The 71552-nt window shown below is 45.1% G+C and overlaps 3 protein-coding genes across 3 annotated transcripts; 1 reads left to right on the top strand and 2 right to left on the bottom strand.

Moving 5' to 3' along the window:
- Positions 1 to 20440: 20440 nt before the first annotated feature.
- Positions 20441 to 24618, top strand: USP29 (ubiquitin specific peptidase 29). The gene is given in 9 exon segments (XM_059877341.1): positions 20441 to 20929; positions 20932 to 21067; positions 21070 to 21157; positions 21159 to 21511; positions 21514 to 21555; positions 21558 to 21877; positions 21969 to 21990; positions 21993 to 22211; positions 22214 to 24618. Coding segments are annotated over 9 exon segments (1890 nt in total). The 5' UTR covers positions 20441 to 20488; the 3' UTR covers positions 22483 to 24618.
- Positions 24619 to 30662: 6044 nt separating this feature from the next.
- Positions 30663 to 38215, bottom strand: ZIM3 (zinc finger imprinted 3). Its single transcript, XM_059877342.1, is given in 5 exon segments — positions 30663 to 31909; positions 34169 to 34216; positions 34896 to 35040; positions 37117 to 37173; positions 38162 to 38215. Coding segments are annotated over 5 exon segments (1551 nt in total).
- A 16576-nt stretch (positions 38216 to 54791) lies between these two features.
- DUXA (double homeobox A) lies at positions 54792 to 60345 on the bottom strand. The gene is made up of 5 exons (XM_059877343.1): positions 60112 to 60345; positions 57479 to 57581; positions 56772 to 56917; positions 55537 to 55651; positions 54792 to 55049 (listed from the first exon to the last, which is right to left on the bottom strand). Exons 1-4 carry the CDS (start codon positions 60343 to 60345, stop codon positions 55553 to 55555), a joined length of 582 nt encoding a protein of 193 aa, XP_059733326.1. The 3' UTR covers positions 54792 to 55049; positions 55537 to 55552.
- Between the last annotated feature and the right edge of the window lie 11207 nt (positions 60346 to 71552).

A 71552-nucleotide genomic window follows, 5' to 3' on the forward strand; every position in this document is an offset into this window, starting at 1 on the left:
AGTCGGCAAACACTTTCTGTAAAATGCCAGGTTGTTGGTTTTGTTTCGGGGCCTCGTGGCGCAGCTCGTGGGATCTTTGTTTCTGCACCTGAGCCCTTGGCAGAGAAAGCGCCAAGGCCTAACCTTTGGACGGCCAGGGAGTGCCCCAGCTTGTAAATCTTTTAGGCTTTGTAGCACAGAGTTCTCTGCCTGTTGTAATAGGAAAGCAGCCACAGGCAATATGGAAATTAATTAGTGTGGCCTTGTTCCAGTAGAACTTTATTTATGGACACTGGAAAAAGATAAGAATACATTCAAGGTTAGTTAAGCTGTAAGACCCACTCTAGGTGGGAGGCTTGTGGGGCGGGGCGCCCTCGGGAACCAGACAGGCTGCGTGCCGCTGCACGGAGTTCACACCGGAAGACAGACCCTTGGCAGGTGAACCGCTTTTCAAAACCCATTTTGGATATGGACCTGTGCTGAGAAGAAAAGGAAGCAGGGTGATAGTGTATATATTTGGTCACTTATTTTTAAGTTGTGTTTATTTATCACGGCCGCGCTGGGTCTTCCTCGCTGTGCACGGGCTTTCTCTACTTGCGGCGAGGGGAGGGCTACTCTCTCGTTGCGAAGCTCGGGCTCAGTAGTTGCGATGCACAGACTTGGTTGCCCAGTGGCATGGGGGATCTTCCCAGACCGGGGATCAAACCCCTGTCCCCTGCTTTGGCAGGAGGATTCTTAACCACTGGAGCACCAAGGAAATCCCCCATTTATTTATTTTCCCAGGGGCCGCAAAGGGAGCTCAATTTTTAATGCCAGAGAGAAAGACAGTACTGGAGAAAATCTGACTAGACGTGGAGAGACGTGGGTTTCAGTGCCGTTTTTTGCCAGTTCCTAGCCACGTGACCACAAGACACGGCCTACCTTCCCAGCTTCGACTGGCCCTCCCATCGGGTCAACGTGAACAGTCTCTAGTGTGTGCATGTCTCAGCAATTCTGTTGCCTCCTCCCAAGTTTTCCACCCACTGAACTTCTACTTTTTCCTCACAGCCCCCCTCATCTATTTGTTTCACTTTCTGCCGCACCACACAGCAAGGAGGATCTTAGTTCCCGACCAGGGATCGAACCCGAGCCCCCCTGCATTGGAAGCGCTGAGTCCTAACCACTGGACCGCCAAGGAAGTCCAGCAGGGTGATATTTAAGAGCGAGACTATGACAAGGAGAGCTTTTGCCTCCTTTTTTAGTTTTAGGGACCCCAGGATTCTCCATTTTCAACAGCGGCCCCCCTCTGCCCAAGTGCCCCAAGGCACATGGTCTCTGGCTCCACTTTGAGAAACTTGGGCTAAAGGTGAAAAGGAAAAGTTAATATTTTCACATAACCTCCTGCTCTTTCCGCCTCTGTAACTCAGCTTGCTTCTTGCAAAATGTAGGTCATAGTCTCAGAGAGTGGGGACTCACAATACTGGGAACCGGAGTGTATCTCACTCACCCTTGTCCTGCTCTTTGCAACCACCCAGCCCCTGCAGACCCGCAAATCATGCCTGTCCGTGTATAAAACTCAGTAACCCCTCTGTTCAGAGCTCAGAGCTTGCAGGGTTAACCCCGCCGGCGTGTTAACCCTGAGTTCTCCAGCTCTGTGAGTGCCGTGTGTGGTGTCTCGAGTACTGGTTTCTGCAATAAATGGCATCAGATCTGCTTTTGAGAACTTTGTCAGATGCATTTGCTTTATGCTCAGGGCAACCTCGTGATCATGGAATACTTGTGTGTTCTAGAAGAGGAAACTGGGGTTTCGAGAGGCAAAGCGGCTTGCTGAGTTTCCTCCTTTCTTTTGGGCTCTGCTGGGTCTCCATTGCTTCTAATTGCGCGGAGTCGGGGGTTGCTCTCTGTTGCGGAGCAGCAGCCCTAGGGCACGTGGGTTCACGAGTTGTGGCTCCCGGGCTTAGTTGCTCCGCAGCACATGGGATCTTCCCAGATCAGGGATCGAACCCGTGTCCCCTTCACTGTCGGGCAGATTCTCAACCACTGGATCAGCAAGGAAGCCCCACTTCCTGAGGGCCTCCACTGCGCCTTCACACCTTGGGTGCGTCCCCTGTGTGGATAGGCGGGACTTGAGTCCCACGTGGTCTGCAAAGCCCGTGAAGTCTCAGTCTCTGAGGCTCCTGCTGTCCTTTCCCCAGCCTCTCCTTCTGGGCCCCCATTCCACCTTGGTTTCCATGGCAATAGCCAACAGCCTCTATCTTCACACCAGGTGGGAGGGAATTTCTATGACCCGAAGAGGGTAGAGGGGCTGTCTTCGTCCCTTGGGGCTGTTATAACAGAATCCCCACAGATCCGGTGGGTTATGAACGACAGACGTTTCTCTCTTACATGTCTGGGCTGGAAGTCCAAGACGCAGGCTCCAGCAGATGAGGCGCCTGCTGAGGACCCCACTTGTGAAAAGTGCAAGTGTCAGTAGCTCAGTCGTGTCGGCCTCTTTGCGGTCCCGTGGACTGTAGCCCGCCAGGCTTCTCTGTTCGTAGGATTCTCCAGGCAAGAATACTGGAGCAGGCAGCCTTTCCCTTCTCCAGGGGGATCTTCCCAACCAGGGAACGAACCCAGGTCTCCTGCACTGGCAGGCGGATTTTTTTTTTTTTTACTATCTGACCACCAGGGAAGCCCTTACTGGTTCGCAAATGGCTACCTTTGCTGCTGCTGCTTTTTTTTCCCCCCCTTGGTCACTACGAGGCACGTGGACTCTTATCTACCTCCGCCAGCACGGAACCTGTAACCCCTGCACTGGAAAGCGAAATCTTAACCATCGGGCCACCCGGGAAGCCCTATGAAGGGCCACTTCTAGCTATGTCCACCAGAGGGAGCTCTTGGGGACTCTTTTATGGGGATATTAATCCCCAGCCTCGAGACCTAATCAAACACCGAAGGGCCCACCTTCAGATACCAACACACCGGTGGTGAGGATCCGACACGAATTTGTGCGACGCAAACATTCCGTCCATAGCCGAGGGGACGCCAGGCCCGCGTGGCTGGAAAAGGAAGAGCTGAGAAAGGCTCAGACCTCCTGCTGCCCAGGACATGTGTCATGTCTGCTTTTGTCCCTATTAAAATGAAAACTTACATTCTTTACAAAAGGATGAAAAATAAAATGAAAATTTCCCGGTGGTCCAATGGTTAGGGTTCTGTGCTTTCACTGCCCAGGGCCCGGGTCCAATCCATGTTCAGGGAATTAGGATCCTGCAAGCCATACAGCCATACAGTTAAAAATTAAATCAAATGGTTTTGTAGTCTTTTGCGGACGCTAAAGAAATCCCAGATTCTAGGCAGCAGTGGCTACAAGTGCCAGTAGCTCAAAGCATAGTTATTTAAATAATTAAAAATAAAGCTGGGATTTGTGACAAGATGGATTAAATCTCAGGGCATTATGCTAAGTGAAATTAGCCAGGCAGAAAAGACAAATACAGTGATCTCGCTTATACATACGTGGAAACTTAAAAAAAAAAAATCAGATTTATAGAGTAGAACAGTGGCTTCCAGGGGCTGGGGTGAGGGTGGGGGAATGGGAGATGCTGGTCGAAGTGTACAAGCTTTCAGTTTTAAGACAAATTCTGAGCTCCAATGTACAGCGTGGCAACTGTAGATAATCAGACTGCGTCATATGCTTGACATTTGCTAAGAGAGTTGATCTTAAGCCTTTATTCTCAGCAGAGACACATAAAATTACTCAGATAAAAGCAACTGGACATCGATTTTTAAGATAAATATTTATGAAATAAACTGGTAAGTACATGCAAACGAGCAAAGGCACTGCGTTCTTGAGGGGTGGGCTGGCCTGTGGAAAGGCCCTTTTGTTTTTCCAGTGGAATTGCTGGTGGTGGTCCCACATATGCACAAGTAAAATCCATACACTGTGGTATACACTTGTTCATCTTTTACGGGAGACAGAACTGGGGTGAGATGCCTCAATGCATGTGCAGGTGTGAGTGTGTGTGTGACAGTGTGTGTGTGTGACAGTGTGTATGAGTGTGTGAGAGAGTGTGAGTGTGTGTGTGTGTGTGTGAGACAGTGTGTGTATGCGTGTATGTGTGTGAGAGTGTGTGACAGAGTGTGAGTGTGTATGTGTGTGTGAGTGTGTCTATGACAGTGTGTGAGTGTATGCATGTGTGTGTGACAGAGTGTGTGAGAGTGTATGTGTGTGTGAGTGTGAGTGTGTGTGTGTGTGACAGTATGAGTGTATTGTATGAGAGAGTGTGTATGTGTGTGACTGTGTGTGTGACAGTGTGAGAGTGTGTATGCGTGTGTGAGTGTATGTGTGTGAGATAGTGTGTTTGTGACAGTGTGTGTGACAGTGTATGTGTGTGAGATTGTGTGTGTTTGTGTGAGACAGTGTGTGTGAGTGCATGTGTGTATGCGTGTGTGAGTGTGTATGCATGTGTGAGTGTGTGTGACAGTGTGTGTGTGTGAGATTGTGTGTGTTTGTGTGAGACAGTGTGTGTGAGTGCGTGTGTGTATGCGTGTGTGTGTGTGTGTCAGTGTGTGTGTGTGACAGTGTGTATGCGTGTGTGAGAGAGTGTGAGTGTGTGAGTGTGAGTGTGTGTGTGTGTGACAGTATGAGTGTATTGTATGAGAGAGAGTGTGTGTATGTGTGTTACTGTGTGTGTGACAGTGTGAGAGTGTGTATGCGTGTGTGAGTGTATGTGTGTGAGATAGTGTGTTTGTGACAGTGTGTGTGACAGTGTATGTGTGTGAGATTGTGTGTGTTTGTGTGAGACAGTGTGTGTGAGTGCGTGTGTGTATGCATGTGTGAGTGTGTGTGTGACAGTGTGTGTGTGTGACAGTGTGTATGCGTGTGTGAGAGTGTGAGTGTGTTTGTGTGAGTGCGTGTGTATATGCGTGTGTGAGTGTGTATGCGTGTGTGAGTGTGTGTGTGACAGTGTGTATGCGTGTGTGAGAGAGTGTGAGAGTGTGTGTGTGTGTGTGTGTGTGTGTGTGGTGGGGCGGGCGCTCAGAATATTTCACAGCACTTCATTGTCACCTGCCCTGCTCTGCCCTTTCCTTTCCTTCAAATTACCCCCCTTCCCTCTAATTTGTTTGCTTCTCCCCACACTCCCCTAGTTTATCCCCCCCTTCCCTCTAATTTGTCTGCTTCTCCCCACACTCCCCTAGTTTTAAGGGGAAAACAGGACCAAACCAAAAAAAAGAGCAGGGCTGCTTTCTCTTCGCCGTTACGTTGTCTCTCCCCGCCTGGCTCTGTCTCGCCTCTCCGTCTCCGCCTTGCCGGACCTGAGGCAGCAGAGGTCAGAGGAAAGCGTGGTCCTTTCCGGGAACCTCAGACCCCGGGCTGGAGGCACGGTGGCAGCTGCGCTTCGGGAACCCTCCCAAGCTACAGGAACACCCGAAGGTGAAAGGAGCCATCTCAGGAGTAAGGATCACTCTCAAAACGTCTCAGCAGACACAGTCTCCCGTCCCGTCGGCCAGATCTGGGTTGCGGTAAACCCCCTAATCCAACCATTAGCGAGGAGATCAGGGCCTCCCAGAAAGAGCTAGACCCATCACAATTTACTCCCTTAAGGACGGCTGGGGTCGCTCTTTCATGACGCAGATTCTTACCGCAGGTTCTCACAAACCTGATCCCCCCTTTTTCTTCTTTTTCTTTTTGTTATTGGCCATGCCACCTGGCATGTGAGATCTTAGTTTCAAGACCAGGGATCAAACCCGTGCCGCCTGCTGTGGAAGCTCTAGTCTTAACCACTGAACTGCCAGGGGATTCACCTTGCTCCCTTTCATCATTCAAGCTGCAGCACAAATGTCACCTCCTCCGAGAAGCCCTCCTTGAACGCCCCATGCAGAGTAACCTTGCTAGGCGTGCACTCTCCCTCACCAAACTGTCTGTCCCAGGAGTCTCCAACCTCCGGGCCTCAGAGCGGTACCTCCTGTCAGATCAGTGGCAGCATTTGGATTGGAAATAAAGCGCACAATAGATGCAGTGGGCTTGAATCATCCCGAAGCAATCTCCCCGCCTCCCCATCCATGGAAAAATCGTCTTCCACAAAACCGGTCCCTGGTGCCAAAAGCTTGGGGACCACGAGTCTATCCTTCAGGATATTTATCACAGTTGTAAATTATCTTGCCCACTTTTGATTTCTAGCAGGTAGATACCACCATTATTGGCATTCGACAGGTAAGAGAAACAGAAGCATCTTCTCCAGTCTCTGCTGGGGGAGGGGGAGTACCCTAACTCCCTTTCATCACTCAAGCCACAGCTCAAATGTCACCTCCTCCAAGATGCCCTCCATGAACACCCAATGCAGAGTCAATGTAAGGGTCGATGCTGAGTGTGCACGGGTGTACATGTTACCATTGTCAGTGGAAAACATCAATAAACAATCTATATAAAAACAAACAAACAAAAAAAAAAACTTTCTTGCTGATTCAGTGGTTAAGACTCTAAGCTTCCACTGTAGAGGCACACGGGTTCAATCCCTGATCAGGGAACTAAGATCCCACATGCCCGCATGCTGTGGACCAAAGGAAAAAAAAAAAAAATATATATATATATATATAGTAGGAATAGAAAGGAGTTTTATTCCCACTGGATTACAAAATGGAAGAGCGTCATAAAGGCAAAAACCACAGGTAACAAATTGTTTGTCAAGAATTATCACTGAATCTGGCCAGAGCGTGTGCTTGTAGGGCGAGGATTGGTTGGGGTCTGAAATGGTTGCTTAGTTACGAGGGGAGACCTTGAGCCCGTGAGGTTGCAGCTGGCAGCGGTTCGTAGCTAACGTTTTGAGAACCGGCTGGTGGTAAATGGAATCTCGGATAAGCCAGAATGGCTCCCCCACCCCTCAATATGTGGACATTGCTCCTGTCTTCGTCTTGGCTTCCTCCCCGTCATTTACCTGTGTTCCCTCAACTGCGGTTGCGGTGTGACCCCGGTTCTCTTAAATTATAAATCTGAGACATGCCTACCATTAAGCGAAGGTTGGAAAGGAAAATGCCCGCAGGCAGGACTCCTGAGCGGCTGCAAAGCACAGGGCAGCTGGGGCTCGAGCAGCTAGCCAGGGCCCACGAGGGCGGGTTAATGCTCGACCAGGCGCCAGGCGTTCGGAATGGCTTCCTTGCCCATCAGGGTCAGCACGAGGGCTCTCGGGCGGATGTGTGATGTTGGCAGAGAGGAGGCTGAGGCGGCGGGGGGGGGGCGTGGAGGAAACTCTGCACCTGGGGTGCTTCTTCTCACCCTGGCGCTGCTGGCCTTTGGAGTCTAATGCTAATCTGGTACTGATTCTTAGTCCCGGGAGAACTGGGGCCTGGCCTCCCCGCCACACACCCCCCACCCCCATCTCCTGCCCCTTGTGAACCCCGAAATGTCTCCAGACATCCCCCAAGTGTCCGCCAGGAGGCAGAACCGCCCCTGCTCGAGGACCAGTGTTCCCAGCAGAGCCCGCTGTAAACACAGGGCTGAGCCCCCGAATCAGACCTTGCTTTGGAGGTCTAGGAGCGTGACCTTGAGAAGTTCCTGCTCTAAACCATCTAAATTTCTTCTTCTTCTTTAAGGAAAAAAAAAAAAAAAAAAATCCCTTTCATTGATTGTCTAGCGCTTGTGCTTAGTCACTCAGTCCTGTCCGACTCTTTCTGACCCCACGCCTCCTCTGTCCGTGAAAATTTCCGGACAAGAATACTGGGATGGATTGCCATGCTTTCCTCCAAAGGATCTTCCCAAAGCCAGGGATCGAACCCAGGTCTCCCACATTGCAGGCGGATTTTTTTTTTTTTTTTTTAACCATCCGAGCCACCAGGGAAGCCGAAGAATACTGGGGTGGGTAGCCTAGCCCTTCTCCAGGGGAACTTCCTGACCCAGGAATTGAACCAGGGGTCTCTTGCATCGCAGGCGGATTATTTGCCAGCCGAGCCACCAGGGAAGCTTCATTGTCCACGCAAGTATTTAAATCATGAAAACATGAAGCTAGTCAAGAGTGGGAAGATTGGGGGGAAAAACGAATGGGACGTTTGCATATGGCCAAGCCTTGAATGTACATGCAGTTTGGGAGAGACCAATGACTGTATTTCTGAGCACACAAATGCCTCCTTGGAGTATTTGTTTTATTTTAATTTGTTATTTAATTTTGTCTTTCTACGTGTGATTATGTCCGCGAATTTCTGTGGCAGTTGCTATATATTACCACTAGATGGTGCTCGAAGACAAGAAAGAAAGCCTGTTGCGGCGTCTCCAGCAAGACCGCTACTCTCAATTTTACCACGAGGTGGTGCTAGAAAATAAGAAATAAAGCCTTTAGGTCTGTCTGCAATAAGTTCTTTCCTCTCTCCTTACAGGTGTCTGTTGTTAGCCGGTTAAATTGAGAAGCCCCGCAAGTGAGATACTTCAGCGTCACTATCACAGTTTTCCGTATTATCCGACTCTAACAGTTTTTCTTGAAACAGGCACACTTTATTCATTTTCTTGTTTTATTTTAATTATAGTTGATTTATTACAACGTTGTGTTAGTTTCTTGAGATATACAGATATATACATTCTTTTTAAAATATTCTTTTCCATTATGGTTTATCACAGGATTTTGAACAAAATCTGTGCTTTACAGCAGGATCTTGTTAATCCATTCTAGATGTAAAAGCTTACACCTGCTAACCGCAAATTCCCTCTCGTTTCTCCCCCAGCCCCCTCCCGCTTGGCAACCACAAGTCCGTTCTCTGTGTCCGTGACCCCGCTTGGTAGATAGGCTCGTTTGTGTCATATTTTAGATTCCATCTTACGTGGTGTTTGTCCCCTTTCTGACTTACTTGGTATGACCATCTCTAGTTGCCTTAAAAACACATTTTAAAAAGTACATCAATTTCAACAGAAAACTGCAGCAGCTGCGATAAATACAAGATGATAGCAAGAGAGAGAAAAACAGAGAGAGGAAAAAGTGGAGGGGAGGAGTCTCTAATTAGAACACTAATCCTATCAGAGCCCCTCCCTTGTCATCTCCTTTATGCTTAATTCCCTGCATCAAGGCCTCAGTTCCAAATACAGTCACGCTGGCAACTGGAGTTTCAACGTTTAGGAGGAGTGGGAAATGACACAGTCGAGTCCACAGCATTTATTTTTAGCTGGAGGATATTGCTTTACAGTGTTGTATTAGTCTCTGCGGCACCACGAGGTGAAGCGGTTACATGTGTACGGACGTCCCCTCGCTCTTATCCCGCCCTCTAGGTCATCAGGGAGCACCAGGCTGAGCTCCCCGTGCTGCGTAACGACTTCCCAGTAGTGTCTGTCCACACATGATAACGTGTATGTTTCATGCTAACCCTAACCCTAACCCTGGTGCCTCAGACGGTGGAGAATCTGCCTGCAATGCGGGAGACCAAGGTTTGATCCCTGGGTCAGGATAGATCCCTGAAGAAGGGAAGGACAACCCACTCCAGTATTCTTGCCTGGAGAATCCCATGCACAGAGGACTGGCGGGCAACAGTCTCTGGGGTCACAAAGAATCAAAGACAACCGAGTAACTATCTTTCCCTCAATTCATGTGACTATTGATTTTTGTCATTACTTCTTACAGACTTCTCTCTCTCTTTTTTTTTCCAGAAAAGAACCCTAAATACTCCAATGGAAGACTTGACAATGAATATAGAGAGTTCTCAAAAGAACTACGAAAGGGAGAGGCGGGAATTCTCCAGCGGTTCAGTGGTCAAGACTCTGCTGTCCCAGCACAAGGATGAGTGCAGTCCCTGGTCAGGGAACTAAGATCCCACAAACTGCAAAGCGTGACCCAAAAAAGGAAACGAGAAAAAAAAAAAGCTGTGGAGAGAGCGAGAGTGATGGGATGAAGATGTGGGTGAAGAGAAGATGAGGGAAGAAGACATCAACTTTGGAAGTTCTGTTCGACATTCATGTAGGTAAACTTGACCGGTGAAAACCTTATTGATAGTTAACCGAGCCTGAACATTAGTTTTACATATAAACACGAGGCACTGTTCCTTGTTGCCTGTTTTAATTTATGCTGAAACTCCTAAGCAACATGATGACCAGAATGTAAGGGAATATTGTTTTACTTGAGATTTTGCCAAGTGAGGAACATCATTTCAAAAATCACAGTGCCCCCAAGCAATGCCATTCAGGCCATCTGAGTTGTCAGTAAATACCGAGTCGGTTGTTGTGTTAAGGGGAATCCACAGGTGTGCAGATAATTTGGCTACATGTGTTTTATTGTTCTGTCGCTAAGTCCTGTCCGGCCCTTTGCGACCCCATGGGCTGCAGCACAACAGGTTTCTGTTCTCCGCTATCTCCCTAGTTTGTTCAGATTCACGTCCATCGAGTCGGTGATGCCGTCCAACCATCTCACCCTCTGTCGTCCCCTTCTCCTCCTGCCCTCGATCTTTCCCAGCATCAGGGGCTTTTCCGGTGAACTGGCTCTTTGTATCAGGCGGCCAGAGTACTGGACCTTATGTTTGACTTCAAGCAAAATCATGCCAGAACACGTACACAGTGAAATACATGTTATGATTTTTTATTATAAGGGACTTTCCTTTTGTTTTTCCACCATATTATTGTTAAAACATTATGTTGATGTTTTAATATTATGCATCTAGAAAGGCAGGGTTGGGAGGGGTTGGTGTTGGGGGCTTTTTTGGCCATGACGCTAGTTTCCTGACTGGGGATAGAGCTTGGGCCCCGGTAGTGAAAATGCCAAGTCCTAACCTCCAGACCTGAGGGGAATTCCCTAGAAAGGCAGCATTAGCTAGGAGTCTCGTCTCCGTATGGTTCATGGAGACACAGAACATAAAATACCTGTTATAAAAAGTGAGCCCTGGGTTTGATAAAGTCAAGAAGAACTTAGCCAGGAGAAAGAAAACCGTGACTTTCAAACGGACTTTCTGGTAGATGCAGGGAGCTATGAGACTGAAGTCAGTGGTTAAGGAGGGAAAAGGAACTAATGAATTTTCAAGACATTATGATGAAGGGACCCACTCCAGTGTTCTTGCCTGGAGAATCCCAGGGATGGGGGAGCCTGGTGGGCTGCTGTCTCTGGGGTCGCACAGAGTCGGACACGACTGAAGCGACTTAGCAGCAGCAGCAGCATGATGAAGGGAAGGAGAAGAAAAGGAGGTATCTAAGGAGAACTCTTTTTCTTTTTTAAATTAATTTTATTGGTGTATAGCCGCTTTATGACGTTGTATTAGTTTCTGCTGTTGTTCAGTTGCTAAGTCATGACTCTTTGCAACCCCATGGACTATGACACTCCAGGCTTACCTGTCACTAACTCCCAGAGATTGCTCAAACTCATGTCCATCAAATCAGTGATACCATCCAACCATCTCATCCTCTGTTGTCCCCTTCTCTTCTTGCCTTCAGTCTTTCCCAGCATCAGGGGCTTTTCCAGTGAGTCAGCTCTTCACATCAGGTGGCCAAAGTATTGGAGCTTCAGTGTCAGCATCAGCCCTTCCAATGAATATCCAGAGTTGATTTTCTTTAGGATGGACTGGTTTGATCTCCTTGCTGTCCAAGCTTGTACACACTTCTTCTTACTGAATGTCAAATTGTGTGAAATGCTTAGTTTCCTGATTGCTAGGCTATGATGTGCCTCTTCCACAAAATGTGACCTCCCCAGTTCGATTCTTGGGTCGGGAAGATCCTCTGGAGAAAGGATAGTCTACCCACTCCAGTATTCTTGGGCTTCCCTGTGGCTCAGCTGATAAAGAATCCTCCTGAAATGCGGAGACCTGGGTTCAATCTCTGGGTTGGGAAGATCCCCTGGAGAAGGGAAAGGGTACCCACTCCAGTATTCTGGCCTGGAGAATTCCATGGACTGGAGTCCATGGGGTCGCAACGAGTCAGACACGACTGAGTGACTTGCGCTGAGGGAGAGGCATTCGCTGTCTCCTCGCTGAGGTATCCTGCATCTGCAACAGTGCCTGGTGGGTGGTGAGCACCAACAGCTGCTTTTCTAGTGGACAAGTGAGTTTCTTGTGAAGATGGGCTGGGTGAAAGCCGGAGTTCATAGAAAACTTACTTGGAGGACGTACAACTATACTTTAAAACTGTAAAGGTGATGGGATTATATGCAATGTGTTTATATACATGTCTATTCATCTAAATTGTACTTTTTTTTAATTTTTATAGGGTTAGGGCGTTTGGGATCTTTGTCCCTGACCAGGGATTGAACTTGCACCCCCTGCATTGGCAGCACAGAGTCTTAACCACCGGGAAGGGGCCACCAGGGAAGTCCCTTAAGTTTAATTTTTATAAATAACATTTATCATATACAACTTAGAAATCTCTAGTCAGAATAAGCATTAAAAAAATACAGAATAAGCATTTAAACCAGAGTTGCTATCCACTATCTTCTCTGACAGAATTCACATCTGTAAGACCAAAAGTATTTGACTAGTAACACTAAGATATTTTATGCCTTTTCCACACTCATTCTCTCACAATTGTACAATGGCATTTTCTAGCAGCTATGTAGTAAGTGATATCACAACAGATTGAATGCAGGTGCACGATTTCAGCTGTCTTCTATTAACTCAGACAACAAATAGATTGCAAAACTGTAAAACAATGCAACTTTTCTCACTTAAAATAATTTTGGGTTTTAGAAAAAAGTAATTAAAAGACGCTTACTCCTTGGAAGGAAAGTTATGACCAACCTAGATAGCATATTCAAAAGCAGAGACATTACTTTGCCAACAAAGGTCCATCTAGTCAAGGCCATGGTTTTTCCAGTGGTCATGTATGGATGTGAGAGTTGGACTGTGAAGAAGGCTGAGTGCTGAAGAATTGATGCTTTTGAACTGTGCTGTTGGAGAAGACTCTTGAGAGTCCCTTGGACTGCAAGGAGATCCAACCAGTCCATTCTGAAGGAGCTCAGTCCTGGGTGTTCTTTGGAAGGAATGATGCTAAAGCTGAAACTCCAGTACTTTGGCCACCTCATGCAAAGAGTTGGCTCATTGGAAAAGACCCTGATGCTGGGAGGGATTGGGGGCAGGAGGAGAAGGGGACGACAGAGGATGAGATGGCTGGATGGCATCACTGACTCGATGGACGTGAGTCTGAGTGAACTCTGGGAGTTGGTGATGGACAGGGAGGCCTGGCGTGCTGGGATTCATGGGGTTGCAAAGAGTCGGACACGACTGAGCAATTGAACTGAACTGAACTGAATTATTTTTTAAAAAATCGTGTTACTTATGATAGCATATAATGGGTTGGTGATTGTGGGGAATTGATATATAAAAACATTAAATTAAATTGGTCAAAAATAGTACACCCTGGAACACAGGAACAGTAAAACGGTTTTTTTGGGCCTATTCACATTTATTATACAGGTTACACTGAGAAACTAGGAGCCCTATCTGTGTATGCATGTGTATGTATACACACAAACTGTATTAAAACTGGAGTGTGTATCTGTGTGTGTGTGTGTAAGCATGACCACATTCAGCCGTTCATCAAATCCTTATCGACTGTCTACTGTCGTGAGCAAGACAGCCTCTTTAACAGAGCACACATCCTGGCAGAAGGAAACAGACAGGAAACACAGAAAGCACTTCAGAAAGTGTGTGTATCGTGTGTCTGTGTGTGTGATCGAGATGCTAGGAAAGAATGTGTAAATCCACTTTTTCACAGAATGACAAATATGATTATTTTAAAATAAAAACTCAAAAACTGAACCTGCCACAATCTAAAGGTGAAAATCATTGCAAAGCAGAGTTTCTACAAAGAATGCACAAGTAGTAAATACGAGTTAGAGAGCAAAGTGGAAACTATATTAAAGCCAGAAGGAAAATGTTAACCACACCACGTGGTGATTGTTGGCATTATCATTAGATTGACATCTATTCTTACACCTTGCTGCTGCTGCTAAGTCACTTCAGTCGTGTCCGACTCTGTGCGACCCCAGAGACGGCAGCCCACCAGGCTCCCCCGTCCCTGGGATTCTCCAGGCAAGAACACTGGAATGGGCTGCCATTTCCTTCTCCAATGCATGAAAGTGAAAAGTGAAAGTGAAGTCGCTCAGTCGTGTCCAACTGTTCACGACCCCATGGACTGCAGCCCACCAGGCTCCCCCATCCATGGAATTTTCCAGGCAAGAGTTCTGGAGTGGCGTGCCATTGCCTTCTCCGATTCTTACATCTTACTTTCTAAAAAAAATATATGTACGTGTGAAATTTATGCAAAGTAGACTTTGCATGTATTATTTTGTTTTTCACTCAAAAATATATCTTGTATATCAGTACCTTTCTTATAAACTGACAGAAGCAAGTTTAAAAATATCTTGTAAAACTACATCACAGTATCAATGAAAACTCAATCAACTATCTATAAATTATAATGTAAGCTTAAATTAAATATGTCAAATGGTGAAAACTGCATTGTGTCCATAAGAATAACTGATAGCCTTCATTTGTAAAGAATTTTTATAAATTAATGGGGGAAAAGTTAATTCACCTTTAACTTAAGAGATAAGCAAAAGCATTAGTAAGCAGCCAAAGAGAAAATGTAATAATCAAAAAATAGAGAAAGATGTACAAACACTTGTACTACAAATAAGATACATTTCTGCTAACCTACTGATAAAAACTAAATGATTGTAATACATCAGTGATGGAAAAGGTGAAAGTTGCTCAGTCGTGTCCGACTCTTTGCAACCCCGTGGACTGTAGTCCATGGAATTCTCCAGGCCAGAATACTGGAGTAGGTAGCCTTTCCCTTCTCCGAATCCAGAATCTTTCCAACCCAGGGATCGAACCCAAGTCTCCCACATTGTAGGCAGATTCTTTACCAGCTGAGCCACAAGGGAAGCCCAAGAATACTGGAATGGGTAAGCCGAACACTTCTCCAGGGGATATTCCCAACCCAAGAATCGAACAGGGGTCTCCTGCATCGCAGGCGGATTCTTTTCCAACTGAGCTATAAGGGAGGCCTAGATACATATTCAAATACTGTCAGTCGTGAAGTCGCTCAGTCGTGTCCAACTCTTCGTGACTCCATGGACTGTAGCCCACCAGGCTCCTCCATCCATGGAATTTTCTAGGCAAGAGTACTGGAGTGGGTTGCCGTTTCCTTCTCCAGGGGATCTTCCCAACCCAGGGATCGAATCCGGGTCTCCTGCATTGCAGGCAGACGCTTTACCATCTGAGCCACCGGGGAGTCGCTACCAAATACTGTCAAGGTGATGTAAAGAGGTCAAGAGGCAGGTAGCTGTCATCATTCCAGCTTTGGATGAGCATTCCCTTCTGAAAATGCCGATATCCCAGGTCACAGAGAATGGAAAAATCCCTCCCAAATCAACGCGTTGAATCAGGCTTTCTTCATCTCCTACTTGGCTTTCCTCCTGGCTCTGTGGTGGAGTCTGTCCGCCAGCGCAGGAGACGCAGGAGATGTGGGTTCAGTCCCTGGGTCGGGAAGATTCTCTTGGAGAAGGAAATGGCAACCCACCCCAGTATTCTTGCCTGGAGAATTCTGTGAACAGAGGACCCTGTTTCACTTTGAAAGTGAAGTTGCTCAGTCGTGTCCAACTCTTTGCGACCCCGTGGACTGTAGCCTGCCAGGGTCCTGTCTTCCTCGGTCTCCCAGAGTTTGCTCAAACTCATATCCATTGAATCGGTGATGCTATCTAACCTTCTCATTATAGCAAACAAACAAAAACCCAGACACTTAAAGTTCTAGGCTGTGAGACATCAGAACAACCCTTTAAGTTAGACTAGAGGCATGAAGCAGGGTTTCTCAAACAAGATAAGTTGTTAGGCTTGGTTTTGGCAAAGAGTTACAGGTCAACTAGTCAGTGTTAGGCTTGTGGATGTACTAACATAATCTGGGTGATTGGGGAGGGGTGTGCTTGGAATGCTTTTGAGAGTGGATTAACTTACAGGATTGTGGAGGGAGATGAGTTTAAAACATGTTATCTTTTTCTTATAACAATCCTAAGCAATCATTGGAATTAGGAATCAGGAATTATGGAATTAGGCCTGGCTAAGTGGACTCCTGCAGTCCATGGGGTCCTAAGAGTCAGACATGACTGAGCAACTTCACTTTCACTTTTCACTTTCATGCACTAGAGAAGGAAATGGCAACCCACTCCAGCGTTCTTGCCTGGAGAATCCCAGGGACGGGGGAGCCTGGTGGGCTGCTGTCTATGGGGTCGCACAGAGTCGGACACGACTGAAGTGACTTAGCAGCAAGCAATCATTGCCCAGATGTGACTGAGGACAGCTCTCCAGACTGACTCATGTCTTTTGGGGATGAACCGTGGCTGGGCAAAGGGCAATTTTTATGTTGGTTTCATTGGGGTTCTGATGCTTCTTTTCTAAAATTAAAATATCAGAGGGGAGTCACCATTCCTGACCGCCTGAAAAGAGATGAGCAAATGAGTGGGGAAAAGAAGGGAAATTAAGAGAGTTTTTTTTTTTTTTTTTAAGTTTCTGAAAACTCTCTGTTTCTGTTTTGAGATGTGTGTCTCTTCATGTCTCTTTCTTTTTTTTCTCTCTCTCTCTGAATTTTGATAAGTATCTGCTACAAAAGTTGACCATCTTACTCCATTCCTTTCCTCTGTATATACATTTTAATTTATTTATTTGGCCTGTGCTGGGTCTTAGTCGCTGCCTGGGCTTTCTCTCGTTGCAGCGAGCGGGGCTACTCTCCACTGCAGTGCAGCGGCTTCTCACCGAGGTGCCTCTCTTGGTGCGGAGCCCAGCTCTGGGCACGTGGGCTCAGCAGTTGCAACACACAGGCCTAGAGCTTGGGCTCGGTAGTTGTGACACACGGACATCGCTGCACCGCAGTACATGGAATCTTCCCCGACCAGGGATCGAACTGGGGTCCCTGTATTGCCAGGTGGATTCTTTAGCACTGAACCACCAGGGAAGCCTTCTGTGTTTCTGTTTTGACATGTATGGCTCTCTCCCTTTTGTCCCTTTGTCTCTGTCTCTGAATTTTGCTAATTATCTGGTACACCAGCTCATCACCTTCCCCATTCCCCTCCTCTGTGTATATTTGACATGGGTGGTTGCATACCCAGCATTTATTCTTCTCCCAACCAATTCTTCCTAATGTGGCATTTATCACTCAGTCATATTGACTCTTTGTGACCCCAAGGACTATACAGTCCATGGAATTCTCCAGGCCAGAATACTGGAGTGGGTAGCCTTTCCCTTCTCTGGGGCATCTTCCCAACCCAGGGATTGAACCCAAGTCTCCCACATTGCAGGCAGATTCTGTACCAGCTGAGCCACAAGAGAACCCCAAGAACACTGGAGTGGGTAGCCTATCCCTTCTCCAGGGGATCTTTCCCACCCAGGAATTGAACCGGGGTCTCCTGCATTGTAGGCGGATTCTTTACCAACTGAGCTATCAGGGAAGCCATTCTTCCTAATAAAATTGTCCCAATTTTCCTTGTAACAACCCTTCTGCAATCCAGCCCTCCTATCACAATGAAAGCTTTATCCCCAGTTGCAGGGTAATGATAATTGTTTTAGGATTGACCAGCCCTTGACACAGTGAAATATCAGGTAGTACTTCATGGGAAATAGATGGGGAAACAGTGGAAACAGTGTCAGACTTTATTTTTGGGGGCTCCAAAATCACTGCAGATGGTGATTGCAGCCATAAAATTAAAAGACACTCCTTGGAAGGAAAGTTATGACCAACCTAGATAGCATATTCAAAAGCAGAGACATTACTTTGCCAACAAAAGTCCATCTAGTCAAGGCTATGGTTTTTCCAGTAGTCATGTATGGATGTGAGAGTTGAACTGTGAAGAAGGCTGAGTGCCGAAGAATTGATGCTTTTGAACTGTGGTGTTGGAGAAGACTCTTGAGAGTCCCTTGGACTGCAAGGAGATCCAACTAGTCCATTCTAAAGGAGATCAGTCCTGGGATTTCTTTGGAAGGAATGATGCTAAAGCTGAAACTCCAGTCCTTTGGCAACCTCATGCGAAGAGTTGACTCATTGGAAAAGACTCTGATGCTGGGAGGGATTGGGGGCAGGAGGAGAAGGGGACGACAGAGGATGAGATGGCTGGATGGCATCACCGACTCAATGGATGTGAGTTTGAGTGAACTCTGGGAGTTGGTGATGGACAGGGAGGCCTGGTGTGCTGCAGTTCATGGAGTCACAAAGAGTCGGACACGACTGAGCGACTGAACTGAACTGAACTGAACTGGTTAAATATTATATCACTGTATCTGTAACTGAAAGTGGGTTCTGGCTGCTCAAAACTCAAAGGCCACTAAAGAGGCCAGGTTGATGGAAAGGAAAGTTTGCTTTATTTTAGATGCTGGCAACTGGTGGGGGGGTTGAACTCCCTCTCCCCCCCCCCCCAACTGACAATCAGGGGCCAAGAGCAGTTATAGACAGAGGAAGAAACAGTCGGACTATGCAGAAACAGCACAGTCAGCTCGGACAGTCACCTTGAAGTTGGTCATCAGTGGTCTGACCAGCGTTGTCTTCATTGCTTTAGGTACAATTCATCTTCAGTTCCAGGGTTTGTTCCCATCTCTTTGAGACCAGTTCTCAGAATTGTGGCAGCTTATGTCATGGCTACAGTTTGGTCATCATCTGGTGGGGGTTTCAGTATCTACAAGACAGCTCATAAGATATAGCTCAGAATATTATCTATCGTCCTTGAGAAGGAGCTAAAGGTCCTTTACTCTGCTTATTGACTAAACTATTACTATTTGATCTCCTTTGACTGTTTTCCTTTGCTTCTGCATTTTCTCACTTCTCTGATTAAACTTATTCTTTGGCTAAAATTTTTCCACAGCCTAAAGGCAGGCTGAGGACATGGGAGGCAAGAACCATAGGGTCCTCCTCCACTTCACATGAAGAATAGGAGAAAACCCAGACGGGAGAATGCTGGTAAACCGATTTGCCCAATAATCAGTGGTGCTTAGGACAAAGACAGCATTAAGGTAAGAAGAAAACGTTGGCATGTAAAAGAGAAAAGCCAGGGACAGGACTGTGAAGTCACTGAATGAAGAGGCTAGCTTTTTGTTCCAGTAAAAGTATAGAACTGCCTCTTACAAATTGTAAGCTGTATAGATCTGCAAATAACTGCTCTAAGGACATGTTTAGAGGCCCGATCCTAAGCCTCCTCTTCTCCCTGGCTATAAAACTCAGGTTTAATTGGTTAGTTGACTTCATTCTGCGTGATCAAATGCCACAGGAAAGAAAACTCAGAACCAAATATAGAAACCCCCCTTGGCTTACCTAAATTCAGCAGCATGACTGGGTAACATTAGTTACCCACCTTTTAAGCCATCCTTCGTCACCCGCCCCTCCTAACAGCCCCCCGAAAGAGCTTATATTTTTTTTAACGTTCTTTTTTCTTTTAAAAGTTTTTGTTTGTTTATTTTTGCCTGCGCTGGGTCTTCATTGCAGTGTACGGGCTTCTCCTTGTGGTGGCTTCTAGAGCATGGACTCAGTTGCTCCACAGCACGTGAGATCTTCCAAGATGGGGGATTGAACCTGTGTCCGATAAGTGGATTCTTATCCACTGCACCACCAGGAAAATCCAAAATTGAATTCTGAATCTATGTCTTTTGGAGAACTGCCAGGCTTCCATGCTAACTCTCTCGGTCACGTCCAACTTGTTATGGCTCCTCTGTCCTTGGGATTTCCCAGGCAAGAATACTGGAGTGGGTTGCCATGCCCTCCAGGGGATATTCCCGACCCAGGGCTCGAACCCACGTCTCCTTCAGCTCCTGCACTGCAGGCAGGTTCTTTACCACTGAGCCATCAGGGAAGCCCAAGAACTGCCATAGCTTTAGCATGTAAGTAGTCCCCCCAAAGTGTCTTTTAGCTAAGCCTAAGAAGAACACAGAATGAATTTTATTACATAGGGTTTTCCACTACTGAGAATACATTCTAGATTAAAGTGTGTGTGTGTCCTTTTTTTCTTCAGGTTACATAAGTTTTCCTTGCAAAGAAGAGGATGAATCCTCTAAAGATACACGGCTTTGTTTGCATTTGGAGCAAGAGAGAGAAGCTCTCGTGGAAACAGTGGAAGGAGAGAAGGAAATTAGCCTGGCAGTCATCTTCAACTCTGAAGGATTTATCCGGGTTTTTCAGCTCAGCAACAATATTACAAATGTGGTCCTTACACACTGTGGAAAGAGACAAAGCTGTCTGCCTTTAACTCTGCAAAACAACAGCTGCTTGCTCATTAACAAATTATCCTACAGGGACCTGAACAGTTGAAGGCCTTTCTGGACTCAGTCTGTCAAAACAAATCCCAGCCACCCATGAAACACAATCGTGATTGGGGTGTTTTTGGTGGGAGGAACACACAGAAGGAAACTCCATCTCACCAAGTCCGTGACACGCCCTGCGATGCACCCTTTAATACAGAAAAAGCAAATGAAACTCTTGTTCAAGTCACCAGCTCTTGCCAGAACAGGACTCTTAGAAAATCAAGGAACAAAGAGGGAAGAAATGCTATCACCTGGTCGAGAGATGAATGAAGGGTCTCTGAAAGAAAGTGATGCTGAACTAAACGGAAATTGAAGACCGATTCCTTTGAGTATGCAGAAAGTAACAAGGATGAACTGTTGCATTCAGAAGGTCAAGAAAAACAGAAATTCAACCTGTGGATCTACATGCAAGACCATCTCTACTGAAAATGCCAATCTAGCTCAGACTGTTGTCTCAATCCAGGCTCTCTCTTGCAAAACAGGTTTGGAGTTTCCATCAGAACAAATTTATAGCCATGATGACCTAAGATGGGATGACCTTGACACTCACCCAGAATTCTGGCAAGGGTTCCCCAACCTGGGGAACACCTGTTACATGAATGCAGTTTTGCAGTCACTGTTTGTGATTCCCTCATTTGCTGATGACTTACTCATGAAGGGCATATCGTAGGAGGAAGTTCCCTTTGTTGCTTTTATCACGTGCCTGACCCAGCTACTTGCTTTAAAAGATATTTGTGACCTGGAGGGCAAGAAAAAGCTACTTGTCAATATCAAAAAAAAAAAAAAAAAGCTATTTCAGCCGTCACAGAGACTTTCTCCAGCAAGGTGCAGTACGACACTTATGAGTTTTTAGGATACTGTTTAGAGCAGCTGAAAGAAGACATGGAAAAATTAACCACCACTTTGAAGACTGAGAGGAAACCGGGGATGGAAATTCATCTTCGCAGATGTATGTGGATAATGCTGCCTGCCAGACATTTGTTTGTCCCATTGTGGCTAACTTTTGAATGGCAGTGCTCCATTATCTGTAAAGCCTGTGGACAGGTCGTTCTCAAGACAGAGCCAAGTCATTATCTTTCTATCAACCTTCCCCAAGAAACGAAACGACAACCGTCCTCTATTCAGAATTCTTTTGATCTTTTCTTTAGGGCAGAAGACCTTGAGTATAGCTGTAATGAATAGACATCTGTTGCAATGCACAAATTCAGTAAGCTTCCCAGAGTGCTCATCGTCCATCTGAAACGCTATAGCTTTAATGATGCTTGGTTGCTAGTGAAGGATAACCAACCAGTTGATATTCATAAAGTTTTAAACTCATCTTCTCATTGCAGTGAGAGCACCAAGTCACCTTTTCCTACACCAGTAACACACCTCCTGGTGACTCCAAAATGCTAGAAGTCGTGCAGAGATGGTTTCTGAGATCCTTGCCCCATCGTCACCTTCAAAGAAGTTGGTCTCAGAATCCAGCGATTCCTTGGCAAAGAATGCTGAACCACTAATGTTCCAGAAGATCGCTGAAGGGTCAAGCCAAGAACAGCAGCAGAAAGACCTGGAAAATGGTCCTAAATGGAATATAACAGCTTCAGAAATGGCAGCAAAGGAGCTGCCAGCAGCTGACTCAGGGATGGATCAAGAACACACGTATCTTATGATCTGTGAAGATGAAAGTGAACTTACTAGCAGCCCACACCAAGTCTCAGGCTCAGCTCCACGAGGCGCCTGAAAATCCGGACCTTAAGAGATCTGAGAGAGGCACGCATTCGTAGAGCAGACGTGGGCAGTGTCACGGAGTCCACTGAAGACTTGTATAGGCTCATGAAAACAGGATTCCAGAAGATCTCAAGGTGTGGCTGAAAAACTGCAGAAGTGCAGTAGGAAAAGAATCGTCAAGGAATTCCCCTGAAGGGAATCACCTCCAGGTGTCAGGGGGCTGGGTGCCCAGGAATACACAGAAAAGGACTTCCAGGATCATCAGAAAGATCACAGGGACTCCCTCGGTGCTTTGGGTTCTGATACAAACCCTGGAATTTTAGACAGGGAGGACACAGAAACTGAAGCCGAAGGGTAAAAGGAAATGCCTACCAGCTTATCCGTGTCATCAGCCATCTCGGGAGCCCCCCAGATTCAGGCCATCACATCAGCGATGTTCACGACTTTCAGAAGCAGGCCTGGTTCACGTACCATGACCTACTCATATCAGAAATGCAAGAGTCCGTGATGCAGGAGGCTAGGCTTCACACTGGGTATATCTTCTTTTATATGCACGATGAGATCTTTCAGGCGCTGTTGAGAAAGGCAAGGAATTATCACTTAGAGTGCAGATAAGGGAGATCCCTCAAGAGGCATAAGATGACTCTGGACTTCACTGGTGGCTCAGTGGATAAGAATCTGCCTGCCAGTGCAGGGGACACAAGTTTGATTCCTAGTCCAGAAGATCCCTCATGCTGCAAAGCAGCTACGCCCGTGCGCCACAACTACTGAGCCTATGTTCTAGAGCCTGGGAGCTGCAACTGCTGACGCTCGGGCGTCTGGTGGCCATGCTCCACGGCTAGAGAAGCCACCGCAATGAGAAGCCTGCTCCCTGCAGCTGGAGAGGAGCCCCTGCTCACCGCAACGAGAGAAAGCCTGCTCACCACAACGAAGACCCAGAGCAACCGAAAAGTAAAAATAAACAAAAATTTTAAAAAGAAAGAGGTTTAACTTAAAAAAAAAAAAAAAGGAAAGAAAGAGATGACTCTCGCACAAATCTGCTTGCCTGCTTCACCCAGTCCCTCTTCCTCCGTGGAAGGAAGATTCTGAACTCTACCCAGAGATGAGAAGACAAGGAGCTTGAGGGTGAAGTTCAAACAGAAACTTCTCATGGGAAATAAGCATGCTAACTCTGCAGCAGACCCCGAAGCTCAAACTGAGATGGGTCGTCCTAGCCTGTAAGATTGGAAAGTCGCTTTTTGTGTTAATGGGGTGGTTTTCAAAATGTTGGTCCTGCAGCAGCAGCAGGAGCAGGAGGCTGGTTAGAAATGAACCATCCTGGATCCCGTTTCAGACCAACTGAATCAGAAACTGGGGGTGCGACTCAGTAATTGACAGAGATCTGGTGTTCCGGAAAATATAAGAGCTGCTGCTTTACTGTGAAGAGTATCTCCATATGTTTCACTAGTGTCTATATGAGTTCTTTGTTTTATGTAAAGGATTTTTTGTTTTGTTTTATGTAAAGGATTTTAATTGTGTGTTTTCAAGTTCCTCACACGCATGCATACCTTTCCGTTATAAATGTGTTAAAATAAAAGCCCAACCAATACATGTATCATTGACTGGGCTTCACAAAGTTTTGTGACTGATTACGGGTAAAATTTGCTATTTTACAATACAATCAACTGTATTTTTACATTCTTCCAGGAATTGCAGGGAAATAATGGGAAATTGAGTATATTAAAAAATTATATGAGGTTGATTTTGAAAATTCAAAAGCATCTTAAAATGTTGGTCAAGTTATTAATATGAATAAGACTATAAATATTCATACATGCATAACATAACCTAGTAGCCAAGGCTTAAACAGTCTTACAGTACTGAGTGTCAGTAGGTCATAGGAGTAAGGGTGTGAAAGTTGAGAGGATTTTGTGAGTACAAAGAGATAATGTCCTGGTGAGGAAAAAAAGAACTAATCCTGGTGGGAAATTCCCTGGGGTTCCAGTGGTTAGGACCTAGGGCTTTAACTGCAGGGGCCCAGGTTCAATCCCTAGTTGGGGAACTAAAAAAAAAAAAAAAAAAAAGGGAAAAAAAAGTCCTGGTGATGTATAAAATATAGGACAAGTTTACACAGTTAGATGCAGAAAAGAGGAGGTGGAAGGAAGCAAACAGAACTATGCATAAGGTTTTTAAAAGTATTATTTTTAGCATTTAAGGGGGAAAGACAGAAAGTACTGTATAAAAAAGAAATACATTTTTTTAATTTAAAAAAAGAATTAAAAATAAAGGAATTTTAAAAAAAGAAACAGAAACGTGTCAATAATTCCACTATTAGTATTTTTGTGTTCTCTTCCAATCCTACATACGTAACTATGAAATATAAATTTGTTTACACATAAAGTCCAAAATAATGTGCTTGTCAATGTGTTACCTCACCTACTTTGCTCTCTCTACTTCTCACATGTGTGTTTGACCTTCTTGGGCATCACTAAAGGGCAGGGAAAGCAATATAAGCAATAACTCTATAAGCCTACTCAGGCTTAAAACTGAGAGGGTAACAGGCAGGAAGGCCAGGGGTCTCCAAACAGAGGAAATAGGCTGCAAGTGTCAGACATTTTTCTCTCTCTTAAGCGGCAGGAGGAAACAAACTAGAGATATTTTTTTCTTCTCTATACAAATTTAAAAGGAGGTTTCTCTTAAAATACTGGGTTGCCATAGTGACACCTGGTTTCACCTGAAGTTAACTATTCTCAAACCTTGAGTTAACCAATGCATTTTTCTTATGGAAATATTTGTCTTAAGCTATGTTAATGTACCATGCATTTACCCCAGACTCTGTCTTCAAGTCGGTTAGCCTAATGGCTCAGAACCCACTTGACAAACCAGGATGTTATCCTCAGATACTGTTCCCCTAATCTATGTAAACGAAACTATTTGTATGGTAATCTGCCCTTCTACAAGATTCAAGACAACCATTTTATGGCCCAGGATGAATCATCTGGTGCCAAGATTATCCCAAAATGCATCTTATGGATGGGGGGCCTGGTGCCATTCTGAGTCTTAAGACATTCCTCACTGCTAGTGACTATATAACATCCAGCTGAAGACTAGCAGGGGGGTACTCTTTCTGCCCCCTTCTGAGGCCTATGTCAGAAGCTTTCTCTATCTCCTTTATACTTTAATAAAACTTTATTACACAAAAGTTCTGAATGATCAAGCCTCATCTCTGGCCCCAGATTGAATTCTTTTCCTCTGGAGGCCAAGAATCCTGGCGTCTTTTCGTTCAGCAACAACCTTTCAGCATGTTGTAAAGCCCTTTAAAAAGTAACAGCCAAAAAATAAAAAAAGAAAGTAACAGCCAAGTTTTGTGAATGGAAATGTAGGGCTCAAGTCATATTCTGCTTTCAAAGTCATAACAAGTACAGATGAATTAAAATGAAAAAATAAAACAAGTAACTCTAAAACCCATTGCATTTACAGATGCCATGAGAAGGAAGGCCATCAATTCCAAGGTCAAAGTCTCCTTCACACCACGATAGCCCCACTGACTCGTGAAGCCAAAGGTGGAGTCACACATGCTGATTTACATAAACCAACCTTGACGGCAGTGAGTTTAAAGAAAACTACTGGGCTTCGTGGATACAGAGATCTGCAACATCCGACGATTCCCCGGACGCTTGCTTTTCATTTAACCCCTTTATACATAATGTAATTTCCTCTCTCATGTCCTCACCCATGACTTCACAAGGTCTCCTAGCTTCCCTCCCAGATCTTCCCTCCACATCCATGTCCTCCGTTCCTTTGCCTCCAGTTATCTTTGCCTTCTTGCGCATTTCTTTTCTTCTCCCTCAGGGCACTGTCAAGCGTAAAGAAAGCTCAATATCCGAAAAAGAAAGTCATGGTAAGCAATCATCTTTTATTTATTTGTTGACGTACAATGTTGGGTTCATTTCTGCTCGAGTGAAGTGATTCAGTCATACACACATGCAGTCTTTTTCATATTCTTCTCCATTATGGTTTATCCCAGGGTATTAAACATAGTTCCCTGTGCTCTGCAGTAGGAGCGTGTGGTTTATCCATCCTATATAGAACCGTTTGCATCTGCTAATCTGAAACTCCCAGTCTACCCCTCTCCCACCCCTCATCCCCCAGGGCAACCACAAGTCTGTTCTCTGTGTCTGTGAGTCTGGTTTTGTTTCACAGATATGTTTGTTTGTGTCATATTGTAGATTACACAAGTAAGTGATACATGATATTTTCTTTCTCTGACTCATTTCACTTTGTATGATAATCTCTAGGTCTATCTGGATCTCTGCAAATGGCATTATTTCACTTTTTTTTATGGCTGAGGAAACTCCGGGAGTTGGCGATGGACAGGGAAGCCTGGCGTGCTGCAGTCCACTCTTTGCTGGGGTCACAAAGAGTCGGACACGACGGAGCGACTGAACTGAATATTCCATAGTATATACGTACCACATCTTGATCCATGTATCTGGTGACGGACATCTAGTTTGCTTCCATGTCTTGGCTGTTGTCAGTAGTGCTGTTGTGAACATAGGGGTGCATGTATCTTTTCAAATTATAGTTTTGTCTGACTATATGCCCAGGAGTGGGATTGCTGGATCATATAGCAGCTCTATGTTTAATTTCCTGAGGAATCTCCATACTCTTTTCTATAGTGGCTGTACCAATTTACACTCCCACAAACGGTGTAGGAGGGTTTCCTTTTCTCCACACTCTTTTCAGCGTTTGTTATTTGTAGGGTTTTTTTTTTTGTTTTTTGTTTTTTGAGGGGACACCTCATGGCAGGTGGGATATTAGTTCCCCAACCAGGGATCGAACTTGTACCCCCTGCTGCGCAAGCTGGACCACCAAGGAGGTCCCCAAGGCAAGAACTGTAAATGCAGGTACAAAGTTTATTATTAGAGACATAGCACAGCAGCAGGTGGGAGAGTACACAGAGAAACATTTTGTGTAGCTAAGGCAGAACCAAGGCAGAGATGCACACCCAGAGAGAAAGGATGTGGTGTTCTAGAGAGGAGGAGTGCGGTACGAGGCAGTTAGGTCGTTTATATGACAGGTCTTCTGGGTCTTTGTTTACCTTTACCCAATGATCTGACTCTTTTTCCACACTTGACCTACCCCAGGACCCTACCCTGGGGTGCACATGCACCCTTCAGCTGAGATGGATCTCAAAGTGAAGGCTTCTTGGAGAAGCAAGACCCATTATTCAATATTGTGTGTGTTCAATCACTGAGTCCTGAGTCTTTGCAACCTCATGGGCTGCAGCATGCCAGGCCTCCCTCTCCATCACCATCTCCCAGAGTTTGCTCAAACCCATGTCCATTGAGTCGGTGATGCCATCCAACCACTTCATCCTCTGTTGTCCCCTTCTCCTCCTGCCCTCAATCTTTCCCAGCATCAGGGTCTTTTCCAGTGAATTGGCTCTTTGTATCAGGTGGCCAAAGGCTCATTATGGCCTGGCAGTATCCTCTGATTTTTTGACCCCATGAAGGCTTTTGTGCATGTGTGGTGCTGGAGAAGACTCTTGAGAGACCCTTGGACAACAAGGAGATCAAAGCACTCAGTCCTAAAGAAAATCATTGGAAGGGCTGATGCTGAAACTGAAGCTCCAATACTTTGGCCACTTGATGAGCCAACTCATTCAAAAAAACCCTCATGCTGGGAAAGATTGAAGGCACAAGGAGAAGGGGTGGCAGAGGATGAGATGGTTAGATAGCATCACCAACTCAATGGACATGAATTTGAGCAAACTCAGGAAGGACAGGGGAGCCTGGTGTGCTGCAGCCCATGGGGTTGCAAAGAGTCAGATACAACTCAGCAACTGAACAACATTGTCTCCCTTGCCCCAAGGATGGGAGGTGAGTGATCTCTCAATCTTTTTACAGTGTTTAGTCCAAGTCTGTCCCTGACATAAAAATGCCCAATGTCTGGTGATTTACCCTATTCCCATTGCTGGTTTTTATACCAAGGTGTAGACCTCGAAACAGAGACAGGAGTCCGGTCATGAATATGTAGTCCTGGAGCCCGCTGGTCTCTTGCTTCAGGAAATGTAAACAGGGGGCTGCTGATGAATGCAAGGCCCCAGGAGGTGTGAGCAGGAGGCCAGTTGTAAATGCCTAGCCTGGGGCCAGCTCCTGCTCCAAGAGCACTCCAGTCACCATCCATAATATAATATTTTCTCACTCAATTTATTGTCTAATCCAAAAATGAAAGTGAAAAGATTTCACCTATTCTTATCTCTTCCCCCTACTGTGACATCTATTGTGTTCTGTCAGTGTTTAAATGCTAATTTCCAGGTTACAAGAGCTTCCCTGGTGGCTCAGAGGGTAAAGCGCCTGCCTGCAGTGCAGGAGACCTGGGTTCGATCCCTGGGTCAGGAAGATCCCCTGGAGGAGGAAATGGCAACCCACTCCAGTACTCTTGCCTGGACAATCCCATGCATGGAGGAGCCTGGTGCAGGCTACAGTCCATGGGGTCGCAAAGAGTCGGACACGACTGAGCGACTTCACTTTCACTTTCTTTCACTTTCCAGGTTACAAACTAGAACCTGGAATCGTTTAGGGAGGAAAGGAATGACTCAGAAGACTTACTTCCCCAAGGGAGAGAGGGTGAGTATGTTCCCATTTAAATGAGGGATGGTTGTATTATGTGAAGCAGGAAGATGTTTCCGCTATCGTGTGGAATTCAACTTTCTGAAGACCTCCATCTTCATGGGTGGACTGTCCACGGCAGAGTGAATCTAACTAACACCCGTTTTAATCCTCTTCTAGCTTACCTTCCTGCGTTGCAAAGTCTGGTTAGCTAAAAATGTTATTTTCCAGGCTCCCTTGCTTTTGCTAAGCAGACATGTGTGAGACTTGGAGTAAGATACTGCATGGCAGTGAGCAGCAAAAATGCACGCGGACTTCCCTGATGGTTTGGAGGCAAAGACTCCACACTCCCAATGCAGGGGGCCTGGGTTTGACCCCTGGACAGGGAACTAGATCCCAGATGCTGCGACTAAGCCCCAAATAAATGCTGAAAAAAAATACATGAAACTCATGGGCAGACTGGTTCCAGGTATCAACTAAAAAAGATGTACAAGGTAAGAGCTAGGAGTTAATTTTATTGGAGACAAAATGAGGACTATGGCCTGGGAGACAGCACCTCAGATAGCTCTGAGAGACTGCTCCAAAGAGGCAGTGGGGGAAGGTCAATATGTGAGATTTTGGTGAAGAGGGAGTTCAACGCAATCAAGCACTTACTTTACAAAATTTTCTGCTACTCATGAGGAGCTGATGTCACCATGAAGGGATTTAGTGATTTTCTAGATACAGGAGATGCAAGGACTGGGATCATGAAATCAGTTTCTGAAAATATCCAACTATCTAAAGACCAGTGCCATCAATTTCTCTGGCACACAAAGTGCCAGTCTGTCCACCCTGAACTCTGTTCAAGCACAGAATTCAGTCTCTGCAGAGGCAGATGGCAAATGCCCTCAGCGAGAACCAATCTGCAGTCGGCACAGGAAGCTAGGTGATCACGGTGGGTGGAGTCAGTCCTGCTCACAAGAGAGATGAATTATCTCCCTGTTCTCTTGGAAAACAAAGTGAAGTGGGGAGGAGGGCAGAGATTTTTATGGTGTGAAACATCTATTTGTCCCTCTTTCTTTCCCAACTTTGAAGACTTACCAGGTACTTTCAGTATATTTCTCCTGGGTTGCTAAATGTATTGACTTAACAGATCATGTTCCCAAATAAAAAGCCCCAAATAAATAAATGCTAGTATATACTAATACAAATAAATACTACTAATATAATCCATCCAGGGCATTTTAGTGATGCAACTATGTCGTTCCATTTTATGTTTATTGTCCCCAATTAGCGATAGTATTTATATTTAAAAAATACATGGGACATCCCTGGAAGGCCAGTGATTAAGACTTCACACTCCCAATATAGGGGGCATGAGTTCAGTCCCTGGTGGGGGAGCTAAGATCCCACGTGCCCCGTAGGGCAGCTGAAATAAATAAAATTAAAAATTAAATTAAATTTTAAAAAGACTTCACCTTCCAATGCACGGTGTGTGGGTTCGACCCCCAGCTGGGGAGCTAAGATTCCCCCATGCCTATTGGCCAAAAAAACAAAACATATAATAGAAACAATATTACAACAAATTCAATAAAGATTTAAAAAAATGGTCCACACTGAAAAATCTTTAGGGCTTCCCTGGTGGTCCAGTGGTTAAGAATCCACCTTGCGATGCAAGGGACACTGGTTTGATCCCAGGTCTGGGAAGATCCTACACGCCTCAGAGCAACTAAGCCTGTGCACCACAATACTGAGCCTGCATACCTGCAGCCTGTGCTCCGAAACCAGAGAAGTTACTGCAATCAGCAGCCCCTGCTCCCTGCAGCTGGACAAAGCCCAAGGGCAGCAGCGAAGACCACCAGAGCCAAAAATAAATAAATACATCTTTTAAAAAATCTTTTAAAAAAAGAATGAAGAGATGTATTAATAATAATAATAATAAATAAGTAAAATTTAAAAATGGATACCACGGATTGTATTCACTAGGAAAAAACTCCATGAGCATTTTTGTCAATTTGGTTTATTGCTACATTGTCAATGTTTAAAAGTATCCCTGGTATACAAAGGGTACTTAATATTTGCTGAACAATAAACAAAATCAATCTTCAAAGGATACACAGCACCCCCAGGCTGCCCTCCGACAAGAGTGTTCTTACTGATCATTCAGTGGGAACTCCTGGAGGACTCTTCTAGGCCGGCCTCTAAGGGGAGCATTCCCCTATTTTAACCTGCAGGAAGTGTGTATCTGTTGTGAATTCTTCTCTGGTGTTTGATAAGATACAACGTGTCAAGGAAGACTTTTCCACATTCAGAACACTCCTGAGGTTTCTATCCAGTATGGATTTTCTGATGCAGGCGGAGGCCTAACTTCCAGCTAAAGAATTTTCCGCATTCCTGACATTGGTAGGTCTTCTCTTCGCTATGAATTCTCTGATGGCTGTGAAGATTGGACTTCTGGAAGAAAGCTTTCCCACATCTGTCACATTCATAGCATTTTTCTCCAGTATGGATTTTTCTGTGTTGAATGAGATTTTTCTGCTGGATGAAGGTATTGCCACATAGCTCACAGGCGTAGGCTCTCTCCTTAGAGTGGATTTTCTCATGGTCAATGGCATTGGATTTCTGGGCAAAAGCCTTTCCACATACCTTGCATTTATAAGGCTTCTCTCCTGTGTGTGTTCTCTGATGTTTGACAAGATCTGACTTGTAGATGAATGCTTTTGCACAGTCGTTGCAGCTGTAGGGTTTTTGTCCAGTGTGAATTTTTTTATGTTGAAGGAGGGTTGAGCCCTGTTTAAATGACTTCCCACATTTATCACATTCATAGGCTCTCTCTTCATTGTGAATTTTCTTATGATTAATGCAGGAGGATTTCCAGGAAAAGCCTTTCCCACATGTTTGACACTCAAAGGGTTTCTCTTCAATGTGAGTTTTCTGGTGTTGGACAAGGCTGGGCTTTTGCTTGTAGACTTTTCCACATTCATCACATTCATAGGATTTTTCTCCTGTATCAGTGTTCTGATGTTCATCAGTCCTACTCTTCTTGCTGAATGCCTGTCTATGTGTATTATGTCCAAAGGATTCCTCAATGGCTTGTGTCCTTAGGGGACTCTGAAGGTATGATTTTGAACTGAGTGACTTTTGATGGGCATTCCACAAAAACTGGTTTTCTTTCAGTTTAGATGGATCATTGCCAATTCTTCTTTTGTATATATTATACGTATTATTTTTTGCATAGCTTTTCTTATCTAAACTATGTTTCAAATGTTTCCCACATGAGTCACCTTCAAGCAGTCTGACCCTCAAAGGAACACTGTCTGTGCTCGGTAGGAGCTTTTCTGTAGGGTTGTCACGTTCAGGATCTTTGTGCTCAGTCAATCTTTCCTGGTTGGCGGATACAGCTTCTGTCTTGAGGTTCTGCTCTATGTCCTGGAATCTCCAACTCTGCTCTTCAATGGCCCAGTCTTTTCCTAAAACAGAATACAAAGAAACGGACTTCCTGGTGGTACCGTGGATAAGAACCCCCCTGCCAATGCAGGGAACTCCTGTTTGATTCCTGGTCCAGGAAGATACCACTTGCAACAGGGCAACTAAACCCGTGGTGTGCACAGCTACTGAAACCCACCTGCTCTAGAGCCCAAGCCCCGCAACAAGGAAAGCCACCGCAACGAGAAGCCCAAGCTCTGCTACTAGGGAGCAGCCCCTGCTGGCTGCAACTACAGAAAAGCCCGTGCAGCTATGAAGACCCAGCACAGCCAAAAATAAATAAATAAATATAATTTTTTTTTAAAGAATACAGAGAAATGCTCTGTGTGAATCTCCCCACTCACATGATTGAAATGAGGCACTGTAAATTCTCTATTGAAGAGATCATTCTGGTTTCAGGTGTAAAGTCTGTGGGAAACTAACTTAATTGAAACTTCATGGAGGAACACTAAAGGAGTAGATATAACCTCAGGTGATACTGATCAAGAGTGATCAAAAACGGGACTTCCTATGACAACTGACCACAACTGAACACCTGCCGACCGCTTACTGAAGGTAACTGTTGTGTAGCCACCGTATCTTTAGTTTCAGATAAATAGAGCTTAAGATCCAGGACAGATTTATACTCAGTTACCTGCTATGTGTGCATTCTGGTTAGTTTTTTCCTAAATAAACATGTGTGTGCTTAGTCGCTCAGTCATGTCTCACTCTTTGCGACCCCATGGACTGTAGCCCACCAGGCTCCTCTGTCCATGGGGATTCTCCAGGCAAGAATACTGGAGTGGGTTCCCATGCCCTTCTCCAGGGCATCTTCCCCACCAGGGATCAAACCAGGGTCTCCTGCTTTGCTGGCAGATTCTTTGCCAGCTGAGCTACCAGGGAGCTTTAAAATAAACTTAGATAATCTAATATTTATGAATTGCTGTGTGCATGTAATTGTATCATGTTCTCTCTCGTATTTTGAGCTGCACTTGGTCTTTGCTGCAGGGCATGGGCTTTTCCAGTGGTGGCACGTGGGCTTCAAAGCCCCGCAACATGTGGGATCTTAGTTCCCTGACCAGGTATAAAACTGCGTGCCCTATATTGGAAGTCAAAGTTTTAACCACTGGACCACCAGGGAAGCCCTGTGTCTTGTTCTTTTTGCGGTTTGCTTTTATTGATTAATTTTTTAAATTGAAGTACAGTTGATTTTCAGTGCTGTGTTAGTTTCAGGTGTACACCAAAGTGATTCTTTTTCAGATTCTGAATATGTCTGAAATATATTCTGAACATATTCAAAATATATCTGAATATATATACAAAAGTAGATACACACATATGTGTGTATTTATATACAATCTGTACATATGAAAGTTAAAGTGTTATTTGTTCAGTTGTGTCCAACTCTTTGCAGCCCCATGGACTATAGCCCGCCAGGCTCCTCTTCTCCAGGCAAGAACACTGGAGTGGGTAGCCATTTCCGTGTCAAGCAGGTCTTCCCAACCCAGGGATCAAACCTGGGTCTTCTGCACTGCAGGCAGATTCTTTACCATCTGAGCCACCAGGGAGGTCCATCTGTATATATATACAGATTTCTTATCTAGATTCTTTTCCCATGTAAGTTAAGCAGCTGAATTTTGGATCCAACGTTTTCAATTCTTTTGCTATGAAGCACATTATTGGGAAAATTCGTGAAATTTGAATGATGTTTATAGACAAATACTGGCATTACTTTCAGTGCTGAGTACCCAATGTCAACCCCTGTACTGTGATCATGCCCTTATAAGAGAAGGCCCTTGTGTTAAAGAAAACACTTGAGTGCAGGGGGCTTCACAGTTGAGTGCACAGGGAGCAGAGGAGAGCCCACAGAGGGGAGAAACAGAGTTTACTCGAAAAGGAAAATTCAGGTGAAAATTAAGGAACATGGCTGTGTGGAGAGAAATACCTGGAGATTCTCTCATTACAAAAAAAAGTCAGTAGCTTCCATGTGATTTTGGTGCACTCAGGCTAAAGGACTTAGTGATTTTTCTAAGAGGTCGGGTGGGGTGGGGGGAATTCCCTGGCCATCCTGTGGTTAGGAATCGGTGCAGAGAGAACGGGTTCATTCCCTGATCGGGGAACTAAGATCCTACAAGGGGCGCACTGCGGCCGAAATAAAAAGGACGACTTCCATCCACGTGACTTGAGCCCTCCCTCTCCTGGTCATGTACCTGCTGGACTGCAGCTCCTCAGCTCTTGCGTTCCCACCATCCACGGCTCCTCACCGTTTTCCAACCTCAAGATCACTTCCGGTTTGGTGGAGTCCTCTCCTCCTGTTCACGGAAAATACAGTTTGAAGTTGAGTGAGTTTTTGTGGGGACATGTGTTTGTGTGTTTCCACGAGTGTGTTTGTGTGAGTACCGTGTGTCTGAGGGTGTTCCTATGTGTTGGAGTGTTTGTGTGTTTGTATGTGTGTTTGTGTGAGTACCGTGTGTGAGGGTGTTCATCTGTGTTGGAGTGTTTGTGTGCTTGTGTGTGTGTTTCTGTGAGTGTGTGTTAGTGCTGTGTGTCTGAGGGTGTTCAAACGTGTTGGAATGTGTGTGTGTGTTGGTGTGAGTGTGGGTGTTGTGTGTTCCCCTTTGGTGGAGGGAACAGGTGGAGAAGATACAGCTAGGAATGCCTGGGGGCTGTCAATCCAAATACAGTTTTCAAATGCTTTTTTTTCAGAGGATGATGTTTTCCCAAAAATCAGGGCCAGAACTGGGGTGGAGCGAGAGGCCCCCGCCCACAAAACTGAAAGAGGCCTTCACCCTCACGGTACTTATACAACCTGAGACGGAGGCTCCTTAACTTTAGCCCACGTGCACCTCACATGCCCTAATCTCTGTCCTGCCACGAACATATCCAAAGCAAATAGCATCTAACAGCCAAAACTGGTAAGCCACTCGGGGGGAGTGCCACAAGGTTCAGGCTTCAGGTTTTGAGTGACGCTCCCCAAGGAGCCACGCTCACCCATGGAGACCAGGTTCCTGTAGTTCTCCAAGGTCACATCCCTGTACAGGTCCCTCTGCTCAGGACTCAGCCGCTGCCACTCCTCCTGTGTGAAGTCCACGGCAACATCCTCAAAGGTCACGCCTCCCTGTAACAAGCTCCTGACCTGCAGAAAAATACCCCCAGATCCAGAGGCCTGGTGAACAGGAATGAGTTTCCACTGAGCCAAGATGGAATTGTGTATGCTATTCACTGAGGGTTATGTGTGCTCAGTGACTAAGTTGTGTCTGACTCTTCGCGACCCCATGGACTGTAGCCTGCCAGGCTCCTTTGTCCATAGGGTTTCCGAGGCAAGAATGCTGGAGTGTTGTGAAGCAATTATCCCTCAATAAAAAAATAGACTAAAAAAGAAAATGCTAGAGTGGGTTGCCATTTCTTTCTCCCCAGGATCTTCCGAACCCAGGGATTGAACCCATGGCTCCTATATTAATAGATGAGTTCTTTACCACTGAGCCACCTGGGAAGCCTCTCTATGACTGCTGTGTCTGGGAGAAAATTAATTGTACCTGAAATATCTTGCCGATGAGCTGTAGCCTCAGGGTTATGTTTCTACAAACCCTATCCAGTGCCATCGATTTTACTTTCTAGACCTCTCTCAGATCTATTTGGTGGTCTCCATTTTCCCCACTGTTCACTGATCCACAGTATCTTTTTTTTTTTAAGATAATTATGATTTATTACATGCTAAGCTCTTTGCAGTTTTCTTGGCTGTGCCACAAGGCATAGAGGATGTTAGTTCACCAATAAGAGGTCGAACCTGTGCCCTCTGCAGTGGAAGCTCAGAGTCTTAACCACTGGGCTACCAGAGAAGTACCTATGATCTTTTTTTTTTTAACCATTTTTAATTTTTTTTAATTGGAGGACAGTTCCTTTAAAATCTTGTCAGTTTCTGCCAAATGTCAACATATACCAGCGATGGGTATACAGCCACAGGTGTCCCCTCCCTCTAGAACCCCCCCTTCCCACCTCTCTAGGTTGTCACAGAGCACAGAGCAAATTCCCACTAGCTATCTGTTTTACATACGGTAAAATCGGTATATATTTCAATGCTACTCTCTCAGTCCATCCCACCCTCTCCTCTCCCTGCTGTGTCCACAAGTCTCTCCTCTATGCTTGCGTCTCTATTTCTGCTCTGCAAATAGGTTCATCAGTACTTCTTTCTGGATTCCATGTATGTGCGTTTATATACAAAATTTGTTCTTCTCTTTCTGACTCACTTCACTCTGTGTAACAGGTTCTAGGCTCACCCACCTCACTGGAACTGACTCAGATAAACCCGTTCCTTTATTTAGAACAAGGCACTAGCATCGTAACTCTAGGAGGAAAAGGGGACGACGGAGGATGAGACGGTTGCATGACATAACTGAGTCAATGAATATGAGTTTGAGCAAATTCCAGGAGACAGTGAAGAACAGGAAGTCTGGCGTGCTGAAGTCCATGGGGTCCCAATGACTGGACATCACTTGATGACTAAACAACAACATCCTTACTCTTTCGCTGCTTCTAAACTGATGCCTTCCAATCTGTTTTTCACAAGGCGTGGAAATTGGATTGTGACAAGCTTTCCTTGGTTTGGGGAAATGGTGAGAAGTGAAAGTGAAAGTTGCTCCGTCATGTCTGATTCTTTGTGACCCCATGGACTGTATCGTCCATGGAATTCTCCAGGCCAGAATACTGGAGTGGGTAGCCTTTCCCTTCTGCAGGGCATCTTCCCAACCCAAGGATCGAACCTAGGTCTTCCGCATTGCAGGAGGATTCTTTACCAGCTGAGCCGCCAGGGAAGCCCAAGAATACTGGAGTGGGTAGTCTATCCCTTCTCCCGGGGATCTTCCCGACCCAGGAATCGAACCGAGGTCTCCAGCATTGCAGGCGGATTCTTTACCAACTGAGCTACTGGGGGAAAGGGCACCCCTCCTTTTGACATGTGAGAAATAAGATATTGTCTCCCAGATCAGTAAGCAAAGGATGTCACAGTCAACAGCGATTAAGGGAAGTTGGTGAGACCTGAGGGAATTCAGGGTGTGACAACAGGATGCTGCCCCAGATAACTGTGGAGGGAGAGGGGATGGAGGAGGGAAGGAGAAACTGCCAGAGAGGTTAGCGGAGGTTAATTCTGAGGAATGGGAATACAGATGACATGTTCGCTTGTTTGAGATGACGATTTGGATTAAAAAAAACTCACCTGGATATTTTTCATTTCCTGTTCCTTTTGAGCCATGGCGGTCTCGGGAAGGAAGAGCTGAGGGAAAACAGAAAAAAGTCATGAAAAACAGGACGTCCGGAGCTGCCCAGTCCTCCTGTACAGGGAGCACTACCTGGACCCTTCAGAAAGCCTTCGCTCGTCCCAGGAGGGACCCTTGTCGGGACAGGGGCCGACCCGCTGGGTGGCATAAACCCATAGAATTCCCTTGACCTCTCACAATTTACATCTCCTTGATCCTGAGGTTCTACTAGTAATCCTTTGCCTTCCAGTAAATAACTCTGGGGGCTTTCCAGGTCACTCAGCGGTAAAGAATCTGCCTACAATGCGGGTCTCGCAGGAGATGCATTTTTGACCCCTGGGTCAGAAGATCCCCTGGAGGAGGGCATGGCAACCCACTCCAATATTCTTGCCTGAATAACCCCCTGAACAAAGGAGCCTCACGTGCACGGAGAGTCAGATACAACAGAGGAGACTTAGTATGGCACAAATAACTACGAGAGTGCAAAAAAAGGATCAAGGACAAGACATCTCACTATCGGCTTATTTTTCGCATCAAACGAGTGGAAGCAACTTACAGGTACTGTAATCAAAGTTTTCTTTCTTTTTTTTAATAATTAAAAATAATAATTTTATTTATTTATCTATTTGTGTCTGTGCTGGGTCTTCCTCGCTGCACGGGCTTTTTCTCTACTTGCAGGGAGCGGGGGCTGCTCTCTAGCTGTGAGCACGCTTCTCATTGTGGAGGCTTCTGGTCTCGTGGAGTCGGGGCTCTAGGGCTCGAGGACTCCAGTAGTTGCGGCTCCCGGGCGCTCGAGCACAGGCTCAGTAGTTGTGGTGCTTAGCTGGAGGGAGGGAGGTGTGGAGCTTAGTTGCTCCTCCTCATGGGAGATCTTCCCGCACCAGGGATCGAACCCATGTCTCCCGCATTGGCGGACGGATTCTTGACCACTAAGCCATCAGGCAAGCCCAGGTGCTACAATCAAAGGTTTCTTAAGGATCTGAAGGTGCAGGCTCTATTGTGTACAAGCAGAGCCGTCAGGTCAGCCACCTGCAGACCCCTCCAGGAATCCGCCTTCATGCCTCTCACCCGTGAGAGTTTTCAAAGGCACGGTTAATTCTGAGTCAGTTCAGCCTGATTTGCAGTGGTCCATAAACTTGCCAGATGGCTCAGGGGTAAAGGACCCGCCCGTCAATGCAGGAGACTTGGGTTCGATCCCTGGGTGGGGAAGATCCTCTGGAGGAGGAAATGGCAAGGACAGCCGCCTTTCTCAGAACCCAGCCTGAGACCCAGAACAGAACAAGAAAAGGTCCTGAGAGGGCGTCTTTCTGGACTTTCTGCCTCATCAGAGAAGGCGGGGTCTCTCTGTTTCCTCCAACTGCTCTGACGTCTTCCAAACCACAGTCTTCCCTCTCATGGGGAAGCAAGGCAGGAAACAGGCCATGTCACCCGCAAGAAGGTCGCTTCACCAGGAGGGCAGAATCCAGGCAGGAGAAGCCTGGGGCGAGCAGTACAGGCCCTTTGCCCTCAGTTCAGTGCAGTGCAGTGCAGTTCGGTTCAGGCGCTCAGTCGTGTCTGACTCTTTGCCACCCTATGGACTGCAGCACGCCAGGCCTCCCTGTCCATCACCAACTCCCAGAGTTTACTCAAAGTCATGTCCGTCGAGTCGGGGATACCATCCAACCATCTCATCCTCTGACGTCTCCTCCTTACGCCTTCAATCTTTCCCAGCATCAGGGTCTTCTCAAAAGAGTCAGCTCTTCACATCAGGTGGCCAACGTATTGGCGTTTCAGCTCCAGCATCAGTCCTTCCAATGAACGTTCAGGACTGATTTCCTTTAGGATGGACTGGTTGGCCTTAGTAGTTTCAATTTCTGAGGACATCTTCTTTTCTCTTTCTAAGAATACCTACTTTTTCTTTTTATTTGATGGTCTTTCTCAAGCTTTTATCAAGTGTAGTAGAAAGGCTTTCATACACATATATATAAATAGTAAGTAAAATATAATATGTCTATTTTAGGAAATGTAGGCATGTTTGCCTAGCTAAAAAATTTAAGACATTTTGATTTCACTTGTTTGACTTAGTATGAATAGAAAGCTAGATTTCTAATTTTAAAAACATAGATACACAACAAGCAAGAAAGGTTTACTGTATAGCACAGGGAATGACAGTCATTACCTTATAATAACAAAGTAATATATGTGTGTGCATATAACTGAAGCACCCTGCTGTGTAAGTCAACTATGCTTCAATAAAATATACACATTAATTTAAAAAATAATAAATAGCTACTTTTCTTTCTTTCTTTTTTTTTTCTGACCCAGGTGGCTTGTGGGATCTTAGTTCCCCAACCCAGGATCCAACCTGTGCCCCCCTGCAGTGGAAACATGGAGTCCTAACCACTGAGCCACCAGGGAAGTCCCTTATTTTCATTTTTTTTAATTGAAGTATAGTTGTACAATATTAATAAGTTACAGGTGTGTAATATGTATGTGCTAAGCTGCTTCAGTGGTGTCCAACTCTTTGCAACCCCATGGACTGTAGCCCGCCAGGCTCCTCTGTCCATGGGATCCTCCAGGCAGGAATTGTGGAGTGGGTAGCTATGCCCTCCTCTGGGGGATCGTCCCATCCAGAGATCAAACCCAAGTCTCTTATGTCTCCTGCGTCGGCACTAGTGCTGCCTGGGAAGCCATCAGATCAGATCAGATCAGCCGCTCAGTCGTGTCCGACTCTTTGCGACCCCATGAATCGCAGCATGCCAGGCCTCCCTGTCCATGACCAACCCCCGGAGTTCACTCAGAGTCACGTCCATCGAGTCAGTGATGCCATCCAGCCATCTCACCCTCTGTCGTCCCCTTCTCCTCTTGCCCCCAACCCCTCCCAGCATCAGAGTCTTTTCCAATGAGTCAACTCTTCACATGAGGTGGCCAAAGTACTGGAGTTTCATCTTTAGCATCATTCCTTCCAAAGAAATCCCAGGGCTGATCTCCTTCAGAATGGACTGGTTGGATCTCCTTGCAGTCCAAGGGACTCTCAAGAGTCTTCTCCAACACCACAGTTCAAAAGCATCAATTCTTTGGCGCTCAGCCTTCTTCACAGTCCAACTCTCACATCCATACATGACCAATGGAAAAACCATAGCCTTGACTAGACGGACCTTTGTTGGCAAAGTAATGTCTCTGCTTTTGAATATGCTATCTAGGTTGGTCATAACTTTCCTTCCAAGGAGTAAGCGTCTTTTAATTTCATGGCTGCAGTCACCATCTGTAGTGATTTTGGAGCCCAGAAAAATAAAGTCTGACACTGTTTCCACTGTTTCCCCATCTATTTCCCATGAAGTGATGGGACCAGATGCCATGATCTTTGTTTTCTGAATGTTGACCTTTAAGCCAACTTTTCCACTCTCCACTTTCAGTTTCATCAAGAGGCTTTTGAGTTCCTCTTCACTTTCTGCCATAAAGGTGGTGTCATCTACATATCTGAGGTTATTGATATTTCTCCCGGCAATCTTGATTCCAACTTGTGTTTCTTCCAGTCCAGCATTTCTCATGATGGACTCTGCATATAAGTTAAATAAACAGGGTGACAATATACAGCCTTGACGAACTCCTTTTCCTATTTGGAACCAGTCTGTTGTTCCATGTCCAGTTCTAACTGTTGCTTCCTGACCTGCATACAGGTTTCTCAAGAGGCAGATGAGGTGGTCTGGTATTCCCATCTTTCAGAAGCCATACTGGTGTACAATATAGTGAGTCATGGTTTTTGAAGGCTATACTCAATTATAGGTATTGTAAAATACGGGCTACATTCTCCATGCTGTCCGGCGTGTCCTGGTAGCTCCTTTCACGCCTGTAGTTCGTCCCTCCTCGTCTTGCCCCTCCCTGCTTCCCTCTCCCCACTGTTAATCACAATGTGTTCTCTGTTTCTGCTTCTTTTTTATCATTCACTAGTTGGTTGTATTTTTTAGGTTCCACATACAAGTGATACTGTACAGTATTTGTCTTGCTTTGTGACGACGTCTTAGTTTCATCTTTCATTCTTCTCTGCATTTTAAAAAGAAAGTGTGACCTGACAGGGAATTTCCCAACTAGGGATTGAACTTGGGTCCATGGCAGTGAAAGGGCAGCATCCTAACCATTGGACCACCAGGGAGTTCCCTCCCGGTTTTTTTTTTTTTTTTTTAATTAATATCTCAAAAGTATGGTTCAAAGGCTTTTTTGTAACTTCACTTTTTCTTACAAGTTACTGATTTATCCATCTTTGCTGAGTTGCTAACAGTGAACATTTTCCTACTTTCACAGATTTTGGAGTCATTTGTTCAACTTCTGCTCAATGGATATTTTTTGATCACAATTAATAATTGCCTTCTGACCTCTTTTTCAGTTTTTCTAACGCTTGTGTTTCCTTATTGCTCACTTTTTAGGTAACTTCGCTCTCGTAAAGGACAATTAGTAGAAATAGTGTATCGGTTATAAGGATTAGAGAAACAAGTAAGAGGGAAAAGATATTTTTTAAGAATACAGTTTCTATACAATTTGTAGTTTCAAAATTAAACATTGACACGTTCCTCTTTTTAAAACAAAAAATGTATAAAATCCCTAGTGTCATGTGTTTTAAAAAATTCTTTCATAGTGGGCAAAAGTCATGCAAGATAATTAAAAAAAAATTTTTTTGCTAAAAGACTGTTCTAAAGTAGCTGTAAATATGTGATTTCAAAATGTATAAAGAAGTAAAACCCTACATTCTCATTCATTCATTTTTTAAACAGAAACGAAAAAGGAGACAAATTCATAATTTGAGGATACAGAGAGTAGATGTTACCTATTCATATAAACAAGGATTTCTCAACCTCAGCACCACTGTCATTTGGACCAGGTGTTTACAGCAGCTTTATTCCTAATTGGAAAACTTGGAAGCAACCGAGATGTCTCTCAATAGGTAAGTGCGTAAATAAACTGATATATCCAGACAACGGCATCTTATTCAGAGCAAAAAAGAAATAAGCTATCATCATAGAAAGACATGTGGAGGAAAACTAAATGCACATTACTAAGTAAAGAAACCAGTGTGAAAGAGCCACGTACTACATGATTCCAGCTATATGACATTCTGGAACAAGGGACATTGTGACGACAAGAATGAGATTAGTTTCGGGACTTCCCTGGTGATCCAGTGATTCGCACTCCCAAAGTTGGGAACCTGGGTTCAATCCCTGGTCAGGGAACTAAGATCCCATTTGCTGCAACTAAGAGTTCTCCTGTGGCTCAATTAAAGATTCAGTGGCAATGAAGACCTGGCTCAGCCAAATAAAGATTAGCTGCCAGGGGCTTGGGGGAAGGGAGAGATAAACAGGCAGAGCAGGAGAGCATGAAGGGTCTTTACGGCAGTGAAAAATACTCTATATGGAACTATGTTAATGGTTTTATGTCATTACATGTGTGTTCAAACCCGAAGCATGTTCAATAACAAGAGTGAACCCTTAAAAATAAGTAACAAGGGAGGAAAAAACCCAAACAAACAAGAGGAAAACCATGGACTTTGTTGATAATGATTGGTTAATAGATGTTGATGGGGGAGGGACTATACATGGATAAGGTAGGAAGCATATGGGAAGTTTCTGTACTTTCCTCTCAATTGTATTATAAAACTAAAACTGCTCTAAAAAAATTAAATCATTGGGAATTCCCTGGTGGTTCAATGGTTAGAACTTCATGCTCCCACTGCAGGAGTACAGGTTTGATGCCTGGTTGGAGAACTGGTGGCTCAGACAGTAAAGCGTCTGCCTGCAGTATGGGAGACCCAGATTCGATCCCTGGGTCGGGAAGATCCCCTGGAGAAGGAAATGTCAACTCACTCCAGTACTCTTGCCTAGAAAATTCCTTGGATGGAGGAGCTTGGTGGGCTACAGTCCATGGGGTCACAAAGAGTTGGACACGACTGAGCGACTTCACTTTCACTTTGGAGGACTAAGATCCCACATGCGCCCTAGCCAAAAAAAAAAACAACCCTGGCAGTTCAGGGGTTAAGACTCCATACTTAGTCTTTTATTAGTGAAGATTAAGTATTACAAGTTACTGATTTATCATTAATTAGTGATTAATGAGTGAAGATTCAGTCTGGTCAGGGAACTAAGATTCCACATGGTGTGCATGGTGGAGCCAGACCGAAAAAAAAAAAAGAAACAAAAGACCCTCTACCCCCCAGAAATTTAAAAACAAAATTATCAAAAACAATGAAACTAGAACACTTTCTAACACCTTACACAAAAATAAACTCAAAATGGATTAAAGATCTAAACGTAAGACCAGAAACTATAAAACTCCTAGAGGAGAACATAGGTAAAACACTCTCCGACATACATCACAGCAGGATCCTCTATGACCCACCTCCCAGAATATTGGAAATAAAAGCAAAAATAAACAAATGGGACCTATTAAACTTAAAAGCTTCTGCACAACAAAGGAAACTATTAGCAAGGTGAAAAGGCAGCCTTCAGAATGGGAGAAAATAATAGCAAATGAAGCAACGGACAAACAACTAATCTCAGAAATATACAAGCAACTCCTACAGCTCAACTCCAGAAAAATAAATGACCCAATCAAAAAATGGGCCAAAGAACTAAATAGACATTTCTCCAAAGAAGACATACAGATGGCTAACAAACACATGAAAAGATGCTCAACATCACTCATTATCAGAGAAATGCAAATCAAAACCACTATGAGGTACCATTTCACGCCAGTCAGAATGGCTGCGATCCAAAAGTCTACAAGCAATAAATGCTGGAGAGGGTGTGGAGAAAAGGGAACCCTCTTACACTGTTGGTGGGAATGCAAACTAGTACAGCCACTATGGAGAACAGTGTGGAGATTCCTTAAAAAACTGGAAATAGAACTGCCTTATGATGCAGCAATCCCACTGCTGGGCATACACACTGAGGGAACCAGCATTGAAAAGACACGTGTACCCCAATGTTCATCACAGCACTGTTTATAATAGCCAGGACATGGAAGCAACCTAGATGCCCATCAGCAGATGAATGGATAAGAAAGCCGTGGTACATATACACAATGGAGTATTACTCAGCCATTAAAAAGAATACATTTGAATCAGTTCTAATATCCTGTATGAAACGAGTCGCCAGTCCAGGTTCGATGCACGGTACTGGATGCTTGGGGCTGGTGCACTGGGACGACCCAGAGGGAGGGGAGGGGAGGGAGGAGGGAGGAGGGTTCAGTATGTGGAACGCGGGTATACCTGTGGCAGATTCATTTCGATATTTGGCAAAACTAATACAATATTGTAAAGTTTAAAAATAAAATAAAAGTTAAAAAAATAAAAAATAAATAAAAATAAAAATCACAAGAGAAAAAAAAAAAAAAAAAACAATCTTGAGGGCTTCGCTGGTGGCTGAGCAGTAAAAAATCTACCTGCCAATGCAGGAGACACAGGTTTGATCCCTGGGTTGGGAGGATCCCCTGGAGGAGGAAATGACAACCCACTGCAGTATTCTTGCCTACAGAATCCCAGGGACAGAGGAGCCTGGCGGGCCCCAGTCCAAGGGGTTGCAAAGAGTCAGACACGACTGAGCGACTAAAAACAAGATGAAGAAAAATAAATAAATAAATAAACAAAAAAGAAGAAAAAACAAGGGGTACTCTTTCTGCCCCCTTCTGATGCCTATGTCAGAAGCTTTCTCTATCTCCTTTATACTTTAATAAAACTTTACTAAAAAAAAAAAAAATAAATAAAATAAAATAAAAACAAGATGAAGGTAATGGATACAGATATGACATTGGCATATAAAACAGAGCTAAACTGAGGGAAGAAAGGAACAGAAGTTCAGCTGCACTTTTGCAAAAAGCCCGTGCCAAGACCGTGGGGCCCAGATGGGCTCCGCTAGAGAACAGACAAGCAAGCTGAGCACAGAAAACAGTCAAGTCAGAACCGAACCACGGGCCATGGTGCTGAGGATTCAAGGCCATCGAAAGTACTGGGGACGTCCTGGGACCACCACTTTCTAACACGAAAATTCAGATCAACGTACAAATGTAAAACGTTTGACTTTCGAGGAAGGGGAAAGAACAGCCTACCTCCAGCGAAATCTGGTGTGAACTCTCTAGGTTAATTCCCAGCACCGGTGGTCGTTTCTTCTCCTTGGGTGGACTGGAAATGAAAAGACGTGTGTATTTAAAAGCTAAATGAACCATCAAATAAATGTAATCAGCCCCACCCCTCTCATCTCAAGATCCTAATCTAGTCAGGAAACTAAGACTATCTGGTCAGAAACAGGAAGCCCCACCTATTCTAATCCTATCAAACACCTTCAGCTACAATTTCCATAAAACCTCAGGAATAAATGTTGTGAAAGGCGGGAGAAGAAGGGGATGACAGAGGATGAGGTGGTTGGATGGCATCACCAACTCAATGGCCTTGGGTATCTCCAGGAGATGGTGAAGGACAGGGAAGGCTGGTGTGCTGCAGTCCATGGGGTCACAAAGAGTCAAACATGACTTAACGACTACACTGTTTATTAAAACAGGCCAGTGTATTTCCAATGGAAATTTTAAAAATCCCATTCAAGTGACATCTTTCATCCTAAATTGAAAAGATAAAGAAAAACATGAATATTTATCCAAATGATTGAAAGCCCCATGAAATACATTAAACAAGAACATTTTACTTATTAGTTTATTCTTTGAGCTCCCCAACAATGGTTTTCAGTGTTTAAAAAAAAAAAAGGTTGAATATTTTTGGATTAAACTATCAGAAACTTCGATATAAAAATGAAAGTTAAAATGCCTTTTTATCTTCATAAATTTGTTTCCGGTTGCAAACATCTAGCAAACCGAAAATGGTTTGCTTTAATCAGCTGACTACACTGATAGGGAATTGGGCTCACAGAGGAAGAAGTCCCTCTGCCTTAAGGGGGTGTGCTCCAATGCCTGCGTGCTCATTCTCGTCTTTTGCGATCCCATGAGTGTAGCCTGCCAGGCTCCTCTGTCCATGGGATTCTGCAGGCAAGAACACTGGCGTGGGTTGTCATTTCCTCCTCCGGGGGATCTTCGACGACTAAAGCTTGAACTTGCCTCTCCTGCCCTGGGCAGGTGGATTCTTCACCACTGAGCCACCTGGGAAGCCCCGTGTGCTCCAACAGGAAGGGCTCTGCAGCCGTCCCGACACTGCCGAGATGAGACCAGCGTGCCAGGCAGGTCCTAGCCTCATCTGGGTCTGGAATTTAAATACTTGTTTCATGATCCCCTGCCTAGACATGGAGACTTTCCAAAACAAAATGGCTAAATGAATTCTGAGAGATTACTGCAGACTCCATGAGGTAGGCTCCAGGAGACTTGGTCTCCTCTCAAACATATCTGAAGATGGATATTTTTTAAAATATGTGTGTGCTCCGTCGTGTCCAACTCTTTGTGGCCCCATGGACTGTAGCCAGCCAGGCTCCTCTGACATTGGGATTTCCCAGGCAAGAATACGGGAGAGGATTGCCACGCCCTCCTCCAGGAGATCTTCCCTATTCTTGGATTGAACCTGCATCTCCTGCGTCTCCTACATTGTCAGGCAGGCTCTTTACCACTAACGCCACCTGGGAAACCATTTTTTAAATGACCTGACTGGAAAGAGGAGGGATGAAAATGCAAAACACAAAGGATTTTCGGTGCAATCATGTTAATAGCAAATGTGCTTCCCTGCTGGGGGATGTGGATAAGAGGGGAAGGCTGTGCGTGGGAGGGGCAGGGGACATATGAGAACTCGATACCTTCCTCTGAATTCTGTTGTGAACCTAAAACCTTTCTATAAAAAAAGTCTTTTGGGAAAATGACCTGATTCTACCAGTCAGCCCCTGGTGGGGGAGGGTGGCCAAATGAAAGGGACTTGGGGGAAATCCCTGGTGGTGCAGTGATTCAGACTCAGTGATTTCACTGTGGGGCTAGTTCAACCCTGGCTGTGGAACCAAGATCCTGCAAGCTGCCTGGCAAGGCCAAAAGCGAGAGTGCCTCCACTGGGTCCAACTCTTTTTAACCCGTGGACTGTGGCTGCCAGGGTCCTCTGTCCGTGGAATTCTCCAGGCAAGAATACTGCAGTGGGTTGCCATTCCCTTCTCCAGGGACTCTTCCCAACCCAGGAATTGAACCCAGGTCTTCTGCATTGCAGGCAGCTTCTTTACCATCTGAACCATCAGGGAAGCCCAAAATTCAGGGGAAAAATGAAAGGAATGTTTTACATCACTCTTTTTTTTCCCCCTAACGGTGGCAAAGGCCGGAATTTCTATGAGAAAGTGGCTTTATTACCCTTCAAAAGTGTTAGGACTCAGATTTATTGTTCGTGTTAATGGAGAGGGTTTCTTAAGATGGTTTTGACTCACAGTCTTGGAGAACGAATTTATGGTCGTGGGTTAAGTGGGGAAAGATGGGAGCTAGAGATAGGGAGTTTAGGATGGACATGCACACACTGCTACATTCAAAATGCATAACCAACAAGGACCTACTGTAGGGCACAGGGATGGGAGGCGAGTTTGGGGGAGAATGGATACGTGCGTATGTATGGCTGAGTCTCTTTGCTCTTCACTTGAAACTATCATGATACTGTTAATTGGCTATACTCCAATACAAAATTTAAAAAAATTTTTTTTAAGATTTTTTTGGAGAAGGAAATGGCAACTCACTCCAGTATTTCTTGCCTGGGAAGTCCCATGGACAAAGGAGCCTGGTAGGTTACAATCCATGAGGTTGCAAAGAGTCAGAGGGGACTGAGCACACGAATGTTGTGCCCTGTCACTATTACACATACGGCTTTGTTGTTTTTTGACAACTTAATTTTTAGTGACCTGTAAGCTGACTATGATGGTGATATATATATGTGTATTTAATCCCTTTCCCAAAGAAAGCGTATTTATTTCCCAACCCGGATCCTCAGATTCCTTGATGAACAGAAACCGATCAGAGGTGAGATGAGAAATTCAGGCAAGGCTTTTCTGGGACTCTCACTGCAGCACAAGGGAGCGAGGACAAGTGACAGGTGCCCTGGCTCCTTCTGGAGGACAGCGGGCTGGTTCCTTAAATGGGGGGAGGGCGGGTGAGGATCCAGAGGTCGTAGGTCACCAGAGGGGTGGGCCGGGTGGTCTGCACGCCCCTGGTGACGCCGTGTGTTGGGATCATATGCAGCACACAGCTTTTGCTCCAGGCATCCCAGAATCAGCAGCTGGTTTGTGGCCTTTTTATATCTCACTGCATAACCGTGTTGAGTGCACATGGATGTTAGATCTTTTGAATCTCTTGCTGGAGGAGGCCTCTGTCTGGTTGCAGGCGCTCCAGTGGCTGGTCCCAGGTCCCAGCCTCTCAGATTCAAAGATAGATGGTGGTAGAGCCCATAGGGGTATTCCAGTCTGGAGTCTCGAAGTCTTATTTGACAATATCACTGTTACTCTCCACAGAGTCACATCAGGAATTTCAGAGTGGTGTAGATGGTCAGAGACTTGATAGAACTGGGTTTATCCCCAGCGCGTAAGAACATCACAAGCTGGTTTACTGACTCTACGGACATTCACCTGAATCTTTCCCTACCTCCAGTCTATTCCCTGGGAAGTTTCCTGGATGTCTAGTGGTTAGAGCCCCTGTTTGGGGAACTGAGAGCCCATAAGCCTCGGTGTGACTGAGATTTTTTTTTTTTAAATGAACATGAGGTTTCAAACGGTAGGTACTGTCCCCAGACTCACAACTAGAATCCAGTGACAAAAGTTTCTTAAATAAATACAATTTGAAGGGGAATTCCCTGGTGGTCCAGGGATTAAGGATCCAGGCTTCCACTGGAGGGGGAACCGAGACCTCACACGCCTCTCAGCGCAGCCCCCCAATTTTTTTTTAATTAAAAAAGTGTTTGATAAGTAATTATAACCTAACGTGTTAGAAATATGATCCAGGAACCTTCCTTCTATTGTAATACCTTACCATATTCTGCTATAGTTTACAGCCCATGGAAGCCTGTTGTTCAGTCGCTAAGTCGTGTCCGATTCTTTGGACCCCGTAGACAGCAGCACCTCAGGCTTCCTTGTCCACTGTTTCCCCAAGTTTGCTCAGATTCGTGTCCACTGAGTCAGTGATGCCATCCAACCAGCTCTTCCTCTGCTGCCCCTTCTCCTCCTGTCCTCAATCTTTCCCAGCATCAGGGGCTTTTCCAATGAGTCAGCTCTTCGCATCAGGTGGCCAAAGTATTGAAGTTTCAGTTTCAGCATCAGTCCTTCCGATGAGTATTCAGGGTTGATTTCCTTTAGGATGGACTGCTTTGATCTCCTTGTATTCCAGGGACTCTCAGGAGTCTTCTCCAGCACCACAGTTCAAAAGCATCAGTGGAAGCTGATGGCTCTCAAATTGATATTCCTCCAGCACTGACCCTCCTCTGAACCGAAGCTGTGTCCTCTGACAATCTTCCCACACTGGGAGAGGCTGGGGATTTAGTGGTTAAACAAGGCACACTCCAGCTCCACTTGTCATAGCCACTGTACCATCAGCAAAAGACTTCCTTACTCCAGACCTCAGTTGCCTCATCAGTAGCAACAGGATGAGAGTGGAGAGGCTGTGGGCATTAGATGATGTAATACATGTAAAGAACTCAGAAGGATGCCCAGCACAGAGTTAATTGTTTGTGTTCATTATTATTAATATCTTTACCTTGAGAGTTGCCATTCCTCAGACAGATTCAGGGGTTTCGAAGTAAAGCATGAGGTCACAAAGAGTCAGAAACGACTGAGCAACTGAACAACAGCCAGCAAACCAGGTGGACGGGGCACCTTACTTTCATCTTAACCCTATCAGATATTATGCTCTAGCTCACAGCCACAGCTTCTCTTGCACTGGCTCTCAACTCTTACTTGCCCTCTTTATTCTCCAAATGGATGCCCTTTTAAGCATAAGTTCAGTTCAGTTCAGTTGCAGCATGCCAGGCTTCCCTGTCCATCGCCAACTCCCAGAATTTACTCAAACTCATGTCCATTGAGTCAGTGATGCCATCCAGCCATTTCAACCTCTGTCGTCCCCTTCTCCTCCTGCCCCCAATCCCTCCCAGCGTCAGAGTCTTTTCCAATGAGTCAACTCTTCGCATGAGGTGGCCAGAGTATTGGAGTTTCAGCTTCAGCATCAATCCTTCCAGTGAATGTTCAGGACTGATTTCCTTCAGAATGGACTGATTGGATCTCCTTGCAGTCCAAGGGACTCTCAAGAGTCTTCTCCAACACCACAGTTCAAAAGCATCCATTCTCGGTGCTCAGCTTTCTTTATAGTCCAACTATCACATCCATACATGACTACTGAAAAACCATAGCCTTGACTAGATGGACTTTTGGTGGCAAAGTAATGTCTCTGCTTTATACTATGCTGTCTAGGTTGGTCATAACTTTTCTTCCAAAGAGCAAGCATCTTTTAATTTCATGGCTTCAATCACCGTCTGCAGTGATTTTGGAGCCCCCCAAAATAAAGTCTGTCCTTGTTTCCACTGTTTCCCCATCTATTTGCCATGAAGTGATAAGACCAGATGCTATGGTCTTAGTTTTCTGAATGTTGAGCTTTAAGCCAACTTTTTCTCTCTTCACTTTCACTTTCATCAAGAGGCCTTTTGTTCCTCTTTGCTTTTCTGCCATAAGGGTGGTGTCATCTGCAAATCTGAGGTTATTGATATTTCTCCCAGCAATCTTGATTCCAGCTTTTGCTTCCTCCAGTCTAGCATTTCTCATGATGTACTCTGCATATAAGTTAAATAAGCAGGGTGACAATATACAGCCTTGACATACTCCTTTCCCGATTTGGAACCAGTCTCTTGTTCCATGTCCAGTTCTAACTGTTGCTTCTTGACCTGCATACAGATTTCTGAGGAGGCAGGTCAGGTGGTCTGGTATTCCTATCTCTTCAAGAATTTTCCACAGGTTTTGTGATCCACACGGTCAAAGGCTTTGGGATAGTCAATAAAGCTGAAGTAGATGTTTTTCTGGAACTAAAGCGGATTATAAATCCTTGAACAGCTCAACGTTTTCCCTTTCAGTTAGATCTCAAATTCCTATAAGGGGCTGCCTTCTTGGCCACCCCTTACTTAGATTAACTTTCTCCCAAACATCAGATCAGACAATCTTTCTTCTGGTACATGATATTTTGTTTCTTTCCTACGTGAGGACTCATTAATAAGTGCTTAAATATTTTTTTTAATTTTTGGTTATACTGGGTCTTCACTGCTGCGCATGGGCTTTCTCTAGTTGAGGCCAGCAAGGGCCACTCTCTGTTGCAGTGTGTGGGCTTCTCACTGTGGGTGCTTCTCTGTTGCAGAGCATGGGCTCTAGGGCGTGCCGGCTTCAGGGACTGCAGCACGCAGGCTCAGCAGATGCAGCTCCTGGACTCCAGAGCAGATCTCAGTAGTTGTGGCTTCCGGGCTTAGTTGCTCTTTGGCATGTGGGATCCTTCTGGACTGGGGATTGAACCCATATCTCCTGCATTGGCAGGTGGATTCCTCACCCCTGAGCCGGCAGGGAAGACCCGTGTTAAGTGCTCTAGTGCAACAGTTTTAAGTTTTTTCTCTTGGGCCATGGATGTATATTCTCTTGAAATATATCCTTATAGTTTCGGTTCTGTTGTGATTACGATATAAATTTCAATTATACTTTCAAGCCTATTAATGCCATCACATACGTAGGTATCAGTGTTTGAAGTGCACATTTATTAAATCAGAAAGACAATGTTACTTTTCTTTTTGGTCACACTTTGTGACATGCAGGATCTTCTTCCCTGACCAGGGGTCAAACCCTCTGCTCCCTGCAGTGAAAGCACATAAGTCAACCACTGGACCACCGGGAATTCCCTGTTCACGTACTGTTGAATGAAGTAGTTATTCACTTCCTGTCACACTCATCATTTCTAGTACCCAGGGGTCCACTGGGACTTGTGGCTACTATACTGTTTTGGGGTGTTTGTGTGTGTGTGTGTGTGACTAGTATGATGTTTTTTGTGTATGTACATATGGCTACTATATCGAACATACGTTTGGGCTCTGGACCCAATTCCAGCCAACCGATGCTGGAGACACCAGTGGGTATCCTACAGTTCAACCCAATTCCGACTCTATCAACTTGGAGATAGTGCCGTATTCCATGGGTTATAGGGGCTCAGTGCTAAGACTCTGCGACCAAACTCAGGTTCAGCTGCTTATTGCTCAAGGACCCAATACTTAGAGACACGTGTTGGGGAAAAGCACAGAAGCTTTATTGGGAAAGCTGACAATCCTGGGAAGAAGCTGGACTCATGTTCCAAAAAACCAAATCCCCATTGCTGATCAGAGGGCAAGAGATTTTAAAGAATTAGATGTCCATCAGCAGATGAATAGATAAGAAAGCTGTGGTACATAGACACAATGGAGTATTACTCAGCCATTAAAAAGAATACATTTGAATCAGTTCTAATGAGGTGGATGGAACTGGAGCCGATTATACAGAGTGAAGTAAGCCAGAAAGAAAAACACCAATACAGTATACTACTACTACTACTAAGTCACTTCCGTCGTGTCCGACTCTGTGCGACCCCATAGACGGCAGCCCACCAGGCTCCCCCATCCCTGGGATTCTCCAGGCGAGAACACTGGAGTGGGTTGCCATTTCCTTCTCCAATGCATGATAAGTGAAAGTGAAAGTGAAGTCGCTCAGTCATGTCCAACCCTCAGCGACCCCATGGACTGCAGCCTTCCAGGCTCCTCCGTCCATGGGATTTTCCAGGCAAGAGTACTGGAGTGGGGTGCCATTGCCTTCTCTGGTATACTAACGCATATATATGGAATTTAGAAAGATGGTAACGATAACCCTGTATGCGAGACAGCAAAAGAGACACAGATGTATAGAACAGTCTTTTGGACTCTGTGGGAGAGGGGGGGGGATGATTTGGGAGAATGGCATTGAAACATGTATAATATCATATAAGAAACGAATTGCAAGTCCAGGTTCGATGCTCGATACAGGATTCTCAGGGCTGGTGCACTGGGATGACCCAGAGGGATGGTATGGGGAGGGAGGTGGGAAGGGGGTTCAGGATTGGGAACACGTGTACACCCGCGGCGGATTCATGTTGATGTATGGCAAAACCAAGAGACTATTGTAAGTAATTAGCCTCTAATTAAAATAAATACATTTAAATTAAAAAATAATAATAAAAAAAGAATTTCAAGAATGCACAGGTGGAGAGGGGTGGCTGCATGCAGAGGAGTACAGTCATCTCTGACAGTCATCTTGAAATTTTTCATGGGTGGTCTGACCAGTGTCATCTTGGTTGTTTTAAGTACAGTTAATCTTCAGTTCGAGGGTTAATTTGTTCCTATTTCCTTGAGATGAACTCTCAGAATTGTGTCAGATGGAGTAGCTTATGTTGTGGCTACAGTCTGGTCATGATGTAGTCAACTTCTTCCAACTGATGGGGGCTCCAGTATTAAAGGATACGGCTCAGAAAATGGTCTATAGCCCTGGCGTGCTAAGTCGCTTCAGTCCTGTTGGACTCTTTTTGACCTCATGAACGATAGCCTGGAGGTTCCTCTGTCCAAGGGATTCTCCAGGCAAGAATATTGGAGTGGGTTGCCCTTCCCCAGGGATCAAACCCTCATCTCTTAAGACTCCTGCATTCACAGGCAGTTTCTTCACCACTACTGCCTCCTGGGAAGCCCGAGATAACCCTTGTGAAGGAACTGAAGCTCCTTGACTTTAATGGCTGAAGTATTTCATCTTTTCTTTCAAATTTAAACTTTTTACTTTGTATTGGAGTATAGCCAATTAACGTAGTGGTGGTTTCAGGTGACCAGTGAAGGGACTTAGCCATATATACACCTGTGTCCATTCTTCTCCAAATCCCAGTCCCGTCTAGGCTGCCACAGAACACTGAGCAGAGTTTCCTGTGCTTACAGTAGGTCCTTGTTATCCATTTTAAATACAGCAGCGTGTACATGACCTTCCCATGTACAAACCTTCATCTTGTTTGACTGTTTTCCTTTGTTGCTGCATTTTTCTCTTGTCTCTGATTAAATCTATTCTTTGACTATAAATGCCTCCAACCAATCTCAAGTTCACATGGTTACCTGTACTTCTGACCAATAGGCTGTAAATCGGAGGTTCCCAGGAACCCTTCTCCTTGGGTCTGATTAATTTGCTACAGTGGCTCACAGAACTCAGGAAAGTCACTAGATTACAGATTTATTACAAAGGCTATTAAAGGATATAAGTCAACAGCCCGATGGCTACACAGGGTTGGTGAGGCATGTGACAAGGGGCTCAGAGCTTCCATGTCCTCTTCAGTGCATCACTTGCCCCTCGTCCACATGTTTGATCTGAACCCATCCTTTTAGGGGTTTACTACAGTCAGACATGACTGAGCGGCTTCACTTTCACTTTCGTGCATTGGAGAAGGAAATGGCAACCCACTCCAGTGTTCTTGCCTGGAGAATCCCAAGGACGGGGGAGCCTGGTGGGCTGCCGTCTATGGGGTCACACAGAGTCCGACACGACTGAAGCACCTTAGCAGCAGCAGTTTGATTAAAATCACAATACCACACATTTTGATGATTTTTGCTTGACTCAGTAGTATTCTGATGACCAAAAAAAATGATATTATTTATAATTATTTTATTGTCCTCAAGATCTGTTGAACTCTGAATCTGGATTTGGTCACTAGGGCTGCATGGTTCTTTGTATCATCTGTCTCTGCCTCCTAAAGTCCTCTTTACCATCTCCAGAAGCTGAAGCTGAAGGTATATTTAGAGGGATATGTTAAGGAAGATAATTAATGTGGAGTCCAGGCTGATGACATCAAATACACCAAATCTGTCTCCCTTTTCACTTTGTCCTGGCTCCAGAGAAATAAAACAGTCACTATGGAGTGCCGTTCTGTATACCTAAAGCAAAAAGGGAAAAGAAAAATTGAAGAAACCAGTTTATACATGCAAAAATGGAGGTGGATTCTTTCCAACGTTCCAGCCAAATATGGAACCTCCTACCCCTTGGGAAAGCCATGCATGAGCCAGCCCCTGGCAGAACACACGTGAGGATTCATCCTGCCAGTAACTCAGACATACCTTCCACAAAATCTGATTGTTTACCATGTGCCAGAACTAGGGAAAATATTAATAAACAAAGCTCACATACTAACAGGGTTTCTGGGTTCCAGTTCAGAGCTTGAAAAGCGGGCAGTGGAATTCCTCGGGAGGACCACAGACTTGGGGAGAGCCGTGGGGACTGTGACCACCCCCAACCCCAGGGGGCACACTTGAGTGGAAGCATCATCCACTACCCAGAGGAAGCTGGACTTGAGTCCGCCGTGCGGAATAACTGGCACTCAGGAGACTCTGATTGTGAGTCACATTGGGAACAGCAGGCTAGTACCTTCAACTCTCCCATATCAGAGATCCTGTCCCTGGTTTTGTCTTTGGTATAGAGCTTCTTCAAGGCCTCTTTTTCTCTGGACACGGAGTCTGGCTCTTCGGTTTTGGAACCAAATCTAAGTAGGTAAAACAAAGAGATTTAATGAAAAAAAAATTGATGTCATGCAAGTCTCACCATCGCTCATCTTATAAGGCAAAGGTGAGGAAGAGATGGTTTCTTTTAGGCATAATTCTCAAACCACGGACATTCCATATGACATCTGGGAAAGTCTCACATTTCAAGATAAAGTTCAAAATTCTGAAATTTTTTTGGGGGGGTTGTTGCTGTGTCTGTGGCTTGCAGGGATCTTAGTTCCCCAATCAGGGATCAAACCCGTGTCCCTGAAGTGGAAGCGTGGAGTCCTAACTACTGGGCCACCAGAGATGTCCCTCAAAATTCTGAATCTTGTACAAACACCTTTATGATTTACTGATAAGTTTCATATCCTGAAAGTCCCCGCAATTCCCTCATTGTAAGTATTAGTCTTTCCTAAAGGGCCATACCTGTATTTCAGCTTTTCTCTCTGCCTGGAATTCTCTTCCCACTTCTCTCCTTCCTCTCAAAAATGCCTGATTTTACTCTATGACCCAGAATAGGGTAATGTCTTCTAGGAAGACATTGTTATCCCATGGGTGCATGCATACTCAGTCATATCCAACTCTTCAGAACCCCCATGGACTGTAGCCCACCAGGCTTCTCTGTGCATGGGATTTTCCAGGCAAGAATACTGAAGTGAGTTGCCATTTTCTACTCCACGGGATCCTCCCCACCCAGGGATTGAACATGAGTCTTCAGTGTCTCCTGCATTGCATTCTTCACCTACTGAGCCCTTGGGGAAGAACTATTCAAGCCAGAAATCCCATTTTTCATCTGTCTTGCTTATCTTTTTTTCATTTATAACATATTATGCTATTTGTTTTTCTTAATATTTATTTATTTGGCTGCACCAGATCTTAGTTGCAGCACTTGCTTGGGATTTTTATAGTTGTAGCATGCCTGTGGCATGTGGGATCTAGTTCCTTGACCAGGAATTGAACTGCACCCCAGGTATTGGGAGTATGAAGTCTTAGCCACTGAACCACCAGGGAGTCTTCATCTGTCCTGCTTATGATGTCTATGAGAATAAGTCCCTGATGGAGAAATCATTTAAAGATGTCTCATTATGAACACACAATATCAAGTCCCTTTTCGATTACCTGGACTCTTGACTCTGGAACCCCAATTTCTTCAGCAAGTTGCTCTCTGGAGTCAATCCCAGGATAAGGGTTTTCTGTGAATGCATTCTTAAGAGTTTGTAACTGAGAGGAAGTGAAGCTGGTACGACACCGTCTGTCTGTTCCATCTGGAGTAGGGGTAGGATTGAAGGTAGAGAAACATTTGGGATCAGCTTACATATTCAGATGAGGAACCCAAACATGTTCTCACCATCTAACTTGGAATCTGTTGCCACTCCTTGAGGTGATTCAAGGTGGAAGGTTCTAGAAGGGTGTGCTCAGTCGCGTCCTACTCTCCACGGACTGTAGGACGCCAGGCTCTTCTGTCCATGGGATTACTGGGGTGGGTTGCCATTTCCTCCTCCAGGGGATCATCCTGACCCAGGCCTTGAACCCGCATCTCTTGTGAGAAGCAGTAGTATTTGGCTAAATTGCTAGACTCCAGCGCAAATAAGCTAAGACTCAGAATATCTGGACCTTGTGGGGAGACTTTCCAGGGGCCTCATTGAATCCTTTGCTCCTGGGATGCCTTGACCAGGAAACCCCGGAGGAGGAAACATTCCTTTCCCACTCTCCTCTTACAAGGCGGAGAAAGGAAGAGGTGGTTTCTTTTAGGTGGCCCCAATCTCAAGAGGCACTTGCATCCCAGGAGGCTCTGGTGGGGAGCAGGGCTGGAGCAGGCTGTTTACCTTGAATCTTCTCTATGGGGGAGGCGTGGTCTTTGCTTGGGTCTACGTTCTTCTTGGGTTTCTTCAGGAATCCATGCCTCGCTCTTCGATTCTGAAACCATATCTAAGAGAGGAAAAGAAAACGAGAGAATTATACATGTTTATGTCGTTTCGGCTCCGTTGCTGCTCTTCTCCAAAGGGAGTGGTTCGGGGACTGCCCTGGTGGTCCAGTGGTTAGTACATGCAGGTAGCATGAGCTCAATCCCTGGTCAGGGAACTGAAATCCCACGTGCCATGACATGGCCCCCAAAAGGGGGTGGGCAGTGATTCTTATGAACCCTAAACTCAGGGTTATCACTGATCCTGGTTACATTCAACTAAGCCTTAGATAAAGGCTTGGCATTCAGCATCTTCATGACCTGGTCCTAACACAATTTGCTATAATAATCTCTTTTTTAAAAGATTTTTTTATATGGACCATTTTTAAAGTCTGCATTGAATTTGTTACAATATTGCATCTGTTGTTTCCCTTCTGGTTTTTGGCCATGAGGCACGTGGGATCCTAGCTCCCCAGTGAGCAGTTAAACCTGCATTCCTTCATTGGAAGGCAATGCCTTACCCACTGCACCAGCAGGGAAGTCCCCTGTAATACTCTTTAAGTTAATAAATGGATGCTGTAATTATTCTGCATGTAAGATCTCCGTCCAGCCTGAATCTGCAACATTACACCTGGGCTTCCCAGGTGGTACAGTGGTGAAGAATCTACCTGCCAATCCAGGAGACGTGGGTTCCATCTCTAGGTTGGCAAGATCCCCTAGAGAAGGGAATGACAACCCACTCCAGTATTCTTGCCTGAGAAATCCCATAGAGAGAGGAGCCTGGAGGGCTACAGTCCATGGGGTTGCAAAGAGTCACACAACTGAGCGCACACACACCAGTCTGCTATTCCCTGGTCTGCCAGAATTCATTGAAAGGAGAAGGTTAGCCCTCACACCATCCGTCATTCCTCTGGCATCTTACCACGTCATCGGACACTTGCTGCTATCTGTGACCACATCACCTAGATGACCTGATTGGCTTCTACACCCTGGAATAAGTGTGTCTTCCACACCATTCCTCTTTTCTGAAGGTGTATCTGCACATTTCTTGCCCACTCCTGGAAGCTCCTTCACTCTCAGTGTCCACATTTGGAAGGGAGGTGATGAGCAACATTCTTGGGAGTTCATTCTGAGGGTCAAGCAAAGCACTGCACTCAACGCCCTTATCACACAGGCTCATGGTACGTGTTCACCGAGTGGCCCCACCGCCTTTCTTTTTTCGTATTTTACTTTTGGTTTCCTTGACTGTGCCAGGTCTTGGTTGTGGCACTTGGGATCTTTCGTGGTGGCACGTGGAGTCTAGTTCCCTGACTGGGGGCCAAACCCAAGGCCCCTGCATCGGGAACATGGATTCCTATTCACTGGACCACCAGGGAAGTCCCTCCTCTTGTTCTTGAATAGAGGTTTCTCTCCAACAGCTCTCTATTAGAGTCACAAAATGCTAAGACTTCCCTGGTGATCCAGTGGTTAAGACTCTGCACTTCCACTGCAGGGAGCCCAGGTTTGATCCCTGGTTGGGGAACCAAGATCCTGCATGCCAGGCAGCATGGCCAAAAACTTAATTAAAAAAGAAGAAGCACAAAATGCTGTGAATATTCTCGCAATTACATTATTGCAAACACCATAAGTTATCTTCTTGGCAAAAAAAAAAAAAAAATCCTTAAAATGATATGCTGTCTAATGTCATGAACATTCAGGTTTAATGCATATTGACAGATTGTCCTCCAGAAACATTGTACCAATTTCAGTTAATAACTTTTGAGATTACTAAAATTTTGAGGGAAAAAAATTTTCACTCTCCTTGAATTTTGAGGTGTGCATTCTCAAAAAATTATGCAAATGGAGTATCTCCTGCCATATCAGTAAAGAAGGATGTCACATTCATCAGAGATTCCAGCCCTCCAGGGTGCTCAGAAAGGAGAAAATACCTGGAATCTAACAGCCATCAGATCCCAGCCACTCCTTAGGATGAGCCCCAGGGGAGCTCAGGATGTGAAAAAACACAGGATATTGGTCACACAGCTGAGGTGCGTATGAAAGGAATGGTTTCAGTGAGCCCAGACTCTTGCACGTTCTCATACATAGAAAAACGCCAAATTCCTTCACTTGGGATATCTGTTTTTTTTTAAATCACAAAAATCCTTTGGATGTTCAGACTACTCGCCCTTTGTTGCAACTTCTTTATAACATGGGGCTTCCTAGGCGATGCTACTGGTAACGAATCAGCTGGCCCATGCAGGAGACAAAGGAGTTGTGGGTTCAATCCCTGAGTCTGGAAGAGCCCCTGGAGAAGGAAATGGCAACCCACTCCAGTATTCTCACAAAGAGTCGGACGGGACTGAGCACAAATATAACCAGACTCCTCCCTCTTCCCCTATAGCCTCTTTGGAGCAATTCTCTCAGGGTTACTTGAGATGCTGCCTCCCGGGCTTGGAGTCCTAAAAATTTCCACTGAGTAAAAACCTAACTCTCAGCTTTTCGGTTGTGACTGTTTTTTAAGTCGACACAAACTCCTGTAGCTCTGTCTCGCTGCATCTAGCTCGGAGTCTTAGCTACTGGGCCACCAGATAAGTCCCCACCCCCCCATTCCCACCCTGAGTTTCTGCTTCTCGTCCTGGAGATCTGGAACTTGGAATGTACCTGAATTCTAGACTCTTCAGCGTTGATTTCCACAGCAAGTCTCTGTTTGGCAGTATAGCCAGGGTAAGGGTTTTGGCTGAATGCCTGGACGAGGATCTTCAACTGCTCTTCTGTGAACGAGGTACGGCTGCGCCTACACTGTGTCGCCATGGTCTCTGGGGAGAGAGAGACCAATAAATCGGAGGAGAGAAGCATTAAATGGGCCATCGTATGTATTCACGCTTCAGCTTAGAGCTTGTCTTTCATTTCCTCTTTTCATTCTGAATCCACCAGAACCCAGATGGAAAGAACCCTCGATTATAAAGCCCTTAAGTGCACAAGGGTGGTGATTCTTGAAGCTTCCTTAGTTGACCTGAAGGTCATGACTAGGGACATATGTCTTCTGTTTAAAAAAAGAAAAAAGGAAAAAAAAAAAAAACATGAAAAACTGATGGGTCCCAGTCCTATGGGACATTGTTCTTGATAAGAACAATGCAAGTCAGGATGACGCAGGTGATGTCATGACAATGATGGGCATTTGAACTCACAAAGAGCACCTGTTACAGGTATTGTTGAGCTCCTTTCAGGTTTTCTGGTTAAATTCCTAGTACAGATTGACTCATTTTGAAGTTCATTGCCCTCAACAAATAGGATCAGTTCCCATTTTTTTTTGCCTGACTGCATAGCCTGCAGGATCTTAGTTCCCCAACGAGTGCTTGAACCTGTGCCCCCTGCAACGGAAGCACCGATCCTTACCTGCCGGACCATCAGGGAAATCCCCCTACAAATATTTTTTTAAACACCATGGGGTGAACACAATTCGTACATTCAGTAGAATCTTCAAATAACGAATACATGCCATGTTGCATGATTTTAGATATGATACAGCTCATTAAAATAGCCAAATCTGGAAAACCTGGGCGTTCATTTTGGAACATGAATGAATTAGGCTTGGTAAACTAAATAAGATGAAAAGAAAAGTTACTGTGCATGCTAGAGGTTCGTTTGGAGCTGGACTCATACAAAGAGGAAACTTAGGGATTTGCTTTGGTTGACACCTCACAGAAAAGAACACGCTGGATCGTATCGTGGTTCTATTTTTCTTTTTTAAGGAGCCTCCACACTGCTCTCCCAGGTGGCGCTAGTGGTAAAGAACCCGCCTGCCAATGCAGGAGACGCAAGAGACAAGGGCTCCATCCCAGGGTCAAGAAGATCCCCTGGAGAAGGAAATGGCAACCCTCTCCAGTATTTCTTGCCTGAAAAATTCCACAGGCAGAGGAGCCTGGTGGTCCATAGGGTCGCAAAGAGTCGGACACAATTGAGTGGCTAAACAACAACAGTAGGTAGTTTTAACCCCAACTCCATTTCTTTGTAACAGATTACAAAGAATAATTTGTAATTCTAACCCCAAATACATCTCCATGACAGTTTTCAGAATGGTATTTTGTAGTAAGCTGAAGCAACTGAACACCCATTGCTAGGAGAATGGATAAGTAAAACCTGGTATATTCCCGTAATGGAATTTTACACACAAGACAAAGTAATGAGGGAAAAAATGACAGAGAAATAAACTCGGTAGAGCAGGAGGGTTGGAGAAGAGAAAATGAACCAGAAGCAGATGAGGTCTTAGACCTCCAAGTGGGCAGATTCTATGGGGCCTCTTGAGGCCATGTGCCTTTGACTCTAGTATGGTGGGGCTTCCCAGGTAGACCCAGGTGCAATCCCTGGGTCAGGAGGATCCCATGGAGAAGGAATGGCGACCCACTCCAGTATTCTTGCCTGGGAAATCCCATGGACAGAGGAGCTGGCAGGCCTACAGTCATGGGGTCTCAGAGTGGGACACGACTGAGCAATCTTGGCTGGCCAATAGTGAGAAGAGTTGATCAGACAGTTTGACAAGATCACACAGGCTACAGAGTTGAAAATAGATTGAATCAGGGCCAGGATGGGGGCAGAGAGATCAATTCTTGCCATAATCCAGCAATGATGGTTTAAGTGTTTTGTTAAAGCCAACAGGATTCTCAGCCTGGTTAGGTGTAGCTTATGAATTCCCCAGTCAAGAACACTGGAGTGGGTAGCCATTCCTTCCTCCAGGGGATCTTCCCTACCCAGGGATCAAACCCAGGTCTCCTGCATTGCAGGCAAATTCCTTACCATCTGAGCCACCAGGGAAGCCCTATGAGAGAAAGACAAGGCCAAGAACGCTTAGGTTTGGGGCACAAACAGTTGATATTTGGTGAGCACGCAGAACAGGAGGAAGAATTTGGGTCTGAACATAAGGAGTTTCATTTTGGACACGTTGATTTTGAGACACCTATTACAGGCAGTTAGATGCACAAAGCTGAAGTTCAGGAGACAAGTTCAGTCTGGAGAGAGAAATCTGAAAGCTACTTCGATTCCAAAAGCTTACTGGTCTCAGGGCTTTTTGATGACCCCCATCATTTCCTTGGGTTTCCCCGGTGGCACTAACGGTAAAGAACCTGGCTGCCGATAAGAGATGTGGGTTCCATCCCTGGGCGGGGAGATCCCCTGGAGAAGAAAACGGCAACCCGCTCCAGTGTTCTTGCCTGGAGAATCCCAGGGACAGAGGAGCCTGGCGAGCTACAGCCCAGGTGGCTGCAAATAGTTGGACACGACTGAAGCCACTTAGCACAGCACATAGCTCCTCTTCCTTCTTCCATCAATTTTTCCCTTCCATCTCCCTTCTTGAACCAACGTTTTGTATTGTTCAGTTGTTTTCACCCTCCTCCTGTATTGTCTGGTTCTTGCGTGCCTCCATCTTTTTGAAATTCCCAGTGCTCAGATGCAGAGAAAACAGCATGCTTTCATATTACAGGAGGGATCAGTTTTCTCTTACCTAGCACAGTTATTTAAACGCTTGAAAAATGGGACTCCCATACCTTCTCATAAGCTCAGTATGTTTTCAGTCCAATTCCCCTCCCTCTCCCCCCAACCAAGGAAAAGAGCACAGCGGTCTGAAGCGTGAGGAACTTACTGTCTGAAGGACCGTCTTGACCCGTCTGCAGAGGAGCTCCAAAGGCTGTTTCCAACAGAAGGCAGACAAGCAGCACCAGCTAGTTGGCTTTTATATGAGCAGCCTGTTTGGCCCCACCCACTTACTTAAGTATAAACCCATCTAATCCAGCAAGGACTAGATAGGATCTTTTCTTCCTTTGAATGAGTTATTTATTTACTTATTTTTATTTTTTGGCTGTGCCCCCCCTTGGCATGTGGGATCTTAGTTGCCCGAATGGGAGTCAGACCCATGCCCCCTGCATTTGAAGCAAGGCGTTTTAACCACTGGATCACCAGGGAAGTCCCCTGAGATTGAATTATTTATACCAACATCCACACCTGAACAAGTGCATTTTTGAGCAGTATTGCTCTTACGCATCTTCCCCCCCCCCATGTTTGTTATGTACATATTATTCTCTTTGAAATTGCTTTTTCATATTCTTCACTTATCTTTTGAAGTGGTAGCCTTTTCTTATTTAATTAATAACTAGCAGCAGGATTGAAGTGAGGTAAAGTCGGTAAGTTGTATCTGACTTTTTGCACTGGAGTGGGTTGCTATTTCCTTCTCCAGGGGATCTTCCCGACCCAGGGATTGAACCCAGGTCTCTCTCCCACATTGTAGGCAGACGCTTCACCATCTGAGCCCCTAGGGAAGTCAAGCGGCAGGATTAGGGTGAGGCAAATGAGGTTCTCATTTCTAGGGAGCAGTATTTAAGGGGGGGGATGCTGAAAGTTCTGTGGTCAAGACAAATGATATTTGGATGCAGTACTTAAAAAATTAAAATTAATTGCAAAAAGTCCATGTTTTCAAAATGTGAGAATTGTAGATAGGGACTTGCTGGAGGTCCGGTGGTTAAGACCTCACCTTGCAGTGCAGGGGGCATGGGTTCCAGCCCTGATCAGGAAACTAAAATCCCACATGCCACTGGGTGTGGCCAAAAAAACAAAACAACTGTAAATAAAAACAGGATCCTACCCAGTACTGTCAGGAGTTATGCATCTGAGGGCACAGTGCTGTGACTAAAAGAGCTCTCCTTGCAATTTCTTCTCAAGGTCATTGGTCAGTTCTGAGGGAAGCTGACAAGTCCTTTTAATTTTTTATAGTTGCCATCCACAGTAGTGCAAAACAGAGAAGATTTTATAACTCATATGTGTTTGTGTGCTTCAGCAGGAGTCAAAGTGTCAGGTGACACCACCGAGGAGGACCCATGCTGTAAGTAGCACGTTTGGGAACCCTCCTACACTGTTGGTGGGACTGGAAACTGGCACAGCCACTGTGGAAAACAGTATGGAGGTTCCTTAAAAAAACTAAAACTAGAGTTACCATTGTCGTTGCTCGGTCGCTCAGCTGTGTGTGACTCTGTGACACCATGGACTGTAGCACACCAGGCTTCCCTGTCCATCACTATCTCCTGGAGTTTGCTCAAACTCATATCCATTGAGTCTGTGATGCCATCCAACTATCTCATCCTTTGTTGCCCCCCTTCTCCTCCTGCTCTCGATCTTTCCCAGCATCAGGGTCTTTTCCAATGAGTGGCCACGGTATCGGAACTTCAGCTATATCGTCAGTACTTCCAATGAATATTCAGTTGATTTCCTTCAGGATTGACTGGTTTGATCTCCTTTCAGTCCAAGGGATTCTCAAGAGTCTCCTCCAGCAACACAGTTCGAAAGCATCAATTCTTCGGCACTCAGCCTTCTTTGTGGTCCACCTCTCACATTCATGCATGACTACTGGAAAAACCGTAACTTTGACTATACAGACCTGTGTCAGCAAAGAGATGTCTTTGCTTTTGAATATCCTGTCTAGGTTTGTCATAGCCTCTTTTCCAAGGTGCAAGAGTCTTTTCATTTCATGGCTACAGTCACCATGAAATTAAGTTACCTTATGACCCACCTGATCTGCCTCTTGAGAAATTTGTATGCAGGTCAGGAAGCAACAGTTAGAACTGGACATGGAACAACAGACTGGTTCCAAATAGGAAAAGGAGCACGTCAAGGCTGTATATTGTCACCCTGCTTATTTAACTTATATGCAGAGGACATCATGAGAAATGCTGGGCTGGAAGGCACATGCTGGAATCAAGATTGCCGGGAGAAATATCAATAACCTCAGATACGCAGATGACACCACCCTTATGGCAGAAAGTGAAGAGGAACTCAAAAGCCTCTTGATGAAAGTGAAAGTGGAGAGTGGAAAAGTTGGCTTAAAGCTCAACATTCAGAAAATGAAGATCATGGCATCCGGTCCCATCACTTCATGGGAAATAGGTGGGGAAACAGTGGAAACAGTGTCAGACTTTATTCTTTTGGGCTCCAAAATCACTACAGATGGTGACTGCAGCCATGAAATTAAAAGACGCTTACTCCTTGGAAGGAAAGTTATGACCAACCTAGATAGCATATTCAAAAGCAGAGACATTACTTTGCCAACAAAGGTTCGTCTGGTCAAGGCTATGGTTTTTCCAGTGGTCATGTATGGATGTGAGAGTTGGACTGTGAAGAAGGCTGAGCACCGAAGAATTGATGCTTTTGAACTGTGGTGTTGGAGAAGACTCTTGAGAGTCCCTTGGACTGCAAGGAGATCCAACCAGTCCATTCTGAAGGAGATCAGCCCTGGGATTTCTTTGGAAGGAATGATGCTAAAGCTGAAACTCCAGTACTTTGGCCACCTCATGCGAAGAGTTGACTCATTGGAAAAGACCCTGATGCTGGGAGGGATTGGGGGCAGGAGGAGAAGGGGACGACAGAGGATGAGATGGCTGGATGGCATCACTGACTTGATGGACGTGGGTCTGGGTGAACTCCGGGAGTTGGTGATGGACAGGGAGGCCTGCATGCTGCAATTCATGGGGTCGCAAAGAGTCGGACACGACTGGGCAAATGAACTGAACTGAACTGAACTGGGAGTTGATGCTGGACAGGGAAGACTGGCATGCTGCAGTCCATTCGGTCACAAAGAGTTGGACACAACTGAGTGACTGAACTGAACTGAACTGAAGTATGACCCAGCAATCCCATTCCTGGGCATATACACAGAGAAAGTCATAATTCAAAAAATACATGCACCCCAATGTTCATAGCAACACTGTTTACAATAACCAGGAATTCTTTCCTGGTTCTCAGATCTCCCCTTATTGGCTGATGAAACTAAGTTATGTTGGGTGGTGCTAAACTCCTCTTTGGAGGAGTAGATTATCCTTGAAACTTAGTTTCAAGAAGAGGTACCTGGGTTACCCTAAATTGAAAAACTGGGAAGCCTTGCTTGAAAGTCTCCCTAACCCAAAATCTAATTCATTGCCTCATTTAAAAAACAAAAACAAAAACAAAACTAACTTTATTTATTTATTTATTTTTGGCTGCAGTGGGTCTTCATTGCTGGGAGGGCTTTTCTCCAGTTGCCATGAGTGGGGGCTGCACTCTAGTTGCGGTGTTCAGGCTTCTCTTCTTACGAGCACAGGCTCTAGGCATGCAGGCTTCAGTAGCCTGTGGAGAGGCGTGTGGACTCCAGAGCACAGGCTCAGTAGTTGTGGCTCACAGGCTTAGGAGCTCCGCAGCACGTGGGCTCTTCCCAGATCAGGGATCAAACCTGTCTCCTGCACTGGCAAGTGAATTCTTTACCACTGAGCCACCAAAGAAGCCGTCCTCACCTCCTTAAGCCTCTTCTAGGGTTTGTCCAGGATAAATACAAATCTTTAAAGTCTTTCCCACAAATAAGAGAGCTTTAGTCATCTGAGCAAGCAGATTTAACCTATTCCAACTGTTCTTTATAAACTCCTAAGTTTACATTGTAATACCTTATTCACACCCAAGTGTCAAAGCCATGAGATCTCTACTTTTGCCTGTTTATATGTCTGAGTACACATTATACCTTTGATAAAAGTCTCTACTTCTAGATAAGGTTGCTCAAAATTAAATTTAGAGAGGAGCTCTATTTAATTGACTTAAAAGGTCAATGCTTAAAATTAAATATTTTTTAAATGTGGAAGAAGCTGGCTAGAATGAATTTCAGGTTCATGTGTTCTAAGAAAAGTCGGATTTTTTTCTTTCTTTCCTGTTTTTTTTTTTTGGCTGTGTGGGCTCTTTGCTGCCTTGCAGGTTCCTCAGGCTGTGGTGTGAGGTCTTAGCTGCCCTGTGGTATGTGGGCTCCTCGATCCCCCAGCAATGATGGAACCCGCTTCCCCTGCATTGGGAATCCCCTTGGCATAGGTAAGTGTGAATCCAGCCAGTGCATGGAGCAGGAAACTGAGATGGAATAAAGCAGAAAGCAGTAAAGGACTATGAGGACTTCTGAGACCATGGGGCCCACGCAGTCAGATTTTTCGTAGAGAAGGCATCCTCTTATGTTGTATATTACGTCATTGTGTCTCACTTTTCTGTTGCTGTGTAAGTGTTTTCATACACGTGTGGCTTAAAACAATGCACACCAATTATTTCACACTTTGAGTGGATCAGGAGTTTGGTCACGCCTTAGCTGAGTTGTCTGCTTCAAGGTCTTACAAGATTGTGTTTAAGTTGTCAGTGAGGACCAAAGTCTCAATGAAGACTGGACTGAGAAGCAAGACACTTCAAAACTCATTCGGGTTATGCCTAGAATTTATTTTCTTGTGGTTGTAGGACTGAAGGTTTTAGCTTCTTGTTGTCTGTTGGTGAAGGTCACCCTCAGCTTCTACAAACTGCCTGAGCTTTCTTATCTTGTGAGCCTGCCAACACAGTCGCTTGCTTCATCAAGCCTGCCAAGGAAAGACAGAATCCAGAAAGACAGGTCTAACCCTGTACACATAATCACATGTATCCCACTACCTCTGGTGCATTCTGTATGTCTAGAAGCAAGTTACAGATGTGGCCCCAAATTCAGGACAGAGGTCGTACAAAGGCTGGAACATCAAGAGGCAAGGATTTTGAGGCCCACACTGGTTATATACATACATATACCTGTATAGATATCTATATAGATGTATTTGTGTGTGTGATGATTTTAAAATTACAGGAAATTTTAAAAAATTAGGTTATTTTATTTTTGAGCACACTGGGTCTTCATTGCTGCGTGTGGTTTTCTCCTGTTGTGGGGAGTGGGGGCTAGCCTTCACTGCAGTGTATGGGCTTCTCTTACTGTGGCGCACAGGCTCCAGAGCACACAGGTTCAGTAGTCGTGGTGCACGGGCTTAGTTGACCCCAGCATATGGGATCTTCCCGGACAAGGGATTGAACCCATGTCCCCAAGTTGGCAGGCAGAGTCTTAAGCATTGAACTATCAGTGAAGTCCAGGACACTTTTAAGAATAGCACAGAGAAACTCCATAGAGCCTTAATGTAGATTTATCCACTAACATTCTGTCACATTTGCTGTAGCATTCTCATTCTCTCTTTCCTTCCCATTATCCATCAATTTATATCTGCCTAAACCATTCGAGAACATTACACTTACTGTCTCTTTCTTCTTAAATATTTATTTGTATTTTTTTGAGGGGGGAAAAAACAGTATCTCACACAGCCAGAGGGAAATTTCCAATATCGGGGAATTTAACATTAAATCAATAGATACATAAGGCTCATGTTACATTCATCATATATAATCCATCATATGCGGTGTTGTTGTTGCTGTTTAGTTGCTAAGTCGTGTCTGACTCTTTGTCACCCCATGGACTGCAGCATGCCGGGCTCCCCTGTCCCCCACTGTCTCCCAGAGTTTTCTCAAATTCATGTTCATTGAGTCAGTGATGCTATCTATCAAATGTGATCAGATCAGATCAGATCAGTCGCTCAGTCGTGTCCAACTCTTTTCGACCCCATGAATCGCAGCACGCCAGGCCTCCCTGTCCAACACCAACTCCTGGAGTTCACTGAGACTCACGTCCATCGAGTCAGTGATGCCATCCAGCCATCTCATCTGTCATCCCCTTCTCCTCCTGCCCCCAATCCCTCCCAGCATCAGAGTCTTTTCCAATAAGTCAACTCTTCTCATGAGGTGGCCAAAGTACTGGAGTTTCAGCTTTAGCATCATTCCTTCCAAAGAAATCCCAGGGCTGATCTCCTTCAGAATGGACTGGTTGGATCTCCTTGCAGTCCAAGGGACTCTCAAGAGTCTTCTCCAACACCACAGTTCAAAAGCATCAATTCTTCGGCGCTCAGCCTTCTTCACAGTCCAACTCTCACATCCATACATGACCACAGGAAAAACCATAGCCTTGACTAGACGAACCTTTGTTGGCAAAGTAATGTCTCTGCTTTTGAATATGCTATCTAGGTTGGTCATAACTTTCCTTCCAAGGAGTAAACGTCTTTTAATTTCATGGCTGCAGTCACCATCTGCAGTGATTTTGGAGCCCAGAAAAATAGTCTGACACTGTTTCCACTGTTTCCCCATCTATTTGCAAAGATGGGCTTGATAAAGGACAGAAATGGTATGGACCTAACAGAAGCAGAAGATATTAAGAAGAGATGGCAAGAATACACAGAAGAACTGTACAAAAAAGATCTTCACGACCCAGATAATCACGATGGTGTGATCACTGACCTAGAGCCAGACATCCTGGAATGTGAAGTCAAGTGGACCTTAGAAAGCATCACTACGAACAAAGCTAGTGGAGGTGATGGAACTCCAGTTGAGCTATTCCAAATCCTGAAAGATGATGCTGTGAAAGTGCTGCACTCAATATGCCAGCAAATTTGGAAAACTCAGCAGTGGCCACAGGACTGGAAAAGGTCAGTTTTCATTCCAATCCCAAAGAAAGGCAATGCCAAAGAATGCTCAAACTACTGCACAATTGCACTCATCTCACACACTAGTAAAGTAATGCTCAAAATTCTCCAAGCCAGGCTTCAGCAATATGTGAACCGTGAACTTCCTGATGTTCAAGCTGATTTTAGAAAAGGCAGAGGAACCAGAGATCAAATTGCCAACATCCGCTGGATCATGGAAAAAGCAAGAGAGTTCCAGAAAAACATCTATTTCTGATTTATTGACTATGCCAAAGCCTTTGACTGTGTGGATCACAATAAACTGTGGGAAATTCTGAAAGAGATGGGAATACCAGACCACCTGATCTGCCTCTTGATAAATTTGTATGCAGGTCAGGAAGCAATAGTTAGAACTGGACATGGAACAACAGACTGGTTCCAAATAGGAAAAGGAGTTCGTCAAGGCTGTATATTGTCACCCTGTTTATTTAACTTATATGCAGACTACATCATGAGAAACGCTGGACTGGAAGAAACACAAGCTGGAATGAAGATTGCTGGGAGAAGTATCAATAACCTCAGATATGCAGATGACACCACCCTTATGGCAGAAAGTGAAGAGGAACTCAAAAGCCTCTTGATGAAAGTGAAAGTGGAGAGTGAAAAAGTTGGCTTAAAGCTCAACATTCAGAAAATGAAGATCGTGGCATCCGGTCCCATCACTTCATGGGAAATAGATGGGGAAACAGTGGAAACAGTGTCAAATGTAATATCATCTATCAAACAATGGATCAGTACCAGATTTGATCTGGTTAGGCAGAAGTTTGTTTTCTTTGGGGATTTAAATATGGTCTTAGGTAATATGTATGAGTGCCAAATTGAGAAGGGGTGGGATATAATTGCTTGTTTTCTGTGTAAACTGGACTGGGTTATGCTACTCAGTTATTGGATCCAATACTGATCTAGGTGTTGCTGTGAAGGTCTTTTGTTGATGTGCTCAGCATCTGCAATCAGTTAGTCAGCTGATTATCCAATCTTTTAAGTGAAGGATTTTATTTTGATTGAGTCTTCCTTATCTAATCAGTTGTAAGGCCTTGAGAGGAAAAGTAAAAATAAACAGAGGTGGCTCAGAGGTTAAAGCTCTGCCTGCAAGGCGGGAGACCCGGGTTCAATCCCTGGGTCTCGGAAGATCCCCTGGAGAAGGCAATGGCACCCCACTCCAGTACTCTTGCCTGGAGAATCCCTTGGACGGAGGAGCCTGGTAGGTTACAGTCCATGGGGTCGCAAAGAGTCGGACATGACTGAGTGACTTCACTTTCACTTTCACTTTGAGGAAAAAATTCAGCTTCAAGCCTGCAGCATTAGTTCTGACTGCAGTTTCCAACCTGTTCTCTACCCAATGGATTTTGGACTTGCCAGGCCCCACAACTGCATAACCCAATTCCTTGAAATAAATCTCTTATGTTGTTCAGTTGCTAAGTCATGTTTGACTCCCTGCAATCCCATGGACTACAGCATGCCATACCTCCCTGTCCTTCACTATCTCCCAGAGTTTGTTCAAACTCATGTCCATTGAGTCAGTGATGTTATCTAACCATTTCATTCTCTGCCATCCACTTCTCCTCTTGCCCTCAATCTTTCCCAGAATCACAATCTTTTCCAATGAGTCAGCTCTTTGTATAC

This window comes from Bos taurus, chromosome 18, assembly GCF_002263795.3.
Source record: "Bos taurus isolate L1 Dominette 01449 registration number 42190680 breed Hereford chromosome 18, ARS-UCD2.0, whole genome shotgun sequence".
In the NCBI taxonomy this organism is placed as follows: domain Eukaryota; kingdom Metazoa; phylum Chordata; class Mammalia; order Artiodactyla; family Bovidae; genus Bos; species Bos taurus.

Excerpts from the sequence above, each read along its gene's own strand:
- DUXA (XM_059877343.1), bottom strand. The coding sequence starts at position 60,345 with ATGGCGACACAGTGTAGGCGCAGCCGTACCTCGTTCACAGAAGAGCAG. Across the intron at positions 56,918-57,478 it reads CCCCATAGAGAAGATTCAAG|ATGGAACAGACAGACGGTGT; the intron begins GTAAACAGCCTG and ends CCCCTACTCCAG. Across the intron at positions 55,652-56,771 it reads TTCCAGAGTCAAGAGTCCAG|ATTTGGTTCCAAAACCGAAG; the intron begins GTAATCGAAAAG and ends TTACCTACTTAG.